The sequence below is a fragment of the Canis lupus genome, chromosome 8 (assembly GCF_048164855.1).
Source record: "Canis lupus baileyi chromosome 8, mCanLup2.hap1, whole genome shotgun sequence".
Lineage (NCBI taxonomy): Eukaryota > Metazoa > Chordata > Mammalia > Carnivora > Canidae > Canis > Canis lupus.
Window position 1 is genome coordinate 48,398,906 of NC_132845.1, and position 71,868 is coordinate 48,470,773.

Genomic DNA, 71,868 nt, shown 5'->3' on the forward strand with positions numbered 1-71,868 from the left:
ACCTCTTTGCTCTTTAAGACCATCCACAAATGCAATGTTTCCAAATGTAATGCTCCAAAGAATTGTGTTAAAATAAAATTTAGAAAAATTCTAAAATTTGAGTATTTTCCCATTTCTTGCAACACCTCTAGTTCACAAAGTGATTTTTGTTCTGATTGTGGAGTATGATCCCACTCTTTTGAAATCTGCTATACTTTAGTATGTCAGTTGGTTTCTTATGTGCTTACACATCTGTAGTGATGAGTAGTGATGTCAAAGTCATTGTGTCTAGTCCTAGTGGTTTATCTGTCAGGCTTAGAGTTTGAGCCAAAACATGATTCACTCTCCTCCTCATTCAATTCTGGGCAGGCTTTCTCCCACTTCTTTCCTCTCCTCACCCTGGGGAGACACCTCCCAAGGAATTAAACTGTCTAATCTTGCTCTATTAGAGAGGAAACCAGTTCCTTTACTGGCCTTGTCTCCTCTGTCCCTGATATGTGTCATCCCTCTTTCCCCTATAATGCATGTTTTCCCCTCTTGCCTCCAACAAGCCACTTTGCCAGAGTCCAATCAACATATCTGATTCAGTTGTGTTTCTTTTTGAAGAATTTGTTACATAAGTACATGCCTATTCCCTAGTCCTTCATCAGTCATTATTGCTACCAAGACAAAGTATGCCCCAGGGAGACATTTTGTTTTTCCTAAGATGATGTGAGATAATTGAGATGCTATTAACTAGTCTTGGATCATTTTGAAGTCTTTTGAATTCGTTATCTAACAAGATTAGGGGCTCGTTCTGATATTATGGGAAGGTAATTTATTTCCTTCATCAAAATAAGCAAGCAACTGCTCACATCCCAAAACGATGGTAAACACTATCTGTATTTGTGGAGTTATATTCGAGAATAGGACGTGAAGAGATGACAAAGCCTGCATGGTCTATTACCAATTCCATCAAGGTGGAAATCTATATTTATGCAAGTCAATTAGAACAAATATAACAAAGCATACTAATTGTTACATGCACACAAATCAAGATTAAATTCTTGCAATTATATTCACACATACTCTAGCTGCTACATATTGACAAAGCACAATCTCACTGGTATATATTATACATAGATCAATACTATGCATGCACATGCATAAAATCTAGGATGCATCTATATTTTAACTGAGTTGAATCTATACACTTATTCTTCAGTTCCTTCCCTTGGATTTATTGCTAACTCAGGATAAATTCACTCAAAAAGTTAATATTCAATTTCCATTTATTTCATTACAATCTTCTTTCTTTGAGACTGCATTTTGCTGGGGAAAGAAATGAGAAAAGGTTTCATGCAAATACATTTTCTTTATTTAATTTTAATAATATAATTTAATATGTAACTGGTGTTTGAAATAAAATGTGTGGTGAATAAAAAGTTTGAGAGAGAAATATTGTTTTCTCAGAGAGCTGACAATTTGATATGAAATATATTTCTTCAAAGCTGCAGCTTACCCTTAAAAAAATTACCTACGTGAGGGGGGCACTTGACGGGATGAGCACTGGATGTTATACTATATGTTGGCACATCAAACTCCAATAAAAAAATATACAAAAAAATTACCTATACACTGTGTTTTGACATCTATGGTTACCAAATTGCTCTGCTCTTGTAGGCATCTGCTTCATTCAGAAATATCCTTCCCCTAATATTTGCTGAGTTCTGACTATGTGTCAGGTTAATGCAGTTAATCTTCAAAACATTCCCATGATTTACCTCTCATTTCTGTACTCCCATTTTACAAGTGAAAGGTCTGAAGCTCAAGAAACTTGCCTACAGCCATGAAGTTGGTAAGATACAGAAGTAGAGCTCCAAGACATGGCTCTCTGGTTCCAAGCCCATGCTTTCACCAGTGCTGTTGGCCTGAAACTCCTTAGAATGGAGCTTCTTTTGGCTATCGTGGTTACATCCCATAGATGCACTGCCAGGGACTTCCAAAAAGCGCTGTTAGCTAATTAACTAAAATACCTGTAGAAATCAAGAATGGATTGATACTAGGAAATCTAGAATTCAAAATATTTCTTCAATACATCAAAGGAAAAAAATCATGATTTTATCAATAGATGTTGAAAAATACTTGATAAAATCCAACATCCATTCCAGATTTGAAATGAGCCCCTAAAAAGGAGAAGTGATATATATGGAAACTACCCCCAGACCAGCAGGAGCATATTTAAGTGGAAATGAACCGTTCCACTAGAGCCAGAGGCAAGACATGACCAGTATTAGACTTTCTTCTGCAGCAACCTACCAGCTAAGTCCCAGAGCTCTGGAAACCAGACTTTGTGTCTGAGGATAGAACACTGGTGGCTTCTTCTCCCAAGAAACAAACATAATCGAGAGGAAATATCTAGAGAATGTGAAGCATGGAGATCCCTCCATGAAGCCAATTAGTCTACCAGCCCCACCCATGCACAGATAGCCAAGAAACCAATGTGGGGCTCTGTCAACCACCAAATACATCCATTCCAATTACCCCTGGCTACCCCCCAGAAAGAAGAAGTGGGGTTTTTCAGCTGAGAGCAAGTCTTAGAGGTTAGAATGAAAACTATTGGCCCTCAACATTTCCAGCAGATGGGGGAATTAATGTTTCCATTTTGAATGGAGTGTTTGGGCAGCAGGGATCTGGGTGGCACATCACAGCATCCACTACACTGACTGACCTTCATATTTTTTGATAAAACTCATAGTTTAAAAAAAATCAAGGATTTATCTGAAAGTGGCATTGAAGGGGGAAAAAAGAAAGCATGCCATTTACTTTCTTTTTTCAAGATTGAGTAAAGAACCAACCTTGTGATTTATTTGTCTTAAAGAGTAATTCCCATGAATAACCTATTTTACAACCTCATTTCTCCCACTGAAATGATATGTAAACTATCAAACTATTTCCTCCTTCTGTCATCCCAAGCACTTGTCTTGACTTCTAAATATAATTCCTCACTCTAAATGTCAATGCTGTATAGTCTATCTCCCTGTGCAGGTAAAACTGGGCAATGATTAGATCTACATTAAATAATAATAAATTCCACTTTTGAAATGAACCAACTTTGAATTTCCTGAACCTATTTTTTAAAAACTGAGAAAGCACCTTCACCTCATGGCATTTCCTAAGAAAATATAAAAAGTAAACTCCAAATTAAGCATCTCTGAGGTCAGAAAAAGACCAGCCTATGAAAAAAACTTTTAATAGGCTATCATTTAATTTTGTTTACTTACTGAATTATTTAATTTATCCCCCAAATGCAGCACAATATATAATATTTGATGTCTTACCTTTTATTAAATTCAATTTTTATTTATGTTAATTTTACATAACTTTTAATACATTTTTGAAAAAGGTTCAAAATAACAAAGAGAAGATAAACAATGAACAACATCTCCCTCTCCTCCTTATTCCGATCTAATTTCCTCCAATAGAAAACCAACAATCTTAGCTTCTTATATATCCTGCCAGATTTCCTTTATGTATATTCAAGCATAAATATATATTGATAAAAATATCTTACACATCATTCCATACTTTGCTTTTTTCACTTAACAGAATCAATTGCTTTTGATTAATGAGAAACCACAGGGTTTGGGGGGATGGATTGCAACAAAATATTAGAATTTTTAAAAGATTGTTTATTTATGTATTTATTCATGAGAGACACAGAGAGAAGGGAGAGAGGCAGAAACACAGGCAGCGAGAGAAGCAGGCTCCCTGTGGGTAGCCTGATGCGGGACTCAATCTCGGGACCCCGGGACCACGACCTGAGCCAAAGGCAGATGCTCAACCACTGAGTCACCTAGGCACCCCTAGAATTTTTTTGTAATCATAATATTCTTGCATGGATGGTTGGGATGATAACTAGCTATTACTAATAATTTGCAGATTTAGTTCTGTATACATGCAGCACCCCAATGACAAGGTCCTACAGGAAAAACAACATGGTTTATTTCTTTTTAAGATTGTCATAGGTCACTACAAACAGTGTGGTCCAATAATCAGACCCAAATTTATTGTCTTCCAGCTCTGTTTCTTCCCCTGTCTGTGCTTCTACGAGATTAAGTGAAACCATATTTGAAGAAAACACCAAAAGTCCATGTGTAGTCCCCTTGTCACAAGATGCCAGGGAAATGCCCGCTCATCACCACCCCTACTTTCCCTCCCATACAACAAATGCTAACTCCGAATCAGGAAAATGGATTACAATAGTGTCAGCAGTGCCTAAACAAACAGCCCCCCCCTTTTTTTTTTTTAGGATTTGGGAGCCCAATTTGGGGCTCAATCCCAGAACCTTGGGATCATGACCTGAGCCAAAGGCAGATACTTAGCCAACTGAGCTACCCAGCACCCTATGGATGGACAGCTCTTAGAACATTGTCATTCACAAGGTCAGAGCTCTTTGCAGGGCCATCATCTGGGATTGCGTTGTCACCAGGACCCCATGCTCAGAAGGGCCCCAGGCTTGGCTGCATGCTCTGCTGTCACCATCTTGAAATTCCCAACACTTTTATAACAAGATGCCCTGAATTTTCATTTGCCCTGGGCCACACAAATTATGTAGCTAGTCCACTGTCCCTTGTCAGAATACATTCTAAGAGGGCAGATGCAGTACGGTAAAAGGAATGTCTCTAAAAATAAGGAAAAACACACTTCACAAAGCTTGCCTGACTTAAGTATTTTTCTCCCCACAGGAGAGCCTCCTCGGGGCTCCTCATAAATCCGTACAAAAGGTTAATTGCCTAATCCATAAGATCACTATCATTTTCAGATGTCCTTGCAAAGAGGGCTAGGTAATTGGTTTTCATGTTCTGATTCATTTTTACTTCTTTTCCCCCTTTCCCGTTAATGATGAATGGTTTGTCAAACAGTAAAAATATTTTTATTTTAATTACAGAGTCATCAAAAGTCCTTATTTCCAAGAAAAGAGATTAGTTTAATGATTAAATTCCCTCTGCCTCAATGAATAATAATTAGTTAACCAAATACAAGTCTTCCCTCAGCGGACTTACGATATAGTATTAGTACGCAGGTGACTTCATTTTCAGAGAATTATTGTAAGTGACTCACACCAGTGGGTCTCCCATGGACCTCAGGTCCCCAGCAAAACTCGGCAAGTATTGCAACGGCTTCCCCCATCCTATGTGTACCATCCCTTGCCTGAAGACAGAATCATAACAGACCTCTCAAGGTCATATACTAAAAATTTTCAAATGCTTCTAGATGCTGTCTGCCTTAATAAACCACAAATCTATTTGAAACTGTTGCTGAATTCATAGTAGCTTTTTTAAAGTATTGTTGCAACCAACAGACACAAAACTCCTACTGTCATCAAGAGGGATTGAGCCAAGAGTATTGTGAGTTTATGTCAAAGGGATGCATATGCATGGAAAGGATGGGGACCATATGAGCCACATGTTCAAGTCTAAATGATTCAGGATGGTATTCACGGCCTGCCAAGGGCAGGCATCTAAGGAGGCAATTGGGGGAGGGGTATCCACAGGTTTATTTATTTTTTAATAATAAATTCATTTTTTATTGGTGTTCAATTTGCCAACATACAGAATAACACCCAGTGTTCATCCTCAGGTTTAGAAGTCAGGTAGACTGCTCCTTACTGCAACTTAGTCGGGGACCTTGGACAAGCTACCTACCCTCTCTATATCTTATTCTCCTCACTTGTAAAATAAAGAAAATAATAGTATCTACCTTATTATCTTAGTGGACACCTCTTAATGCCCCTTGATCTCTGAGGAGGATCACAGTGGTAGAGGGAACACCCATCCCCATATAGTGGGAGAAGAGAGCTGAATAGAGCAAGCTAGAGCCAGGACAGTGGTTAGCAATGTGCTTTGCACATTTGCACATGCATATAAAAGTCTAGCCATAGTGTCTGCACACTGCAAGGCTACAATAGATATGCCTTGGATATTGTTACCATGGTTAGGTCACTTGACCACCGGTTTCTAGCTGAGCAGCTGTCCTAACCCGCATGATCATAAAAGCACACTGTAGATCACTGTTTCTCAATTATTTTGTTCATTACCTATTAAGACATTATTTCCTCTAATTTTCCCTAATTGCCTTCCCCATGAGATTTTAATATGGCAGATGTATTGCAGTTCTGTGCATTATGGTTAATTTCGTGTGTGAACTTGGCTGGGCCGTGAGTTGCAAACCCCACCCCTAGTGTACAGACTTGGGGGAAAGGAGTCGTAGGCTCTGGATGGGAGGCTCTTGGCCAAGCAAGACTGTGACATGTGGCCTCTGAGGGCCCCTTCTCTCAGGTCTGCCCACCCAGACCGTGGACTGGACACCTTCCCAGACAGCCGGACCCAGGACTTCGAGCCCCACCTAGAAACCTCCTGCTTGCTCTTCATTCCCAACACCCTCATCTTATTCAAGTTCTTGATCTGCACCCTCTTTATTCCTCCACATAAAACTTTTAGTATTCTCTTTTCCTTTCATAATAATCTTTAAAGCATTTTAAAACCAGACACAACCATGGGCTACTTTCTCCTTATCAGAGGAATCAGAGGACAGGGGTGATCTGAGCATCAAATGCTCCTTGGCATTAAGAGGGAATGTTTGTGGGGTTTTTTGTTGTTGTTGTTGTTGTTGTTGTTTTAAGATTTATTTATTTATGATAGAGAGAGAGAGAGAGAGGAGGGAGAAGCAGGCTCCATGCCGGAAGCCTGACACAGGACTCGATCCCGGGACTCCAGGATCACGCCCTGGGCCAAAGGCAGGTGCTAAACCGCTGAGCCACCCAGGGATCCCCGGAATGTTTGGTTTTAATTCTTACAGCGACGTGTGTTTCAGGTCCTAGAATGGGTTGGATTGTTTTATAACAGTTGTCATGAAGTTTCTGAATGAAAATTGGTTGAATCATCATGTCCTGCTATATATTCTTCATCTCAATGACTCTAACAATCACATGAAGTAGGTCCTATTATGATCCCCATTTTTTAAAGACTTATTTATTTGCAAGAGAGAGAGAGCTCACACCAGTGGTGTGGAGCTGGGGGAGGGAGAAAGAGAATCCCAAACAGACTCCATCCTAAGTGTGGGGCCCAAGTGGGGCTCCATCTCCCAACCCCAAGATCAGACCCAGCCGAAACCAAGGTTCTGATCCTCAAATGACTACGCCACCCAAGCGCCCCTCTTAGTCTCATTTTAAAGATGAGGTAACTTAGGCACAGAGAGGTTAAGTAACTTGCATGAGGTCACACAGCTAGTAGGTACCTAAGCTCAGTTTCTAGACCAGGTCTTTCTGACTTAGAGTCTGAACTCTTAAACCAACACAAGCAAACTCTAAGAGACTCAAGGGTTATTCTGGCCCTAGGATAGGAGTTAATGCTAGGAAGCATTCGCTCTTTATCCACCTTCTGAACTTAGCAGGCATTCCACTTAGGTACATGAAAGGCTGGGGTTGCTAAGAGAAATTGCAGGGCCAGTCAAGCTAAGTTTAACCAAGGTTGCTTGGTTCCATCCCAGGTCGGAGAGGGAAATGATGCCTAATCTCATTCCTAGCCCAATGCCAAAGGCCAAAGGCCAACCACCTGCCCTGTATCCTCACAGGCAAAACAAAACAAAACAAAACAAAACAAAACAAAACAAAACTGAAACTGACAGAGAGACTTGGAAGGGAGGCGGCTTTGGTGATCAGAGTAGTCTAAAAAATAAGGAAAGGTTTGCAGAATTATTGTGACAGAGGCACAGGAAAAGAGGAAGGAGACAAAGAATCCCATCACCTTAAGTTGAAAACCTTTGCCCAGGGAAAAACTAAGAGATTGAGACAGAATCTGTGAAAATTTATAAGTCCGCTTCCCCAGATACCAAATTTGGCATTAAGTGTTGCCCACCACACGCATAGTAAATCTAGAAGTCACAAGATAATAATTTTTAGTGCTGATGAAGTATTTATATAGCACCTGGGAATTGGAATTGGTTTTATTATAAAAGCAATATAAAAGTTCATGGTAAGAGAGACCAACAGAAGAGAGGGGAATAAAATAAAATGTAAAGGTCTTACTCTGATGCCAATCACTCTTTTCAACTCCCCAGAAGCAATTGCTTTTGTTAAGAAATTTAATTCCAGAGCTCTCCTATGCAGTCATGGGAAAATATTGTTTGTTTGCTAATGTCTTTAGACAAAGAGGACCATGCTCTCCATCAATGTTTTGCAACAGCTTTTTTTTTTCTTTGTAAATAATCACATGTATTGGGTAGCTTGCCACATACAGCTTTTTTTTTTTTAAAGATTTTAGATAAGTTTATTTATTTATGATAGCCACACAGAGAGAGAGAGGGGCAGAGACACAGGCAGAGAGAGAAGCAGGCTCCATGCACCGAGAGCCCGACGTGGGATTCGATCCCGAGTCTCCAGGATCGTGCCCTGGGCCAAAGGCAGGCGCTAAACCACTGCGCCACCCAGGGATCCCCCACATACAGCTTTTTAATATCTGTACTATACCCCACTTATCAGAGATGCATGAAGAGACTTTCATTAGTCTCCTACTATTGGACATTTAGGTGAAATTCTGAGAAATAATGATAGTTCACAAAATGGTTTGACAAATAAACATATTCATACACAAGCATCCACTAGAATATAAGTTCTATGGTTGCAAAGATTTTGCCTCCTTTGTTCACCGAGGAATCCCCAGCATTTAGTACACTGCCTGACACACAGCAGGTGCCCAATAAATGTTTATTGAGTGAATACCTCTTCATGTGTATATGTATCCTTACAGATATCTAAATTTTACATATAGGTTGACCAATCACCGTCCAAAATTATTGCTTCCCTATATACCCCCATTTATGTTTTCCTCTGTTTGGTTTTGGTCTTCTGGGAACATCTTACAAGCTCAGTGTAGTAGAAATAGTGAATGATTGTCTATGTTTCCTATTGCTGCTATAACTAGTTACCATGAATTTAGTGGCTTAAAATGACACACGTTCATTACCATCCCGTTCTGGAGGTCAGAAGCCCAAAGTGGGTTGGGAGGGCTGCATGTTCCTTCTGAAGCATTTAGCGTAGAATTCACTTCCTTGCTTTTTCTGGCTTTGAAAGTTTGCATTCCTTGGCTCTTGGTCCCTTCAAAATCATTCCAACCTCTGCTTCCATTGCCACATCTCTTTCTCCGACTCTGACCCTCCTATCTCCCTCTTTCCTTTATATAGACCCTTGTAATTTGCACTGGGACCACCTGATTAACCCAAAATAATCTCCCCATCTTGAAATCACATCTGCAAAGTCCTGGTTGCCACTACATTTGACATATTCACAGGTCCCAGGGTTAGGATATTGACATCTTTGGGGAGCCATTATTCTACCTACCACAGCTTGGGAATCAGGTTTCAACTTCAGTATTGTCACTTCAACACACACACACCCTAAAGATGTGTTGTGTTCCTGCTTACTACATCCCGACCTGAACCTAAGCAATATACTAACTAGCTCAGTGGTCTTGCCCAAATTATATAACCTCCCTGACGCTCCATTCTCCCACTCTCAGAACTGGAGAGATTAATACTCATTTCATAGGAAATGCTGCACGCAGATTATTGCAGGCAAACCTTTCCATTCAACCAGCATTCAGGAATTATTACATGCTGTTTTAATCTCAACAAAATGTTAGTAAAATCCTGGTTAAGCAGTAACGAGATAGAGAAACAGATCCTCTTGCAAACTGCTGACATGAATGTAAATTTGAACGGGCTTTCTAGAGGGCAATGTAGCACTATGAATGTAATGAAATGCCTTATGTTTGTTCTCTTTATCCCACTAATTATCCATTCTAAGTGTATCTTAGGGGCATAGTTGAATTTATGTACAAAAAATGTTCAGTGAAATATTATTTATAATGGAGGGAGGGACATAGAGACATAAATGTCCACTAATAAGGGATTAGATTAATAAGTGTGGTATATCCTCATTTCAGAAATCTCATCAGCCACGTAAAAGGATTTTGTAAAATACTAAATACTATGTTCGGAGGCTTGTTAAATGCTAGTGACAAACTTTGAATTCTGCCTTATCTATTGCCTCAAATCAATAAAAGAAGTGTGTGGTGAGAGTGTACGTATAAAACATTGAACGTGTATATTTTATGATGTTGCAGTGGCTATTTCTGGGTCACGGAATAGCCAGTGATTTTCATTTTCTAACAAGGAAGGCTGGAGGGTAAAGGGATTTCCACATAGAACAGTTCCTCTGGTTGGATTATCAGGCGACCCTCCTATAGAACAAAGACTACCTAAGGTGTCCCTCTAGTGGAAGAAAGGACGGCTGCGGGGACACCTAGCTGCGACTTTTTAAAAATTGCTTATTGTAATCAAGACCTTCCGAGAGAAACAAACGCCTCAAAGTAGTGAACTCTTCTGATTATTCCAAAAAAAAAAAAAAATGTTAATAAGAAGACAGAGGCCAATTGCAAAAGTAAGAACCAAACTTCACCGTAGGAAAGGAAAAAAAAAAAAACCTTCACCGTAGGAAATAGGTGCTATTAATTCTGAGCGCACCTGGAAGGCTGACAATTATTAGCATTTTCATTGCCAAGGTCAGGGGACTAAGCTCCCCGGGTTTAGTTCTCTTCTTCTTGCTTTTGGGTTGCTTGGGTGCTAGTTGTAGATCCAGGCAGCCCAACTCAGACAGAAGGGACAAGGCAAGGAAGATTCACTAAAGGCTCGGGGCTAGAGCCTGAGGCCTGGAGATGACACCTGTCAGGAGCGCTAGCACCTCCTCGGGACTCCAGGACTCTTCGGCTCCACTCGGTTCCTCTTCGGCTAACTTCGGCCAGAGCATCTCCCGGCTTCAGTTCCTCTTCGGCTGAGCTCGGCGGGCTCTCAGAACCCGGGTGGGGGGCTCGGTTCCCTTCGGCTTCCTTCGACCGACGCTCGTCTAGGGCTCGGCTCTCCTCGGCGAAGCTCGGCTCTCCTCGGCGGAGCTCGGCCCACGCTCGCTTCCGGCTCGGCTCTCCTCGGCGGAGCTCGGCCCACGCTCGCTTCCGGCTCGGCTCTCCTCGGCGGGGCTCGGCTCTCCTCGGCGGAGCTCGGCCCACGTTCGCTTCCGGCTCGGCTCTCCTCGGCGGGGCTCGGCTCACGCTCGTCTCGGGCTCGGCCCTCTTCGGCTCCATTCGGGCTACGCTCGTCTCGGGCTCGGCTCTCTTCGGCTCAATTCGGTCCACGCCCGTCCCGGACTCGGCTCTGTTCGGCCGAGCTCGGCCGCGGCCCCGGAAGGGCGCCCATGGAGCCGGGCCTCCCGGCTCGGCCGACGGCTATGGCGCCGCTGCTGGAGTATGAGCGGCAGCTGGTGCTGGAACTACTGGACGCGGACGGGCTGGTAGTGTGCGCCCGCGGGCTGGGCGCGGACCGGCTGCTCTACCACTTCCTCCGGCTGCACTGCCACCCGGCGTGCCTGGTGCTGGTGCTCAACACTCAGCCGGCCGAGGAGGTGCGGCCGCCCGCGCGGGGGTGAGGGGTCCCCGAGAGCGTTGGCGGCCTCCTGAACCGACGCGGAGGCCCTGGCGCCTCCGAGGGCGACCACAGCCCCCAGCGCCGGGGGAGGGCGTTGAACGGGGTCGGGGGCGGCCTCTGAGGCAGATGCAGGTCCCTCACAGGGGCGCGAGGACACGGGAGGGTGGGAGGAGTCCCCAGGCGGACGCAGGTCGGTGACCCGGGTGCAAGGATGCGGAGGGGAGGAGTGGTCCCAAGGCGGGTGTAGGTCGGTGACCCGGGTGCAAGGATGCGGAGGGGAGGAGTGGTCCCAAGGCGGTGTAGGTCCGTGACAAGGGTGCAAGGATGCGGAGGGGAGGAGTGGTCCCAAGGCGGTGTAGGTCCGTGACAAGGGTGCAAGGATGCGGAGGGGAGGAGTGGTCCCAAGGCGGGTGTAGGTCGGTGACCCGGGTGCAAGGATGCGGAGGGGAGGAGTGGTCCCAAGGCGGGTGTAGGTCGGTGACAAGGGTGCAAGGATGCAGAGGGTGGGAGTGGTCCCAAGGCGGGTGTAGGTCGGTGACAAGGGTGCAAGGATGCAGAGGGTGGGAGTGGTCCCAAGGCGGGTGTAGGTCGGTGACAAGGGTGCAAGGATGCAGAGGGGAGGAGTGGTCCCAAGGCGGGTGTAGGTCGGTGACAAGGGTGCAAGGATGCAGAGGGTGGGAGTGGTCCCAAGGCGGGTGTAGGTCCGTGACAAGGGTGCAAGGATGCAGAGGGTGGGAGTGGTCCCAAGGCGGGTGTAGGTCAGTGACAAGGGTGCAAGGATGCGAAGGGGAGGAGTGGTCCCAAGGCGGGTGTAGGTCGGTGACAAGGGTGCAAGGATGCAGAGGGGAGGAGTGGTCCCAAGGCGGGTGTAGGTCAGTGACAAAGGTGCAAGGATGCAGAGGGTGGGAGTGGTCCCAAGGCGGGTGTAGGTCGGTGACAAGGGTGCAAGGATGCAGAGGGTGGGAGTGGTCCCAAGGCGGGTGTAGGTCGGTGACAAGGGTGCAAGGATGCAGAGGACGGGAATGGTCCCCAGGCAGATAGAGGCCCCTGCAGAGGGTAGGAGTCGTCCCAGGGTGGGTGTAGGTTCCTGACATGGGTGCAGGGACACTGAACAGGATAAGAGGGGACCCAGAGTAGATGAAGGCTTCTGACACAGGGGACGGTGGGAGGGGCCCTGAGGCCGATGCAGGTCCCTGACGGGCGCAAGGACGCAGAGAATAGGAGTGGTCCCAGGGAGAATGCAGGTTCCTTACAGCAGGTGGGAGGGCTTTGAATGGGGGTCAGATGCAGGTCCGTGGCACAAGCTCAAGGACACAGAGGGTAGGAAGGGCCCCAAGGAGGATAGAGGACCCCGACAGGGATGAGAGGGCTTTGAATGGGGGTTGGTAAAGCTGTTGCAGGTCTCTGCCACTGGTGCAAGGACACTGAGGAGTAGGGGTCATTTAAGGAGAATGGGGGCTGAGGGAAGGATTGCCCATCCCTGAAGAAGACAGGGATGTCTAGAGAAGGATGGGGGTAGGAACGATGAGGGAGTCCCCAAACTGGATATCATGGGATCAGAGGAGTGAGATCTCTAGAAGGGAACAGGGATGAGGATGGAGGACTCCCCCAGGGTAATGACAGGATGTGAAGAGATGCTGAGGCTGGGTAGAGCCCTGTAGGGAAGGGGAGGCACTGAGGGGGTTCACCCGAGCTGGGGGGAGAGGTGTATTGGGTTTGAAGGGAAAGGAGCTGGAAGCTGAGGATATTGGGGAAGCATACCTGCGGTTAAGGAATGGAGGACCCCGGAGACAGAGGGGGATACACCTGTGCGAAGGCGGGGCTTGGTATTGTGAGGTGGCACAGGCTGGTCTGACAAGTCTGATGAGCCCCTGGGTAGAGCAGGTGGCCGGGAGGAAGATGTCCCCCGAGAAGAACGACCACAGGCTTCTTGAGGCAGAGGCGCTGTCTGGTTTGTCCAGGTATCCCAGTACCTGTCCTAGAGCCTAGCACAGCACAGGGCCCCCAGGAGAGGGAGTGTTGCACTGAAGATACAAAGGGCCAAGGCACCGTGGACATGAAATCCCCTCTGGGGTGGACTGGGACCGAACTAACAGCCTGAAACACTGCCTGGGAAAAGGATTGCTTGTGATCTCACACAGTTAGCTTACCTGCACACCTGGCTTTGGGGGGGAAGTATTCTGTTGCTAGCAGGCTTTTTTTTTTTTTTTTTTTTTAACTGAGGGCTTGTTGTTGTTAAAATGCTAATAACAACTCAGGTGCAGCATGCCTGGGTGGCTCGGGGATTGAGCATCTGCCTTTGGCTCAGAGGGTGATGCTAGGGTCCTGGGATCGAGTCCCACTTCAGGTTCCCCCCAGGGAGCCTGGAGCCTGCTTCTCCCTCTGCCTGTGTCTCTGCCTCTGTGTGTGTGTGTCTCAAAAATAAATAAATAAAACCTTAAAAAAAAAAAAAAGAAAAGAAAGAAAACCTCAGGTGCAATGATTCTTTAGCGCAAACCCAAAAACAAAACAAAAATAAAATCCTGGTTAAGTGTATATGGTTGGTTGATCAACATAAATTAATAACTGAGTTTGTATATTCCTTACGTGTATTGGCTCACATTTTATAATTCTTTTTAAGATTTTATTCATTTGAGAGAGCGTGAGAAGGAGAGGGGAGAGGGAGAAGCAGACTCCGCTCTGAGCAGGGAGCCTGACATGGGGCTCTATCCCAGGATCCCGGGATCACGATCTGAGCCAGCCACCCAGCCATCCCTATTGGCTCTCATTTTAAATACAAAGACCTGCAACCTAATAAAAACTGCCCTATATTGCAGCCCTGGTGGCCCAGCGGTTTAGCGCCGCCTTCAGCCCAGGGCGTGACCCTGGAGACCTGGGATCGAGTCCCACATTGGGCTCCCTGCATGGAGCCTGCTTCTCCCTTTGCCTGTGTCTCTGCCTCTCTCTTTTTGTCTCTCATGAATAGATAAATAAAATGGTTTTTTAAAAAAAAAAAAAAAAACTGCCCTGTATTAAACAACCTACTAATAAAATTTGATTTGATTTAGGAGTATTTTATCAACCAGCTGAAGATTGAAGGAGTTGAGCACCTCCCTCGCCGGGTAACAAATGAAATCACGAGTAACAGTCGCTATGAGGTCTACACACAAGGAGGTGTGATATTTGCAACAAGTCGCATACTTGTGGTCGACTTCTTGACTGATAGAATACCGTCAGATCTAATTACGGGTAAGAATTTGCAACCTTATCACTATTTGTATGTAAATTGGCACTTTATTGCGTGTGTCTGTGCCCTCTGCTAAACTAACCTAGAACCTCCTTGTGAGCAGCACTGGATGTTTCTGCTCAACATCGTGCTTCCAGGTGTTAGCACCATAGCAGACACATTTTGGATGCTTTAAAAGTATTTGTGCCCTGAAATAAGTAACCAAATGAGGAAGTAAAGTAAGAATGATTTGTCCTTATCTCATAAGCTAGTATCTGGTAAATACTTGGCAATTGTCTGGCATTTGCTTTTAAAACCTAATCCAATTTTAAGTGTTTACAAATATTCTTTGTATGTTTCCTAAAAGATACGGTTTTCTCTTTAAAGAGTTTCCCCCCAAAAAAAAGTTTCCCCCTACCACCATGATTTGAAATGAAACCAAGTAGTTGCTTAATTATTTTGAGACGTATGGTTTACTTTTAGCTAAATTGATAATAGAAAAGGAATTATTTTTCATTGTTATTTGTCCTTTTGAAAACTTTTTCTGATTTTCTCCAAAGCTAACCCGAGGGCCCTACCCCTCTGCCCTCAGATTACCTTTTGCTTCTCCCCAGTCACAGCACTAAAGAACACCACGTTCTCTTCGCCTGTTTATTTGTCTGTCCCACTCATGAGATAACAAGCTCCATAAGTACAAGGAACAACTTGTTCATCGCGGGCTAAGTAACTGGTACATGTGTTCGTTGGATAAAATGATGCATGAATATACCGTGGCCTTTAGTGAACTTCTGGAGGGCACAGAGACTGTGATATTCATAATCAATACTTCCCACCATGGCCCTGAACCTAGAGGACCCTCAAAAAATATTTCATGAGTAAATGTATGAATGAATGCTTTATGTGGCATAAAGCATTGTGATTGAAGAAAGTGTTGTTATGGTTTTATAGCATTCATGATTAATTGTTCTCAGCCAGGGCCCCCAGGAGGTGAGGTCAGACTCGGCCTTGAAGGGTGAAGCCACCACGTACAAGCAAGTGACTTAATTTCTATAAGCCTCAAGTTTCCTTTTTTTTTCCCGTTACTTTTTTTTTTAAGGTTTTTTAAAATTTATTTATTCATTTGAGACAGAGACAGAGAGAGAGCATGAGCTGGGAAGAGAGGCAGAAGGAGAGGGAGGAGCAGACTCCCTACTGAACAGTGAGCCTGTTGTAAGGCTCCATCCCAGGAGTCTGGGGTCATGACCTGAGCCAAGGGCAGAGGCTTGACCGACTGAGCCACCCAGCTGTCTCTCTTTTTTCCATTTCTTAAATTGAGAAAATGGTGCCTCCCAGAGTTATCGTAAGGATCAAGTGAGTGAAAATAAATTGCTCAGTATAGTGCCTGAGATATACTAAACAGTAAAGAATAGCAAAAAAAAAAAAAAAAAAAAGAAGGCTTTTCATCTCCAGAAATTCTGATACATCGTAAAGTCTTTTACTGTTTGCTGCTTTCTTCTCAGCTCAGTCTTCGGTTTCTTTACTTTTTAAGTGGATAAAATGGGGGGAAATGTACTGGAACTACCACTAGATGTCAGTATTGCTCTTTTACTCACCATTCAACCCAATTAGGCAGAGAGCAATAATGCATCAAAAGAAACGTCCAGATTATAGTTTCTAGGTAGCTCCTAATTAAAAGCACAAAATTTTGCATCTATTTCTGATCAAGTCCCAACCAAATATGAGGCTGGAGCTGCTGCTGCCCCTTGGCTGAAAGGAATGCAGATGAATGCCAGGAGTAAATCCCTTCAGATTCTGCACCCTGGAGGGATCCACCCCAGAGACTTGTGATGATGCTTTCACCATGGTTCTCACAGACCAAACAGCAGTTCTTGAAGCATCTGACCCTCCAGAAGCTTCTAAATGCCCCCAGCCCTAACCTGTCCCCTGTCACTGCCCAGTAAATTCACCACCACACCCCACACAAAGGTCCCTGCCAACCACAACTCCTCAGCAGCCAGAGAACTATCAGTGACAGAAGTGCATAAATGGCTATCCTGACTACTTTCAAAAGACGAGACAGGAGGCTTGTGTTGCTGAAATAGCTCCTGACACCTCCAAATAGAACTCAGAACACACTTTCCACAGCAAACTTAAAAAAAAAAAAGTTACATGTTAGATTTGTGTGCCCAATGCTGTGATTCAGTCTAATATTCATTCAACAAACATTAATTTACTGAGAGTTCCTTGTTTGGCAGGAATGGGGTGGGTGCTGATGATTGGAAAATGAATGAGATGGTGTGGTGGGCACCCACCTCCACCTGTGCCAAAGGTGTGAACCTGGGCAAGTTGCTTAATTTCTGTATGACTCAGTTTACTCCTCTGTAAATGGAAGCCGGCAACAGTGCCTTCCTCCTGGGATTAGCATGAGGGTGGGATGAGGTCATGTATGTAAAATTCCTCACGCCTCACTTGGCACATGGTGAATGTTCTCTGGTCATTGCTTGTTGTCGTGATGTCCTTATCTTTGAGCGGTTTAGTGGAGGAGCCAGATGGAAAGAAGTAGTGACTCAATACAGTCTGAGATACAAACTGTTATGGGAGCATAAAAATGAAATATAAGTAGGCTTTTGTGAGACTACCAGAAATGCAGCCTAACTGTGTTTTCATCTTTTTTTTTTTAAGATTTTATTTATTTGAGAGAGGGAAAGGGAGTGTGAGCAGGGGGAGGGGCAGAGAGAGAAGCAGACTCCCTGCTCAGCGGGGAGCACGAATCAGAGGTTCCATCCTCGATTGATCAATTGATCGCTGAGTATATGACCCAAGCCAAAGGCAGACGCTTAACCAGTTGAGCCACCCAGGTGCCCCTGCTTGTGTTTTCTTGTTGCTGGTTTTTAAAATGGTGGCTGGGGGTATAGGAAGGGGGGTCCTCAGATTGTATCACTTAGGAAAAACCAGGTTTTGTCCTCAGCACACCCCCGTCCCCACCACCACCATCACCACCATTGCCTGGTTTGGAAACTTTAGTCTCCCACTACTTGTCGGATGACCTTGATCAACTTGTTTCCCTCTCCTGATCTCATAATAACACCTACCTCATAGAATGCTCATGAGGATTAAATGAATAACAGTCCACTTAAGTACCTAACCCTGGCGCCTGAGATGGAATGGTCATTCTCCTCTTCTTCCTCTTCCTGGGTTCCAAAAGAATGACAGTCTCTTGGAGCACATTTTCTTAAATTGAGGTTCATCTTTTTTCTAAAAGTCCACTTTTATTACTTTAACCTTATATGATACTTCAGTTTAGGTCAGCAAGTGTAGCGTAGGAAAGTACTTGGAAAAGTCCAATGACTAGGTCCAGTCTTTGCTCAGTGGTAAATTAGTTTACCTACATAAACTAATGTATGTATTGTGGTGATTGAAAATCTTTGTCTACAAACATGTTGTGGTTATTGAAAATCTTTGTCTACAGACTCCTAAATAACACTATTAATTTTTACCGTATCTGAAAAACAATTTGCTTAGCTAGAATAAGTTGTAGCTCCATCTGCCTCCATCCAAAATGTCAACACCAAAACAATAGAATCTGAATCGAGCTTACTGAACTAGTAGAGAAAGGAGTCACTAATCACTTCTAATGCCATTTCCCAGGCTCTAGGAGTGATGTGAACTGATATAAAAACACATAAGCACATTTATGACAAACTTATATATAAGGTAATTGGCTTGATGTAGGTCTAAAAAACTGAGAATCATCGTAGAATAATTGAGTTTTTGATTCAAAAATGATATCTGTGCGCTCTTATGTAATATATGTTCCTAATCAGTAGTCACACTGCATGAAAACGGCATAAATATGTATAATATCGTGTGTATATGTTACATATACATATCAGAGATCATCTGCTCCAATACTCCAATACATTTTATACATAAGGAAACATGTAACAGTTGTCTGTTTTTGTGATCTCAGAGGCATCAATCATACCACCCCAGAACACAGATGTAGTAAATACATTCATTAAGGGTTTTTATTTTAATGGACTAATTTATCTCTCAATTGAATATACTCTGATTCCAAAACTTGAATTGTTCTAGTCGGTGATGCAGATGTTGCCCAGACTCCTGAATTGCTATTTTATGTAGTCCACATGTGGTTCACATATAAAAGGAGAGTCAGGGAGCCATTTCGCTTTCAGAAATTCTTCCACTGTGCCAGACACACCCCACCCCAGGGCCTTTGTTCTTTTTGTCTCTTCAGCCCGGAACTCTCTTGGCATACATGGCGACAAGGCTCACCTCTTCGTTTCCACCTACCCTTGGCTCAGACGGGGCCTCAATGAGGCCACCCTATCGACAGTCGCCAATCACCACCCCTCCCACACACTCCCTCTCCTCCTCTGATTCACTCTTTCTCCCTAGTAATTATCACTCTACAACCAGCTAAATAGTCTTCGTGTTTATACTGTGTATCGGAAGGACCATGGGGACAGGGATTTACATCTGTGGGTTCACTGCTGTATCCCCAGTGGAGATCAGTGCCTGCCCATGCCCAAGGAGGTACTCAGGAGACATGTGGTGAATAAGTGAATGAAGATGTGCATGACGTTCCATGACTCTTCTGCAATCTAAATTATGATTTCCTCCCAGGCATCTTGGTGTATAGAGCTCACCGGATAATCGAGTCTTGTCAAGAAGCGTTCATCTTGCGTCTGTTTCGCCAGAAAAACAAGCGTGGTTTTATTAAAGCTTTCACAGACAATGCTGTCGCCTTTGATACCGGTTTTTGTCACGTGGAAAGAGTGATGAGGAATCTTTTCGTAGGGAAGCTCTATCTGTGGCCAAGGTAAATAGCACATTGCAACACATTTCTGGGAGAGAATCTGCTATAACTTAAATGTGCACTTTAACACGATGTAAAATTACTGTAATTGCACTCCATACATGACAGCCGGGCTCCTAACAAGCACGTCAAATAGAAATAGATGGTCACCGCATCCGTGGTTCTTTTATAAGTAGAGAGCGATTTGATAGTTATTTTTCTGGTAGCGCATCAAATCCATCCAAGGGCAGCCATTCCTTCTTGTATGTTTAGTGAGATCCCCAGAGAATCTAGACATTCACATAGACAACAGCTTTAGGTGAATTACAGATTTATTGGCTCTAAGACTCCCACTTCACTTTGAAAATTGCCCATTGGGGAATAAAGCACCAAGGTTTTGAGGAATTTATATATATGTGTAGGAAAAACTGTAAGGTTTCAGTGTTCAAACATCTTGCACTTATGCTAATACATATTTTGATTATATTATATGGCATTTACAAAGAATTGCCATAGTCTTTTTCCTCTCCTGATTATACCTTATTTTTTTTTTAATTTTTTATTTATTTATGATAGTCACACAGAGAGAGAGAGAGAGGCAGAGACACAGGCAGAGGGAGAAGCAGGCTCCATGCACCGGGAGCCCGACGTGGGATTCGATCCCGGGTCTCCAGGATCACGCCCTGGGCCAAAGGCAGGCGCTAAACCGCTGCGCCACCCAGGGATCCCCTGATTATACCTTATTAAAGGGATTGGGACACTTATTCTGTGGAGGACCAGATAGTAAATATTTGGGGCTTTGCAGGCCCTGCACTCCATCACAATGATTCATCTCTGCTGTTAGAGCAGGAAAGCATCCATAGACAGTCCATAAACAGTGGGTGTGGCTGTGTTCCAATAAGACTCGTTCTAAAACTGGGTTCGGCCCAGACCATAGTTTTGCTGACCCCTGCCTAATTTGAATAATAATGTCCATTCCTTGAGGATAAAAGTCTTCTTTTATCATTGTCAAATTTGCTTTCTATTTTGTTTATGAAACATTGTCATTTTGCTTTCTATTTTATGTCTTAATTGCATTTTACCAAAAAAAAAAACAAAAAAAAAACAAAAAACTGTGAGAGTATTAAAACAAGATCAGAAATACAAAGCTCTTAAAACTCAAGAAAATCTTTGAAAACTGTTTGTCTCTGCAGGTTCCACGTAGCTGTAAACTCGTTTTTAGAACAGCACAAACCTGAAGTTGTAGAGATTCACGTTTCTATGACGCCTGCCATGCTTGCTATACAGACCGCCATCCTAGACATTTTAAATGCATGTCTGAAGGAGCTCAAATGCCATAATCCGTCCCTCGAAGTGGAAGATTTGTCTTTAGAAAATGCTATTGGAAAACCCTTTGACAAGGTACTGTTTCTTTTCCTTTTAAGCACAGTTTGTGATCTTATAATTTTGAAGAATCCAAGTTATTTTCGTAATTGCAGTGTTCTTAATAGGAATTTGCTATTATTTTATAATTAATTTGGAGCTGGTTTCAGGGTAGCTTCTTTGGTTTCCTGGAACATAATAATTTGTAGTAAAATACATGGACGGACATATAAGCACAACTCTGATTTTTGCAGTTATGCAGTTATTATCTTAATATTTTAAGTATAATTAAGAAAAGGATAAGTAACCTTTTTGCTCTGAAATGACAGCATTTGGATATCTACAGGTAGGAGAGTCTTACATAAGAATGCTTCATGAATTTAAGTTTTAAAAAAAGAATGCTTCATGATTTACGATCTTTTGTTTAGAATAAAAATAATTGGGATGAGTTTTCATTACTGAGGAATGTGAACTTTGCTCTGTCTTAAAATTACATTTTGAATTGAGAAAATGGGACTTTAGTTCAAAGAACTTTTATTCTAACTGATTTTTTTTTTTTTTTTTTTTTTTTTTGGAGAGAGAAAGCATGCATGAGGAGGGGGAGGGGCAAAAAGAGAGGGAGAGAGAGAATCTCAAGCAGACTCCATGCTAAGCCTGGAGCCCAATGCAGGACTCGATCTCATGACCCTGAGATCATGACCTGAGCTGAAATCAAGAGTCAGAGGCTTAACCGACTGAGCCACCCAGGTGCCCCTCTGATTTTTTTTATCATAGATGAATATTAATACAGATGCAGATATATCAAAGATTGAATTGTAAATCCAGAAAAAGCTGACTTTTAAAAAATTCCAGATAGCTTTTTTTTATTTTTACATATTTTAGTGGAACAAATTCCTGTCTTTGAAACTCTGAACCAATCTGTCACTGGAAATAATGCATAGTGATTATTAAAAAGGAAAAATGTAACGCCTCATTTCTCTGATTCTTCCAAAAAGTTATTTTACTGTGAAATAATGATATATAAAACTAATTTCATATGTTTTTTTCCCTTGTTCTTAAAGTATAGAGCATGATCAAGCCAAAAAGAAAAACCACCAAAAACAAACCTACACATTCTTTTAGTAGAATGCATATGTCCTTAGGAAAAAAAACAAAATATAGCCTAATATGTTTTGTGCTAAGTTTCTGGTTATCATTTCCTGACTAATAAAAGTCAAAGTATTATTTTGGATATTCTTTTAGCAACCAAATGTAAATGCAGATGTAACTTGCAACTTGTTAGAAAATTTAACTTTTATAGATGATTTTGCCAAACAGGTATGCACTTCTGTGTTCCAGTTTGTCTAGGGCAGTTACACCATTTACCTGTTGTCCTGGAGTAATTATTAATAATATAATTTCATTTTTACAAGAGTCCTAGTTTGAACAATAAATTATACAGTCATACAAATATTACTCCTGATGAATATTAAATTTGTTAGATAAGATGCTACATGGTGATACTGCTTCCATATCATGCTATAAGTATCATCCTTTCCAGTTACAAAATCAGTTTGTAAAGGACATGTGTGTGGGTGTATGTATGCATACATATATGTAAATATATAGCATATACTATATATGTGTATATAGTATATGCAAAAAGCTATTCTGTGTTTTAGGCAACTTTTTTAAAAAAGATTTTATTAATTTCACTTTACAGAGAGAGCAGGGGAAGGAGCAGTGGGGAAGAGAGAGGGAGAGAATCTCCAGCAGACTCCACAGTTAGTGCAGACCCCGATGTGGGGCTTGACCTCACGACCCTGAGATCATGACCTGGCCAAAACCAAGCGTCAGATGTTTAATTGACTGAGCCACCCAGGCGCCCCTGCTTTTTAGGGTCTTAAAAAAAAAATCAAATTTAGTCCAATGTTAATTTAACAAGTGTTTTCCCAGCCATGAATCACATTAAAAAAACAAACAAAAAAAAACAAAAAACAAAAAAACAAAGACCTAAGCAAATCTTTTACACCACCATATTAGGGTACATTGTTACTTAATTTGATACCATGTAGTTTCCCTCCTATATGTGCTCTGTTCCATGCCCAACTGTATCCCACATTTTTATCTACCTAGAATGGGGTCACAGCCAAACTTGGCAGAAATTGAGTATGTCTAAGCTACCTGCTTTGACTCTTCATAAAAATAAATAATTGGGGATCCCTGGGTGGCGCAGCGGTTTGGCGCCTGCCTTTGTTTGGCCCAGGGCGTGATCCTGGAGACCCGGGATCGAATCCCACGTCGGGCTCCTGGTGCATGGAGCCTGCTTCTCCCTCTGCCTGTGTCTCTGCCTCTCTCTCTCTCTCTCTCTCTCATGAATAAATAAATAAAATCTTTAAAAATAAATAAATAAATAAATAAATAAATAAATAAATAAATAAATAAATAATTGGTTATCTGATGTTTATCAGTCCTTTTCTCCTAATAATGTAAATATGAATAATTATGAATTGACTATCTGATCAGAGATTCTAGGGATAAAACACTGCTTTGTATTTGAAAATGCATTTGAAATATTTATTTTAAATATATATTTGAAAATCAGTTCAGGTCATGATCCTGGGGTCCTGGGATCAAGCCCCACATCTGGCTCCCTACACCGAGAGGAGCCTGCTTCTCCCTCTCCCTCTGCCTGCCACGTCCTCTGCTTATGCTCTCTCTGTCAAATAAGTAAATACAATCTTAAAAAAAAATCTTATGTACTGAAATTTTCTGTCTATTTCCTAGGGAGATGATGCTTGGAGTTTTTTTGTATGAGTGGTAAAGTATACATAATATAAAATTTACCACTCTAACCATTTTTAGGTATATGGGGATAGGATAATGTTCATTGAAAGTATAATTTATACTAATAATAGCTATATTGAATGTGTTTTTAGCAATACTAAATTTTATTCTTGTTTTAGACAATCCGCCATTATCTGGATCCTTTGTGGCACCAGCTTGGAGCTAAGACTAAGTCCTTGGTTCAGGACTTGAAGATATTACGAACTTTGCTGCAATATCTCTCTCAGTATGATTGTATCACATTCCTTAATCTTCTGGAATCCCTGAGAGCAACAGAGAAGGCTTTTGGTCAGAATTCAGGTGGGAGATAAAAATACTAATATTATTATGGGAGCTGATTTGAATAAAGTGTTGGATTTCGTTGGGGAATCAGATGTAGGAAGTGCTATATTCAACTACATGATATACTAAGATTTCAAACTACGTTTTTATGTTCATAGCACAAAGATGTAGGTTTTATTGATAGCTAATGTTTCCGCCTACTTAACTTCTGTTCTGTATAATAATAAATATTCATATCCATTCCGGGCGATTTTATTTCTAGAAAAGACTCTGTATATTACAGGCAGTCCCCAACTTAGAAATAGGTTGTGTTCTGGAAGTTTTAGTTGTTAAGAACTTCAAATTCGTTTTCTCCAAAGAAGCAGGAAGGATTTTAAGGTTTCATCAGCCAGAGTGCTGAAGACTGAGGAGATTTGTAGGGAAACACATGTCCACAGCTGGCCACCGTCTTGTTTTTCTACCAACCACATCTGCACCTGCTAGTGTAGCCTCTGTCACTGTTTGGCTAGCCCATCGATTTTCAAAGTGTAGTCCCTGAGCCCCGGAGGCCAAGATTTAATACAATTAATAATTTTTACCTCTTCATCAGGGACATTCGTAAGTGATAAACTACAAATGCATAGCAATGAAGAATGCGTTGACTACTAGTGTACTTTGGTTCTACTGCCTTGATTACATTCAGGCGCCAGCAGTGTTACCCACCAGTGCTTCTGCACCATCACTGGAAATGTCAGCACAGTGGGGGGTGGGGGGGGATCAAATAATGAGTCAGTGTCCTTATGAGAATAGTTTTGAGATCCAGACCCTCTGGAAACAACTCAGTGACCCCCGGAGGTCAGTAGGCCACACTTTGAAAACCACTGGTCTAACCAAACAGTGATGGAAGCCACAGTAAGGGAGAGGGTGTGGTTCAGAGGAGAACAAGATGGTGAACAGTTGTCCATATAGGGCATGTGACCATCAGTCTTTAACATTCATCCCAAACTGAGGGCTTTTTTTTTTTTTTTAACTTTTTGTATTAGGTTGGCTGTTTCTTGACTCTAGCACCTCCATGTTTGTAAATGCTCGAGCAAGGGTTTACCATCTTCCAGATGCCAAAATGAACAAAAAGGGCAAAATGTCTGAAAAAATGGAGATCAAAGAAGACCAAGGTATCTTGTAGGCTTGGTCTTTTTTTTTTTTAAACATGTTTTTAAATGTGAATTCTGTTTGCCAACATATTGCTCATCCCATCAAGTGCCCTCCTCAGTGCCCATCACCCAGTTACCCCATCTCCCCCTCCACCTCCCCTTCCACAACCCTTTGTTTGTTTCCCAGAGTTAGGAACCTCTCATGTTTTGTCTCCCTCTCTAATTTTTCCCCAGTCAGTTCCCCTCCTTTCCCTTTTAATCCCTTTCACTATTTCTTATATGCCACATATGAGTGAAACCGTATGATGATTGTCCTTCTCCGATTGACTTATTTCACTCAGCATAGGCTCGATCTTTAACTGTGTCTATTTATGTGTTTAGTGTGGAAATTCTTACCGAGTGAGCATATTAATCTTACATATCCTTCAGCCATGTGAAAAACATGTGCTCTGTATCTTAAACATGTTATATGCAATGTATGTTAAAAGTATCCAATACGGCAAACCTTAGAATCCATTGTCAGAGGAATACAAATAGCAAGTGCTAAGTATCAATCAAGAGTATTCTCACCACCACATATGAGCTACAGATTGATTTTTTTTTAACTTCAGAGTAATAACTACTTTTGGCACCGTCAAGTCTTAACAGAATGTTTAACATTCCTTTTAGCTTTAAAAAAAAATAAATATACTAGAATGAGGCAAGTATGGATTTTATTCCAACACTTAACTAGTAGGTATAATAAATATCATTGGGTTTTTTTTTTTTTTAAAGCATGAGATGGGGTGATGCTGGCCTTCTGTCTCATTCAAAGGTCTAGTTCAAAACTAAGTAGATTAATGATGTGTTTGAGTCTTTACAGAAGCATTTGACTGCTATCTAACTTGTATCCCATCTTCAGGATTGTGAAAGTCATGGGAATTTTAGGATTAATAAATACCATTACTCTATACTGGTCCTTTGATTTTATGTAGCAGCTGATATACAGTGTCACAATTAAGAACTAGGACAGTATCTTCTGTAATTCATGACCATGCAAGTAATTTGCTCTCAGGGCTCTATTCACGTCGGTTGGGAGTGTATTTCATTTAGACCTTAATAAACAGACCTTTTTCAAAGAAAGAAGATTCTATTTGGCATCAGGAAGGAGGCTCAAAGGAATGGGCTTTCCAAATGATGCTTGTGTTACCTGTTGTTTTGAAAGCCTGTGAAATACTTTATGGATAAATATTATCACATAGAATGAGGTCATCTTTTCATTTCTATACAGAAGCAAAAAAGGAATTGGTCCTCGAAAGCAACCCAAAATGGGAAGCACTGACCGAAGTACTGAAGGAAATTGAGGCAGAAAATAAGGAGAGCGAAGCCCTTGGTGGTCCAGGTAGGAAAAAAAGAGATGGTGACATTTGCTTTCAAAATGCAGCATGTGAGTCCTCTTTGTTAGTTCTTTAAAAATAACTAACTTGGGCAGCCTGGGTGGCTCAGCGGTTTAGCGCCTGCCTTCAGCCCAGGGTGTGATCCTGGAATCCCAGGATCGAGTCCCACATCGGGCTCCCTGCGTGGAGCCTGCTTCTCCCTCTGCCTGTCTCCCTCTCTCTCTCTCTCTCTCTCTCTCTCTCTCTCTCTCTCTGTGTGTCTCTCATGAATAAATAAATAAAATCCTTTAAAAAAATAAAAATAACTAACTTGATTTTGTTTATAAAGCATAGAAGAGTAAATCCCAAAGGAACACCGAAATCCTGGTGGCAGCCTCATTTTCTGTTCTTTTGATGTGATTTTCTCCAGGTTGAATCCTTGTATATTCATGAAAGCAGGGTTGTCTGCCTGTGTGTGTGTGTGTGTGTGTGTGTGTGTGTGTGTGTGTGTGTGCTGGTTGCCTTCTCAGGACTTCTATTTAAAGAGGCAGCTAAATCTCCGCATACACGTTCACCAGGCTTTCAGTCTGGAATCCCCAAGGAGAAAGCTAATGGGCTTGCTTTATTCTCAGCAAGTGTCTTTCCAAAAAAGTCTTAACTGTTCTATGGAGCAGCATTGACCTAGCCTCCGCCAAAAAATTGCAGATTCCAGGGCTGCTGTCTTCAAACATGAGTATACTAATAGCTTAGCACGGTAGACCAAACCTGAACTACATTTAAAAATACAACTGTTATAAAATAAAACTAGATTAAAAAAAAGAAAAAAAACTAGGGGCACCTGGGTGGCTCAGTGGTTGAGCATCTGCCTTTGGCTCAGGTAGTGATCCTGGGGTCCTAGGATCAAGTCCCACTTCAAGCTCCCCGCGGGGAGCCTGCTTCTTCCTCTCCCTATGTCTCTGCCTCTTTCTCTGTGTGTGTATCATGAATAAATAAATAAAATCCTTTTTAAAAAAAATCTATTGAGATTTTGAACTCCTATAAATCAGCAAAGGCAAGCACATAATTCTCATATTAGTAAATATACTGGTGATGTTATCCAAGAACCTCCAGTACTGTGATTGAAGACCCAAAGTCATGCATGCTTACTTAGGAAAACTGAAAAGTACGAAGGAAAAAGAGAAGGGGGAAAAATTATGTTTAGGAGCCATGCTGGCATATTTGCTTCCAGGGTTTCTTTTATGTATTTTCTGTCTCACATTATTGGGGTTATAGTGCAGATATAATTTCTGGATATATAATTAGCAAGTCAAATGATAATGTTCTTGAGACATATTACCATGTTTGACTTGTACAAAATTTTTGTGAATTTTCGTTTCTTCTAGCAGCATAAAAGTTCATCTTTTTTTTTTTTTTTTAAGATTCTGTATTTTAAAGATTTTATTTATTTATTCATGAGACACAGAGAGAGAGGCAGAGGGAGAAGCAGGCTCCCTGCGGGAAGCCTGATGCTGGACTTGATCCCAGGATGCCAGGATCACAACTTGAGCCAAAGGCAGATGCCCAACCACTGAGCCACTCAAGTGGCTCATTTTTTAGTTTTATTTAATTTATTTATTAGAGAGATTATGGTGAGGGCGGGAGCAGAGGGAGAGGGAAAGAGAGAATCTCAAGCAGACTCCATGCTGAGCTCAGAGCCCAACAGGGCTCACAGATCCCAACAGATCCCACAACCCTGAGATGATGACCTGAGCCGAAATCAAGAGTCAGACCTTAACCAACTGAGCCACTCAGGTGCCCCAGAGCTCATCTCTTTTTCATTTAGCAGACAATGACTGGTGATTCTGTATATATTCGTGTGCATATATACGTGTATATGTGTAACAATTTTATTAATTTGATTGGAGAAAAATGTTATTCATTTGAAATTTGATGCTTGGTAAGCTTTTTCTTAAATGCTTTTCCTCTTTTGTGAATTGCCTTTTTTTTTCCTTTGTCAATTTAGACTATGTCCTCAGTTTGTGTTGGCTTTTTATATGTTAAAGATATTGTCATTTATGGTAGTTGTTTGGTAAAGTTGTTTTTTTGTCTTTATGCTAAGAAAGCTATGCTTTCTTAATGCATAGCTTTTTTCTTCTATAGAGTCAATCTTAGATTATAGACATCTGCTTTCTCTGAGATTTCTTCCATTGCTTTTAAGCCTAGAAAATCATTTCCATCCAGAAAGATGGAGAATGGTCCCCTTTTTTTTATGATTTAGTATTTAACATTTGACTCTATAATCCATTTGGAATTTATTTTGGTATATAAAATCCTCTGGAAAATTATTAATTAAAAAGAGCTTCTGTAAAGCCTCCATTATACCACAGCTACGCTTTCCTAAGACTAAATGTTTCTGGCTTCAACTTTACTCAAAAGATTTAACTAATCCTGCCAGAGAGGGAAAACATTTGATAAGCATCTGAGACCCTTTTTAAACAAATTGTGAATACTGTATCCTTCACGCCAAGGGGTAAGATATATCTTCTTTGTCGGTGGAAGAGGCGAGTGGGCAGACAGGTAGGAAGTACAGGGACACGTGAGGTCATAGTAACATAACCCTGTTTCGTAATTTTAGGTCAGGTACTCATTTGTGCAAGCGATGACCGAACGTGTTCCCAGCTGAGAGAGTATATCACTATTGGAGCAGAGGCCTTCTTGATGAGGCTCTACAGGAAAACTTTTGAGAAGGACAGCAAAGCTGAAGAAGTGTGGATGAAACTTAGACATGAAGACAGTCCAAAGAGAATGGCGAGATCTAACAAAAGGCCTAAAGACCCCCAAAACAAACAAAGGGCTGCCACCAAAGAAAGGACTCTCAAAAAGAAAAAGCGAAGGTTAACCTTAACTCAGATGGTAGGAAAGTCTGAAGAACCAGACGAGGAACAGGATGTCAAGGAAGGCTATCCTAGAGACACGGGCAGTAGCCCAGAAAGCTCCCTAGAAGAAATTAAGCATGAGGAATTTGATTTAAACTTGTCATCTGATGCCGCTTATGGACTCCTGAAAGACCCGCTTACCATCCTCCATCCACTCCTGGGCTGTAGTGACCCCTACGCTCTGACAAGGGTGCTCCATGAAGTGGAACCAAGATACGTGGTTCTGTACGATGCAGAGCTGACGTTTGTTCGCCAGCTTGAAATTTACAGGGCAAGCAGGCCCGGAAAGCCTCTAAGGCAAGTTATAAAGAATATTAGCCATTTCTTCTCTCTTTTTTTGTGTACATATATGTATTTTTTAAAAAGCTGAAGTATAGTTGACATATAATATTAAATTAGGTTCAAGTGTACAAAATAGTGATTCAATAATTCTACACATTACAAAATGCTTGCCATGATCAGTGTATTATGATATTGATTATGTTCCCCACAGATTATTTATTTTATAAGTTTGTACCCCTTAGTCCCCTTCATTGATTTTACCCTTTCATCCCACCCACACGCCCCTTAGGCAGCTATCATTGTGTTCTCTATTTGAGTCTATTTCTCTCTTTGTTGTTTGTTCATTTTGTTTTGTTCTGTTTTGTTGTTTTTTGTTTTTTTTTTTAGATTCCACATATAAATGAAATCAAATGGTATTTGTCAGTCTCCATCAGGCTTATTTCACTGAACATACCTACCCTCTAGGTCCATACATGTTGTGGCAAATGGCAAATTTTATTCTTTTTTATGACTGAGTAATATTCCATTGAACGGCTTCTTTTAAAGGCTTCAATTTCACAGTTCTTTAGGCTTTCACACAGATGCTGTACCTGTTGCACATGGATTTTCTTTAATATTCTGTTGTTATGATGTGGGTTATGTTTATGAAACCTTCTTTTGCTTTCTGATCCACCAGGGAAGTTTGCACAGGAAGGATGACAACTATAGTAGAACAACAAATCTAGGAAGCTATCTGTGTTCTGGTTACTTGATGCTTTGTTGTTCTGTACTGTACCCTTTGTGCATTGGTTGTAGTTTACGGGATGCTGTATCTGAACAAATCTAGGAAATGTATCATATCCTAACTTCTACCAAAAATTACTATAATTATGGCTCAGCTAAATGGTTTTGATCTTCTAAAATGTCGTTCTTGTAAATTTCAAGAAGTGACTCTAAATTGCATCCACATAAAATGAAAGTATTTGGGAAATTATTGTACCATGTTTTCTTGAGTTTCAAGAAATAGCAGATTAAAGGAAAAAAAATCTACAGAAATATCAGATGAGAAAATGATGCCTCTCAAAGAATATAGTGTTCTGGGTCTCAAATTATCTGAGAGAAATAAACAGCAAAATTAATATCCTGAACTCAGCCTGAACCAAAAACAGAGCCAAAAGAAACCTTCCTAGCAGTTTAACTAATGCAGGCTTCCAGAGCAGCAATGAACGGAGCAGGTGGGTAAGAAATTACACAGGATGAAGAGATTAGATGAAGCTGATCAGATAATTATAGGCTGGTAAATTTTTCAGACTTTGCTGCTGATCAACTTTGTAGATACCTCATGTGCTCCCAAGTTCTTTGTTGCCTGAGAATGGAATAGTGTGGTATTTGGAAACAAAATGTCAGAGTCAGAGGGGACCTTGCATTCAACTGTTCCCTCTGTCAGTTGGAAACTAAGATCCAATAATAATGGATGACTTGCTCTTGGCCACATAGCATTTCTGGGGGAGAGCTGAAGTCTTTGGGCTCATTGTCTCTGTACACACTTCAAAAATATATATAACCTAGAAACATGTAATCCAGAAGAAAAGTCGAAAGTATAAAAAGGAAAAACCTCTGATAGTTGCAAAAGAGGGAGAGAGGAGATGCTTATTAAATCAGCCTCTGAGCTACAAATAAGATAGAAAAGCAGTCCTTCCTAAGAGAAAATAATATGTCGAATTATTTTCTTAAGCCCTATATCATCCGTGTGTCTTCTGCATCTGTGTGTTTATGTAACACATGCACTGCCTTGGTTCTGTGAAGACACAGATAAAAAAAGCGCCGAGAAGGAAGATGAAGGCCATATAGATTTCATTTGTTTATTTCTCACTAATGTGAACTTTACACAATCTGCGTTTTATTTTATTTTATTTTTTTTTCAATCTGCGTTTTATAACTACTATCCAACTTTGCAAATGATCGTTTGGCAGAGGTGTAAAGAAAAAACTGAAAAAAAAGAGAAGCCGCTGAGATTTTGCGTTTTCTGATTTGTTTATAGTCATGAAGCAAGAATTATTCTATCCCTCTAGTTATATTTCAGTGTTTACCTAAACTCTATTCCTCCTTTCGGTAAAGGAGGAAAAAAATGTGGTAATGAGACTTTTACCAGGTGGGGTTGCAGCAGCTTAATTTTAGGTACGTGATTAATGGAGCCTTTTATTCTTGGTCAAATATTTATTATTTGAGCAGTGTAGATTGCTGATTTTGAATGCTGCGCTCTTCCTTTCAGGGATTAAAAATTGTGTTTTTATAGCCTAAAAGAGTTCTGTTTTAACTGGCAGGGTCTACTTTCTTATATATGGAGGTTCAACCGAGGAACAGCGCTATCTCACTGCCCTGCGGAAGGAAAAGGAAGCTTTTGAGAAACTCATAAGGTAATACATAGAGGCCTTTCAAGATGTAGAGGCTTCTCTGAGTGGGGGCCTACCTAATTGCCCTCAGGAAAGATGGAGAGGGAAGGAGGCTCGGAGGGTCACCTCAAGATAAACCTGTGGTCTGATTCAGCTCTGGGCTATATGCACATTTCTTGTCCCCTCCTTGTCTTTTCCATCTTCTCCAGTTGCCTTTCAGTGATTTAACAGAATATTGGAAATGTGGCGAGAACTGCTTTTCTGCTTGTAAAGACTCGTAACAGAGAACACCAGAAATACAGCTTAGCCACCCCTTTTCTCAAGAAATACGTTCTTAAATCTCCCCCCTCCCCTACACACACAAGCTTTCTCCCTTCCCTTGGAATTATGATTTATTTTCTCCTGGTAAAATTGCCATTGTCTGTGGGTGGGTGACCGCCTTACCATTTGCTGGGAAATGCTTTTACATTCCCTCCCCCCTCCACCCCTACTGCTGGTTCAGATCACCAGCAGTAGAATCACTCTGGGAAAATACTGTTTTGAAGGTGTGATGTTGATCTGAACGTACGTGTACTGTTTCTAGGATGAGCGTCTGGTAATACTCCGAATCCAAATAGAAAATGCTTTCCAGTGTCACATAAGGAAAATGTTCCAAGTGACATATGCACAGACTGGATGGCCACCTTTTACACCCCCGCAGGTGTTTGAGAAATCTGATAACCTTGCACCGGGGGTGTTGTCAAGGAGATGGCAGCCTCGTGAGGGAAGATGTGTCGCATGGTCTCTAAGGGACCTCAAAAGCCAGGGCGGGGGCTAGACAGGGCATCCTTGAGCTGAGCCAGAGAAATGGCTAGACCAGAGGAGAATACGGCTTGGGCTGACCAATCTTCCAAGCCTCAGACGTGGGTAATGTATCAATGGCAACAAGAGGGCGGAAATCATTTTTAGTGGCTGTTAGCTTGCCAGGGCTCCACACAGAATTTCAAAATAGACAGCCTTCCTCCAACACTGACTGTGGGCTCTCAGTGTACACCTAAAATATCCCCGTGCCCCATTTCATCCAGGGCATACGTTCCGGGGGCTTACTGCATCAGTGCCACTGAGTCCCCGTGGAGGGGCTTGGCAGGTTACATGGGCAGGACCATTCCCCCCCTACCCCCTGTATCTTCTGGTTTTACCCCATGCCTTGGCCATGGATTCTTCTAGCCTGTGGTCAGTCCTTTCACCCTATGAAAATGTTTTCTATTAAAATGCTCTCTGGGATGGTTTTCTGGGATATGTATGTATATACAGGTGGGGTTTTTAAAAATATTTTATTTATTTATTTGAGGGAGAGAGCATGAGCCGGAGGGGAGGGCAGAGGGAAAAGGAGAAGTAGACTCTTTGCTAGGAGGGAGCCAAACTTGGGGGCTCGATCCCAGAACCCCGGGACCAGGACCCCGGGATCATGACCTGAGCCGAAGGCAGACGCTTAACCAAGTGAGCCACCCAGGCACCCCTAGATATATGTTTTTTGGAACAATATTTCAAGAAGTGCGATAACCAGGCAAGTGTTAAACAGCCTGCCTCTTCTTGTCCAAAGCTTTCGGCGCTTCTTTATGTCTTCTAGAGAAGACCCACACTCCCCCAAGACTCTAAACAGTCAACAGATATTTACTGAGCTTCTGTTAGGCACCAAGCTCTGTGCTAATAATAAAATGCTATAGTCACAGCGTTGCCGGAAGTCCCTGCCCTCCTCAAGCTTATCCTCTAGTGGAAAAGGTGAACATTAAGTCCCTCTGAATGTTCCACGAAGCAGACATGTGCAAAGTCTGGCTGCAAAGGTGAAAGAACGGGGTACACTAGCACATGTCAGAGAGACCTGGCCAGTGTGGGGACCAGGATGGCCTTATGAAAGAAGTGACAGATAAGCCACCTGAGGGATGGAGCAGGGAAACGAGTCAGGAGAAACAGAGGTAGCCAAGATGAGGTTGAAGAAGAGAGAGAAGGCAACAGATATGAAGGAATGGAATCAAAGAATTGGTGCTACAGGATGTGGGCCAGTACCTCTTAACCTTAGTCCCTTACTCTTCACAAAACATGCTCTGCAGGAGGCTTCACCGGTTAACCGTCGCCAAGTTACAAAGGAGCACGCAGAACTGAGATCACTCAGATTAGGATACTGGTGTTCACGTTGAGGGCGGCCCCCCAAGACCACCCTCAGGCTCGGTGATTCACTAGTAGGGCCCACAGGAGCCAGAAAAAAACTGGTACACTCACAGTTTGGGTTTATGACAGCAAAATAATACAGATTAAAATCAGCAGAAGGTAAGAAGCGATGGGGCAAAGTCCAGGAAAACCAGGCATGAGCTCCCAGGCGTCCTCTCCCTGTGGAGTCCTGCCGATGTGCTTCATCTTCCAGCTGCAAGGTGTGACAGCACTTGCTGAGCATTGGTGACAAGGGGGCTTCCTCGCGCCTTGGGGTCCAGTGTTTTTATTGGGGGTCAGTCACATAGCCACAGAGTACGCACATGACAGACTCCAGCCCCGCAGAGCAAAAACAGGTATTCACCATAAATCAAGTTGTGAGCATAAATCATCTGATCAGACTGGTGCCATGTGACCCTTCCCTCCCCCAGGCCTCAGACAGAATGTTCTAAGCATTCAGAGCTCATCCTCCCAGAAGCCATCCTGGGGAGACTGGGCCTTCCCTGCAGAGTTGTAGCCAAAAGAGCCTGCTAGGATGTGGGGAAGAAGGCACCTAGGTAGGTGAGTTTTTATGCCCCAGGCTGCGCCTTCTTCGGTGCATCGGGGAACCTCATCTAGAAAAGAGTATTTTGAGTGGATTGTCACAAGGTACCACCGCCCCATGCCACTCCTGTTTCATATAAGCGAGTCTCCACACCAGAAGGGCTGGGTGACAACGTGTGGATAAGCCTGGTATATACTAGAAACCACCAACAGAATCCGGAACATGGACTACTGTCCCCCACATTTCAGTCTATGAGATAATTCCCATATCAGATTTTAATGTAATTTTATCTGTGGCCCAGCTTAATCTCCTAGCTCTCAATGGTGACCATCTACTTATTAGGAGTTAGATCTTCCCATATTACACAACAACCAGGTAGTTACACCATTTAGAATCTTAAGGCATTTACTTTCCCAGAAAACTTGGGGAATTTGAGAAGTATTTGTTTTGAAAAGGAAAATATAAATGAAGCGTGTTGCAGAAAGAGCATTTGCACCGAGCCTGTGCTTAGAAATTTAATGTGAGAATAAGACAACGTGCTTTTGCCAGGACCTCCGTGGGTGATGTCGTAAGAATAAAAGCAGTGCTACTATTTAAAATAACCCAAAAGGAATGAATCTGGCAAACTGGCAGTGGAAGGAGAGCTTGCCTGGGCTAGATCAGTCGATTACAGATGACAAGAGGAAAAAAAACGACTCTCCTAAGTATTGATAATAAAATGCTCCCTGGGTAGAAAAATTGGCAGTAACATTCTGAGTATACATAGTTTTGGAGAGGTCACTGCTTTTCAAAGGCAAGGGTAAGATTCTTTGGAATCTTATTTAGAAAATGTGATCGCCAGGGCGCCTGGCCGGCTCCGTAGGTGAAGCACACGACTCTTGATCTCAGGTTTGTGAGTTCGAGCCCCACGTTGGGTGTGGAGATTCCTTAAATCATAAAAAGAAAATTAAAAAAAAAAAAGAAACTGTGATTCCAAAAATGAGTTAGCATGAGGACCAGAATACATGCCTGTTGGAGGAAGATTCCTAGTTCAGCATCTCCTCCCTATATTATCATGTTGTACAAGCTATTCAGATATCATTAGAGACATTGAAGCAAAAATAAGAAACTTCTGTACTCCAGATTAAGTGGAAATAAGAACCTGCATTTTTAAAAATATTTTATTTATTTATTCATGAGAGACAGAAAGAGAGAAAAAGAGGCAGAGACGCAGACAGAGGGAGAAGCAGGCCCCATGCAGGGAACCCGACGTGGGACTCGATCCCGGGGCCCCAGGATCATGCCCTGGGCTGAAGGCAGGCGCTAAATTGCTGAGCCACCTAGGGATTCCCCCGGAATCTGCATTTTTAATTAGTAATTTGTATCTGTCACACAGAGTGACTTGGATAATTATGCTAACTGTTGAAAGCAAAGAACTAAATATTTATAATGATGGCAAATTTCTGTTACACTAAACATTTGTGTTACCAGTTAGGGAGACCTATCATGTGCTTCACAATCCAGGCTTCATTTCAGGAGTTTATTATTTCTCAGATTCAATATGCAGTTAAATTATAACATTTCACAGTAAACTAGCTGTTTTTATATGACAATATTAATTGAAACCACTGTGGAATCATTTGAAACAAATCTTCGGTTTTTCAGCATTGTCACAGATAATTAGAGGATGAGGTTACCGCATTATACATACTGTTATAATAACAGCTAACATTTTATAATGCCTGGTATGTGCCAGGCACTGTTCTGAGTACCTTATACATTGGATAATCCTCCTAATGTGCCTCTTTTGAGGTAGGTTTTATTATTATGCCCATTTTACAGATGAAATTGAGGCACAGAGCCATTAAACTACTTGCCTAAGGCCACATGGCTGGTCAGGGGTTTCAGATCCACAAAATACGGATTCATACTCTAAGCCACTAGACTACTCAGCCTCTCACAGACTACAGATTAATCAGGAAACTGGGGTGCCCCCGTGTGTGACGTGTAGCTTAGCCAGTAAAGTAAATTGAAATAAAGGGGGAAGAGATCCCAATATTAATCCCAAATGTTAAAGAAAAAGAAATTGAAGAGCAAGAACTTGTCTGGATACCTTGCCTCTTGTCTTCAACTGGAGCCTAGGAGGTATCACGGAGCAGTAAGGAGTGGCTGTCCAGCAGGCCCCACTTGCCGCCCGTATTAAGAATCTTGAGGCAACCTGGACCTGGAACTGTGCCTGGCCCCTTGCATGAACTAGTTACCAAATGTCATACTAAAAATAGCTGTGCGTTTGTATATTGTTTTAGAGTATAGAACTCAAAGTTGTAATTTCTGTTCTTTAGTGGTATCTTCGAGTAGTGCCCTGTTCTAACACATCGTTTACCCAAGGTGGTTGGAATATCCATCCATCTGGTTTTATTTCCTTTACTTGGAAAATCTGTGCTGTTTAACTCCTTATTGAAATTATGAGTGAGTCCTGAGGATCCATCCCCCTTGTGTGTCACCGTAACCCGGGCTCTGTTACTGCCACCATCGTTTCCTGCCTGTTCTTGCTTCTCCTACTCAGTTTCATACCCCATGAGGGAAGAGAGCCAGCCTCATACATTCCCTCTTCCCCTCCGACCCCAGCACCAGTCGGACACATAGCGCTTGCTGGTTCATGGATTGATGATAACGTAATTCCCTGGTTTTGACAAATAAGACCATGGCAAGCCTGGCCTCCTCACTCTCTGGTTATCGAGGACATTGTCATGATTGTAGCCCCTGATAACAAATCTTAATTATGATTGAGCCAGGTGTGAGATACTGAGCTACTTTGAAGACAGGAATTACTATGTAACCATATGTATATCCAGAGCTCCTAGCACCTCGGGTAGGAGCACTCCAGAAAGTTTTTTTAAGACAAATCTATGAGTGAGGGAATCCATGCTGCTCTATCACCTAAACTGAGTTCTTGATTTATTTATTTATTTATTTATTTATTTATTTATTTATTTATTTATTTATCTGTTTGTTTAAATCTCTGTTGGGAAATTTGTCCTACTGTGGATTTTGCCTTTTGAATTGCAAGTGTTTAATGGGGCCTCCCACCTGGTGTTTTTTAAATCGAAGTCCTGTCATCTGTGCTTTGATTTTCTTAATCATTAGTCTTTAACCATTCCTATTAATGATTTACTCTGAACACATTGGAATATAAATGCTTTAAATTATTCTTTTTTTTTTTAATGGAAGAGACCTTCTTTTTTTTTTTTAAGATTTTATTTATTCATGAGAGACACAGAGAGAGTAAGAGGCAGAGACACAGGCAGAGGGAGAAGCAGGCTCCATGCAGGGAGCCTGATGCGGGACTCGATCCCCGGTCTCCAGGATCAGGCCCTGAGCCGAAGGCAGTGCTAAACCGCTGAGCCACCCAGGCGGCCCGATTTAAATTATTCTTAATGCTCAGTACCACGTTAGCCTATTTTTATAAAAAGTCTCAGCCTATTGGTGGCATTTTTTTACCTGCTTATTTCATGTCTCAAAGTGTTTCAAGGACATAAAGGATGGAAAATAAACAACTCTGGAAAATTAGAAGGAGCACCTAACCAAGAAGTTCCTCCTCCTTGCTTTACCCTTGCTCATCTGTGTAGGTTTATCTAACACATTTCTCATCTTGACGCTCTTGTGGCCATTTTCTGTATTATAATCAATAAAAGATTAAAATCTGGAATTTTGAAATTAGTTCAAAAAATATTTAAAATGGAGATGCCTGGGTGGCTCAGTGGTTGAGTGTCTGCCTTCAGCTCAGGTCATGGTCCTGGGGTCCCAGGATTGAGTCCCACGTCAGGCTCCCTTCTTGGACCCTGCTTCTCCCTCTGCCTGTGTCTCTGCCTCTCTCTTTTCTGTGTCTCTCATGAATAAATAAATAAAATCTAAAAAAAAAAAAATGTTTAAAATGTTGTCCTCCCCAGGGAGAAGGCAAGCATGGTTGTCCCAGAGGGAAGGGAAGGCAGGGATGAAGGGAACCTGGACCTGGCAAGAGGCTCCGCAGTGGCAGGCACCCCCACCGACACGCGGAAAGCAGGTGAGTCCCATCCTGTGGCCAAGCGCTCCCGGTCCTATGACGGAGGCCGGGGGAGGGAGGATAGGTTCCAGAGCTTCTCTGTAGAGGTGTGGTTTCTCTCCACAAACTTGTAAAAATGGGTGCCTACTCCCATCCCCAGAGCCAGCGCTGCCACCGTTCTCTCACCACGCGGCCCTCCCAGACCCCTGGCTCCTCATCTGTGAAATAAGGGGGCCCTGTTCTAGGCACCCCAGCCTCAAAGTCGGTCACATTCCAGCGCTGCTTGTAAACCTGGTTGGTTGGCTGAGATTCAGAATGTACCGTTGCCAAGAAACTTTTATAAATGGCAACGAGGTTCTTATTTTTACCCGAAGAAGCCGTTTTCCCTCAGATTAGACAGGAGCTGTTTGGAGCGCATCCCCACTTCGCTTCCTGCCCCCGTGTGCTGCTTCTTGGCACCTCCTCACATCCCAGGTGCGTGGCACCCTCGTTGCCGTGCGGCGCCTGAACCGTGGCATGCCAGCAAGAGCTGCTGAATTCCAAGTGCAGCGGAACCCAGAAACAGTCCCCCTCTCCCCGAAACCTCATCCCTCCATGGCAGCAGCTGCTATCAGCCAAGTGGCCAGAGGAACACAATACTACTGAGTTGACTTCCCCTCTAGTGAGGACCGGGTTAGAGCCACGGGCCTCCTGGATCCAGTATCCTCTGGAATGCCTCGGCGCTTGTCAAAGCTATGCAGCCACAGTCCTCACTCCGTGCAAATTCTCATTCAGTGGATCTGAAACGGGGTCCACATCTCGGAGCTTCTGATATCAGTGGTCCCTGGACCATGCTTTGAGAAACATGGCCTCAGAGCATCTAGGTCTTTTTTTAAAGAAGGTCTTTATTAACTCAGATAGGTTGATGACATTTCATGCAGAATATAGAACGTCAGGCCGAACGGAGAAAGCTAGATTTGAGCCTATAGGTGCCACACAGGTGCTCTTTACAGAAGTCTGTCCTTCTGAGTCTGTCCCACAGCTGCTCTAACACCACAACACACACTCCTTATCTCATAATTATTGTCATAAAATTCCAAAGTCCACATGGGTTTCACTAGGCTAAAACCAAGGCGTGAGCCCCAGCTGTGCTCCTCCCGGAGGCTGGAGGAGAGAATCTATATCCCTGCCTTTCCCAGTTTCTAGAGGCACCTGCACTCTTTGGCTCCCAGCCCCATCCTCCACCTTCAGAGCCAGTGGCTTGGACTCTGACCCTCCTGCTTCTCTCTTTCACTTGTAAGGACCATTGGGCCCACCTGGATAATCCAGAAAAATTTCCCAATCCTGAGGTCCTAAATTTAATCACATTTGCAGTGTTGCTTTTGCCACATAAAGTAACATATTTACAGTCCTGGGGATTAGGACATCTGCATCTTACAGCACCATTATTCTGAGTATAGAACCACCTTTAATTTGCTTTACAAGCGGTTCTGGGCACGCTCAAATATGGGAAGTCCTGTTCTACTGGCTTCTTCCTTTTTCTCCACATCCAGACTCACCGGTAAAAGCGCTAACGGCTCCAGAATTTTTCACAACAGCTTATAAGGCAGTTTACTCAGCAAGCCTTTTTAAGCATCTAGTACGTGCCAGACTGTCATAGGAATTAGGAGTACGATGGTCAGTAGAACTTGGGCAGTGCAACCATCAGGGACCACACCAGAGAGAGGGCGATGGCAAACGCTGATGTTTGTGAATCATCATGACTCTCCTAGCAGCTCTATTTAGTTTTAAGAGAAATTTCTTTTATTTACTCTGTAAACAAACCTTTCTGAAAACACAGAAAAATGAGGAATAACAACATGGGATATTATGTTACCGTGCTTCAGAGGCTGACAACAGAAACACATTTTTTTTTTAAGATTTATTTACTTATTTTAGGGAGAGTGCAAGCAGGGGGAAGGGGCAGAGGGAGAGAGAGAAGCAGGCTCCCCACTGAGTAGGGCGCCCGAATTCAGGCTGGATCTCAGGACCCTGAGATCATGACCTGAGCCAAAATCAAGTCCAAGGCTTAACCGACTGGACCACCCAGGCACCCCAGAAACTACAGATTTTAAACTTTTAATTGTTCTATTCAACTTTGTGAGCTCTTCCTCAGTGACATCACTTATAGTGGTGCTTTTTTGTTCCTAGGCGGCCAGGAGCAGAACAGGACACAGCAAACAATCGTGGTGGACGTGCGGGAGTTTCGCAGTGAACTCCCATCCCTGATCCACCGTCGGGGCATCGACATCGAGCCCGTGACCCTGGAGGTCGGAGACTACATTCTGACCCCGGAAATGTGCGTGGAGCGCAAGAGCATCAGTGACCTGATTGGCTCTTTAAACAACGGCCGCCTGTACGGCCAATGCATCTCCATGTCCCGCTACTACAAGCGCCCGGTGCTACTGATAGAGTTTGACCCCGGGAAGCCCTTCTCCCTCACTTCCCGGGGCGCCTTCCACCAAGAGATCTCCAGCAACGACATCAGTTCCAAACTCACCCTCCTCACGCTCCACTTCCCCAGACTCCGGATTCTCTGGTGCCCATCCCCTCACGCCACCGCCGAGCTGTTCGAGGAGCTGAAGCAAAACAAGCCACAGCCTGATGCGGCCACGGCCATGGCTGTCACGGCAGATTCTGAAACGCTCCCCGAGTCAGAAAAGTATAACCCTGGTCCCCAGGACTTCTTGTTAAAGATGCCAGGGGTGAATGCCAAAAACTGCCGTGCCTTGATGCATCATGTAAAGAACATCGCAGAACTGGCCAGCCTGTCGCAGGACCAGCTGGTGGGTGTTCTGGGCAACGCGGGCAATGCCAAGCAGCTCTATGACTTCATCCACACCTCCTATGCAGAGGTCCTGTCAAAGGGGAAAATGAGGAAATGAACCGTGAGACGGCCATCTCCTGGTCCCGTGACTGGGCTTCCCAGCTGCTCTTTGCCTGCACCTATAGGTCGCAATTAATGATCGTCTCAGAATTTCATTGTCTTCCAGCGCTGAACGGCTGTGCCATCTGTTTCCTGGCTCTGTGGCCCAGAGGCCAAGATTCCTCCTGGAACTCTGCGTTCAGGCCCTGTATTTACTCTGCTGTGCCGGCTCTCCTGGCTCCCTGCGCTGTCCAGGCCAGGGTCAGCACACTCGGTTCTTAAATGAGGTGGGTCTGGAGCAGGTGAGGTGTCCACAGGTGTTGATAGAAGGCCACTCTTGAAACAGGCAGAAGTTTATGTTTCTAATGCAAACCAATAAAACGCAAGGTCACATTCTTACCATCTTTCTTCAGAGGGGCCCCAAAACACAGAAGAACACCCCTCTGCTCTCCCTCACCACTTCTCCCTGCATTGCCCTCAAGCACGTTCATCCACCTTTCTACCCCTAACTCAAATTCCTCAGGACTTCCTACTGCTGTTGTAAAACAGCCACCTCTACACCTTGCCAGTTAACGTCCTAATCCCCTGAGTGTATGTAACATGCACTGTGCAAAGCCAGTCGTTTTTAGACATGTGATGAATTATCTCTTTCCAGAATTTGATGGTGTTAAAGTGAAGGAGTCCTTAGAACACTCAGTTTCCAAATATTTAACCTACTAAATCTGAGACCTCTGAGCCCACCAAATGCCTAGAGTCTCTTGAGACTTCCTCTTTCCTGAGACTCTCTTCACATGCCCTGAGGCCACCAGCACCAGATCTTCTCCCCAAGCAGCCTAAGCTCACCTCTTGGTGCCCCCCACTCCATCTCGTGCCTCTGTGCAGAGCGGCTCCTTGCATCTGTGTGAGGACTCCCATACAAGCAAGTGAATGGCCCACCAAGTCTTTAAGATTTGGTTTTCCTTCCTGGAGTCAAGATAAAGGAATTAAAAAAGTAAATGGAAGATCAATGCATAGAATAGATAAGAATTCTAGAGAAATATAGACATATTTAAAAACTCACAAAACCATCTCCCTCTCAAACCTTCCAACTGAGTTAGGTTAGCTTTTTACCGAAGTGTACATACAGGGACCTTCATAGCATCTTTGTGCAGTTTTTAAACTTTTCTATTTCAACATTGTTGACGTAGGTATTATTTTCCTATCTAGTAATGAGTAGTAAATTTTCTACCTCAAGAGCTGATGCAAATATAGACATCAGCCCCGCTAGCCATACCGTGCACAGTTACACGTTTTCCTCCGCATCAGCCATGTTTTTATTCATCACGGTGTTGGAACTCAGAGTAGACACTGGACCACATAACACAAAATGGTCTTCACCTTCACGGAAGTTCTTTCAACCAACCTCTCCAAGCTGAACCTCTCGTGTTGACTTCCTGCTCTCTCGGTATGTTAGCCTACGTTAATACTGCTAAAGTAGATGTGGATTTCAAACTCTATACAAGGGCACCGCAAGAATGAGTTGAGAGATTTCAGGGAACCATGTTGTTATATGGATCTCCGTACGGTACAGTGATCTGAGGAATTGGGAAGAGGACAGGAAACAAAAATTAGCTTACAGTAGATTAAAAGGTAGGGCTACTAAATTTTGTCCGAAGGTTAAAAAGATACGCTAGAGACTAGAAAACGAGATGTCGGGTACATATGTTAATTTTCACTTCTGTATGTACTGATTTAAGAGTCCAGTCGGAGCGAAAAGTACATTAAAAATAACGTCACACCTCCAAAGGAGATGGTTATCACCATTTTTCTTCATCCTATTGTAGCACTTCTGCTCGTGGTATATAGTTTCTGGTTTTTCTTGCATAATTCTACCTGCCTTATATTGTTCTTGCATTACAAGAAAAGGCAAATTGGAACATAGCGCATTTGTTTATATGGGTTCCACTTCAATTTAAGCTTTCAGAAATAAGCTGTATTCATAAGGCCACCATTTTAAACAGCCCTTGTCATCTCGTACAACGTAGAATACAGTGTTAATTGTATTTAGAGAGCCGGTGTCTCCCTCTCTTGGATTCTGTTTTTTGCTGTTGTACGTACTGGACATTTGAAAGACAGATGAGCTGTTTCGTTGTGTATTTGAATTATGAATAGTAGTCTCTAATGAACTTGAAAATGCTCATTATAGACACAAGGCTCTCACCACCACTTCCCCTTCCAACTAAATAAATCTATTTTAAGCTGTCGTCAATGGTGAAAAACCTTCAATAGAACCATTATGTACTGACTTTTACCAAATTCTTTCACACATTTTTATAATCTAAGAATCTTTGGCAAAGGAACTAATGCATGAATTCGCAAAATTAATGTATCACTTTATTGCCTAGCATCATAGTTACCTTTGCCTTTTTTCTTTCAGAATAGTAAACATCCCGTTTACTTATGAACTCATGCTTAGCTTTTTAAAAAACCTTTTTTAAAAGCCTGAGATCAGCTTTATTCTATTTTACCAAGTTTTTTTGCATAAAAATCAGAGTGTATGAAAGCTGAGAGAAATCATTTTCAACCTTGTTTGCTTAAATCATAGTACCTCTTGATTTTTAAAAAAAAATTATGCAAGTAATCATTTTATGTATTAATAGCAGCCATGTAAATAGTGTCCTTTTGGCAGGACATTGCCACTACTTCAGTCTAGGGCTTAGGAGGCTGTATGTTTGAGTAGATCCAAAATGCCATTTCCCTGCTCATAAGGGACTGAAGATAATTGTCCCATTCATCAACCCATTGGGACACAGAGGGTTAAGTCTAGATTTTGTTGTGTTGAGATAACAGAACATAGAATTAATAAATGGCCTTCAGCAGGAAAGTCTACACTGAAGCAAATCCGAAGAAGTGGGTGAGACAGACATCATTAGTCTTTGCTTTTGTTTTTCAGGCATAATTTGATTTTCCTTTGGCTCAGAAAACTTCTTTAGGGAAATTCTCTTCTCTTTTGTTGCTCAGTTTAGCCTAGAAATGTCCTTTTAAAAACCAACAGTTTAGGAAAGTTCTTTTCTCAGTCTTGAATATATTAAAATGTATCCAGACTTCAACGTGAGTTGTCATTTTTCTTCATTATTTTGCTTTCTATTTTGGTTTATTGCTACTTCCTGTCCAATTCCAAACTTCAGGACTTAACCGTCTATATCCACAGGTTTTTGGTAAGCCACACCACTGCTGTTTTTTGATTTAAGGGAATGTATGTAAGCCAAAATTTGGATGGGAGGGAGACATAACTAATTTATATCAATTTGTAACAGGAGTTGTGTGTGTGTTTTTAATAAAATGTATTTATTCAGTATTTTCCTCAGCATTTTGTGGGCAAAGTAAAAATAACAATGCATAGTGAAAGAACATGTATTCCCAGTGCATCATATTTCCAACATGTTGGTAAATACAATTTAAAATGAAGAGAATATTTAATGTGCTTTTTGTTGTGCAGAATAAATGATTAAAGCTGAACTGTTCTTCCAACCCCTGCTTTTGCGTTTGACTTGTGTGATAAACCCACTTTCTAAGGCCTTAGCATAATTTTCTTTGGGTTATTTTTCCCTTACTGCTTTTTATTTTGTACATCTGCCCTTAGAGAGGGGGAGAAAAAAGACTATTCTCCTTCTGAAAACACTCATTTGTTGACATGTAATGAATATGTGTAAGCACAATGCCTGGAACATCTTAACTCAACAGAGATTAATTTCCTGCCGCCCCTGACTCATACAGTTTTTTTGTTGTTGTTCCTTCAACGTCAAAGTTGAAAGTAAATTATCCTCTTGACACATCTAGAATTTACTGTAATCTCTTAAGTTTAATTATTATTAAATTAGTTGACTAATTGGCTCATTTTGATGATGTAGTTATTTTGGTTTCTGCTTTAAAATGTAGGACCAATCGCTTCTTAATAAGGCATAAGACAGGTTATTTCTCAAAATGTTTTAATGTCAGAATTAAGGCTTTGGTAGAATAATTAACCCTTTCTTAGGAGTAGTGATATAATCGTCATGACAAAGACCTAAAAGTACTATCACTTAAAAGCCTCTTTTGCTGCAGTGAATCCAAGTGACAGGTTAAGTCATTTGCCTGGTAGATGATGGAATCATGATTTGAACCCAAACAGTCTGACCCCAGAGCCCATGATGAAACACTGCTGATGAGTGGTCCACTTCCAGATACCTAATTACAGATGTGTCACAAAAAAAGCAAATTGGTTTGTTTCCGTGCCTCTCTGGGTTAATAATGTCAAAAGCAAATATGTAGAATTTGGAAATCGGTCAAAGAGCATACGGAGTACCTTTTCTGTTTACAGCTGGATGTTGTTGGGGTGCCTGGCTGGCTCAAGCAGTGGAGCATGTGACTCTTGATCTCGGGGTCATGAGTTCAAGCCCCACACTGGGTGCAGAGATTACTTATAAAATGAAATTTAAAAAAGAGCTGGATGTCATCTAGTAGCATATACTACCTGGGGGTCATCTGATTTCCAGGGCTGGGTACCTCTTACTGACTATTTTGCAACTGTATGAGAATAGAAGTTAACTTGTAGAAACCCCGACAGCGATACAAGTGATTCTTGTTCTGTAGCATTGCAAGGGTGTTGCCTAGGTAGCATTGCAAGAGTATTGCCTAGCGGGACCTGAACCGGTTCTACATTTATTAGCAAATTTATTTCTGCATTCATTGGACCAGCTACAAATCTCTGAGCCTTTAATTTTCTTTTAAATCAGTCCTAACATCTTATTGGTTTCCTCATTAATTGAATCTAATAAAGTCATTGACTTCTGTTGTTTTTGGGTTTTTTTCTATTTGTATGAGAGTCATATTTCTAACTTTCTGGAAAAATTATGCTTTGCAAGTGGTGTTGCCAATGTGAGCTCCCATATGATGCTAAAACTGAATTTCCAGCCTCATTCAACCTAAAATTAAACCTCATAAACTAGAAGATGGATACTATACATAGGCATGGATATATACTCATATATATTTAAGAACTGTACTTTGATACTAAGATGGTAATATTACGAACTATAAATTAAATATTTAAGAACTGTAGACTCATTTTAAGATGCTCAGTGGACCTCTGTTTCTCTGTTTACAAAAGCTCACCTGAATTTTCTATCTCAGTTCTGTTTCTGTCTAGCCCCTGACTGAGGCAGGAAACTGACCCCTGAAAAGGAGAAGGAAGAGGAATTTTAGATATTCCCAATGATTCACTTGCCTGTGGAAGGTATTTCTATACCAGAAGAGCACTGACTGCTCCCCGAGGGCCTGGGAGTCAGGTAAGCAAAATCAACTTGTGATTTCAACTAAGAGAGTTTCCTGGGATTCATGAAAATAGCAAATAGACCAGGTCTAATGAAGATGGTGATATGCGGGGACCCTTTTCTAACAGAATTTGGTGTCAGTGTGAGCATGCCTTTCACTGAGAGCTTTGCTTTTCTGTGCAACTTTGTTTTTGGGAAGGGTGACGCCCAGCAGAAGCTTAAGGAAGCAGATAGTTTAGTAGACTAAGGGAAGCATGACTGGGCAGGTTTGTTTTCGGCGTGAGGCATTTACTGCAGAAGACAAAGGGCTGTCTCTGGGCTTGATGCTGCAAAAGCCCATGGCATTAAGGGACATTCAGCCTATGGTAAAGAGAAGTCAAAAAGCATGAACAAGTAATTACAAGTAAAATAAGTAAAATACCACAAGCAAGGTAGAAGTGTTCTGGAGGTCAGAGGAAGACGTCATATCCAGGTATAGGAATCCAGAATAGCCTCAGAGAGAAGGTAGGGCTCGATGTTTTATATATGTTACTCCACTACGGCCTCACAGCCTGAAGTAGGGATCTTCCCTGCTTTGCTGATGAGGCAGCTAAGATTGAGAGATTAAGAAATCAAAGTCACAACAGAAGCAAATAGCAGAGATGGGACTCAAACTCCAAAGCCTACTTTCTTTCTGCAGCACCTTGCCACCTAAAAGGAAGGATTGGAGGTAGAAAGACCATTCTGGAAGCTGTGGCAACAACCCAAGTGACAGAGAATGACAACCAGAACTAAGATTAGAGCTTTGGAAATGGAAAGAAGGCCAAGTATTGAAGAGGAATGTGGCAAAGAACATCGATGCCAAGGAGGAGTCTATATTATTATTTAGGCTTTAAGCCAAGGCTCAGAAAATGATGATGCTGTGAAGAGAAGGAGTCTGGGGAAGGCCGTGATCATTTCGGAAAGAAGGTAAAGTTCAGTTTTGAACAAGGTTGATTTAGAAATAACCAATAGTCCGGCAGATAATCTCAATTCAAGGTGTAGCTGATGACATCTGTGCAGAAGTGAGAACCGACAGGGCACCCGGGTGGCTCACTTGGTAAAGCGTCCAACTCATGATTTCAGCTCAGGTCATGAGATCCAGCCCCGCATTGGGATCTGCACTTGGCGGGGAGTCTGCTTGAAATTCTCTCTTTCTCTACCCGTTCCCTCCCTCCACTCATGCTTTCTCTCTCTCTAAAATAAATGAATAAATTTTAAAAAACAAGAACCAAGGACGCCATTTAAATGGTTAACACGCAAACCAGAACATCAGAACATACCCAAATCTAGGAGGTGAGAACATAGGGGAGGCCGACTCTTCAGAGATCCTGAATCTCTCGTGGGCACCAGAATCGAACACGGCCAGGAATTTCATGGGAGTGACCCACAAGGGTTGGGAGCTGAGCGTGGGTGCACCGGTGGCCTCAGACTACGACAGGGACAACACCTTAGAAATCCCTGGGGGGTCCTGGGTGACAGTTCCAGGGAACTGGAGGGCCCACACCAGACGGGGGTGGGAGGAGGCCAGGTCCCAGTGCAGCTGGATGAAAAGAGGAGAGGCGAGCTCACTCCGAAGGTGATTTTGCATGCTGGTGATCAGAAGGAAGGAGCAGAGCAAAAGAAGGAAGATGCTAGAGGCACAGCAGATCATTCATGGAAGCAAAACCCACTGCGGGGCATCCGGAGGCGAGGAGGGAGACAAGAGTGATTTTGCTCTTCTTCCTCCCACACACGGAAAACCCACTTTTGTATGGATTTGCCTCTTCTTCACATCTTACAGTTAGAGTACCGTGTCCCTCCCCAACTTAGAGCAGGACTGGCCAGCCACCAGAAGTCACAATGAGCCCTTTGCGGAAACCTATTTTAACGACACAACGCTGATGTTTGGCAGTGAGGTTGGCTCGTGTTTAAGCTGGCAGGCAGGGAATGGCCTAGAACCCCTCCGTTTGTAACCTGACCGTATAGTTGTATAATTATTTAAAGCATCCCTCCTTGCAAGCGATTTATGAAACCAAACGTCAAGGAGGCTAATGTCGCCTGAAAACACGGTCGGGATGGTCAAGCAGCCCTCCCCAGCCAATGCTAAGACTTGGTAAGGATTTTTATTTTGGTCGCCCTGAGCTTACTGTAACTGGGGCGGCTGAGTTGCTATGGTGATTTCTTCTCCAAACAGAGCATTTTGCCGCAATACCTTGAAACAGCAGATAGATCTCCTTTACGTCCACTGGATCGTGACATTAATTCTAGTTGAAACATTTCCCCCACGCTCCCATCAGGACTCGTGTGCAGGAATTTTCAGTCAAGGCCAAGAAGGCACGGACTAAATAAATCGAAAGCTGGGCCGTTTGCACCGGGGGCCTTCACAACTGGCTGGCGGGCTCGGGGCCTGGAGCCTGACCACCGGCGGCGGGTTGGCAGCTGGGAGAAGGTTCCTCACTGAAGCAATTGCGTGTTTAATGACTCCAAGGTGGGCATAGGCTGAAAGTTGTGACCCCCGCCCCCCCCCCCGCCCTGTCACTAATAATTTGGGGGGTTGTTGGGCAGGATGCACAGAACCTCAGCTGTCTCTTGCCATCCCGCTTGCAAACCTCGGAGCTGCTAAGCTGCAGCGCTCGGAGCTGGAGCGTGGGGAAGAAAGGGGACCCCCTTCGAGGCCGGGGCTGGGGCGCTCCTCGTCTCCACCAGCAGGTGTCTCCGTTAAGTCACAAGTCCCCAAACTCGCTCGGCGGGAGTCGCCGGACGCTTTCGGGATGACTGCGCTTTGAATGGGGGTGTCTCTGCCTCTGATTCTTGCCTAACCGTGACCTGAGAGGCAAGAAAAGTAGCTGCCTGTCTCCGGCATGACTCATGATAAACAAACGGAGGACAGACTGCCTCTTATCAGAGCCCGAGTATGTGCCCCAGGACCGTGGGTGAGTCAGCCTGGAAGTCGGGAGGCTTTTGTTGGTCCAAGGGATTTTTTTTTTTTTTTTTTTTTTTGTGCTCTGTGCGGAAGAGGTGGATGGGGTGCAAGGAGAGGGTGGCGGGCAGGGACTGCTATTGATTTCTTGGATTCAATCAGTGACCTCGCACAGTGAGGCCCTGGGCTTCGGGGGGCAGGGGGGGTGTCGAATTCCACCCCCACCCACCCACCCAGACCAAAAAGGCGTTCACATTGGAGGTTAAAACTGGCCGTGACCCCATGGAACCCCATTTAGAGTTGATGGAAGGGTTTGCAATCTGCGGCTTCACAACATACACATAGTGCCAATAAGCATCAAAGTGTACACTTTAGGGACGTGCAGTTTATTGCATGTGAACTACTCAAAGATTTTTTTCTTTTTTAGGAAGAAATACAGTTAAATTGAGTGGAGGGGAAAAAAACAAACAAACAAACCTGGCCAACTCATTTTTATCGTGATGTATCACGAAACCCTCCGTCCACCCCCTCACTCCCAATCTCTCCCCTCCTGTGGCTCGGCATTTGGGTGCAAAGGCAGACCAAGTGCACACACCTGAAGGGAGCATGACGTCATGTCACCTGGCACTGATAGGCTGCTCCCCAGCCCGGCTCTCCCAGAGCCTGCGTTGCCAGGCGAGGGGGTTATTCAGTCCTCCTGCGGGAAGGAAGGCAGCGGGGACAGGTAAAGTAGAGGCTGGCAACAGGTGTGGAGTGGGGGCAGGTGTTGGGGCGCCAAGGGCAAAGCAGCACCCCTGAGGTCCCCCCGCCCCTCGCTGCCTCCCTGGCAGCCTCCAGGCCGCTGCAGGCTCTTTAGCCCCAGGTGCCTTCCTAGTTCTGCGAATGCAAGTCAGGTCAGGCCCAGGGCAGGACGGCTCACCGATGGCTGTGCCAACAGGTGCCGCACACGTGAATGACTTCACACTTGCACACCAGCGAGCGACTTAGCTTAGGGAGAGGTGAACGTGTGCGTCCTTTCGATGGTGCAAAAGGACCAAGCAGCTGGGGCAGGTGGAACGAAGCGAGGAGCAGCCCTGAGGGGCAGGGTGGCCCAGGTTTCAGTGCAAACGACCTCAGTTAGGAAAATGGGAGGGGGGTGTCCGTGGACTTGCTGTGCTGCTTCTGCAAGCAGAAAAATGTCACTTTTTCTCCTTTCAGAGAATAGACGCTCAGCGCGCCCGAAGAGTGACTCTCCTTGCGCACCTGCTTCCCACCGCTTACCTGTTTCTCTCACGTTTCCATGTGTCTGTTCCCCCTGCTGTCTCTTGGTGAATCAATTCAATGTTACGCATTAAAGTGGGGGGACCTGGGCAGCCTGAGTGGCTCAGTGGTTTAGCGCCGCCTTCGGCCCAGGTCGTGACCCCGGGATCCCGGGATCGAGTCCCACATCGGGCTCCCTGCATGGAGCCTACTTCTCCCTCTGCCTGGGTCTCTGCTGCACCCTCCCTCTGTGTGTGTGTGTGTGTGTGTGTGTGTGTGTGTGTGTCTCATGAATAAATAAATAAAATCTTTTTAAAAATAAATAAATAAAGTGGGGGGATCTGTCACCTTTCACAAGAAGGTCATTAATATAAAAGGGGCTCTGCCTTAAATCCCTGATCTCCCAGCCAAGTCACTGTCACCAAATGTGTGTTGTGTGAGAGTGTGTGTGTTTGTTGTGTAGGAGTGTCCAGGAGATGGAATATTTGAGGGTGTGGGGGTGTGTGGGTGCTGGGTGGGTATGTGAGTGCATGTTATTTTCAGACTCCCTGGATTCTGTGTGCACTTTGAAGTGGTGTCCTTGCCACCGCGGCTGATCTCACATATAATGGACAGGCGTGTCCTTAATCTCCAAAGACAGGACTGAATTTCAACACTCGTTTTGACGTCCCCCCCCCCGCCCCGGTAAATACATTCAGACCTTTTTAGATCATTTTTCTTTGCTATAGAAATATAATCTGTAGGAGGAATATTTCACTTAGCAAGTGTTTTCTCTTGTAAGCACATCTTCCATGTTACTATTTGGAAAACGAGGCCAAGTTTGCTCAGCAGACATTCATGAGGTGCCTACTGTGTGCCCGAAAAGTAGAACATAGCCCATAGACTAGAGTGACAGGCTATTTGTTCCCAGACTCTTAAAGAGTCTAAAAAGCAGAACCAGGCTTTGTATCTGTAATAACAGAATTATAGTCAAGTGTTAGTTATATTAAAAAAGAAAAAAGAAAAACCCACTCATTGCCTGGAAATGACCAAACCTTCAAAGCGCTGTGCTATGCATTATGGGGTTCTGGGTGCTGTGAGCACAGGTTACAGAAGTGGTAAGAGTAGCCGTCGTGGCAAGCTGCCAGGCGAGGCCTTATTTCACATTTAATGCCTTGTAGGAATGAGATAGCGTGAGCTGAGTCTTTTGAGCAGACGAGAGAGTTCAGTTGTCTTGAAAAGCCACGGATCCCACATCCTATTTGTTCAGAATCTTCGGGCTAGTCACTGGTGTCCCTGAGTGGTGCCAGAGGGTACCTGTGAAATGGGAGAGAATTTTTATAAAGGGAAAGACGTTCTCCAGGTAGGTCTATTTAATGTACTCCTTAGGGCTACTTAGGAGGCATATCTTTGTAATGTGGCTTTTAGTTGGTGCTTCAAACCTTTCCTCTGGGTCTCTTCCAAAGACATCTTCAATGTGTCACCCAAAGTCAAGCTTTCTATGATTCCTCTCAATAATCTCATTTCTCTTACCACCTTCTAACTTTGGTTTAACAGAAGGTTGTGTTTTTTTGTCTTTTTTTTTTTTTTTTTAGGATTTTATTTATTTATTTGACAGAAAGGAAGAACACAAGAAGGGGGAGCAGTGGGCAGAAGGAGAGGGAGAAGCAGACTCCCTGCTCAGCAAGTAGCCTGGTACAGGACTCCATCCTGGGACTCCAGGATCATGACCTGAGCCAAAGGCAGATGCTTAACTGACTGAGCCACCCAGGTGCCCCCGTTGTGTTTTTCTTTTCTTAACTGAGCTGCCACTACGTGGAATTGGAGTACTCATAATCTTGGCTTGTGAAGCATGCTCCCCAGTGATCCATGCACAACCTGCTTTGATTTAGTTTGTTGGTTTGAATAATGCAGAAAGTACTCACGAAGTTACCACCTCCTGCAAAAAAAAAAAAAAAAAAGCTATCATAAGATGATAACCTACATCTAAGCCTAGAGGTCCACCCTCCCAACCCTATTATCCTGCTTCTCCCACCCAGAATGAAACTTCATCCTGACCTATGTGTTCAGTATTCCCTTGCTTTATTTAATCTCATTGTTTTTTATATGTATTCTGTGGATTTTCGAAAGGATGTATGTGTATGTACATACATGTCATTCTTAACTTTATAAAAAAGATATCATGTCATATGTAACCAATAGTGGTAAGATCCATTCTATTGCCCCATGTTGCCCTCATTCACTTTTTCTGGCTTGTCTGTACTATTCCGTTCGATGAATATACCACAGTCTACCCACCAATCCTGTCAGTCATTTGGACTGTGCACAGATTCTTGATATGGTAAACAGTTCTTTCCTACCTGGTCTTACACATGTGCACACATTTCTCTTGGATACATGTTTAGGATGAAATGGCTGAGCTAGATAGTATGTGTATGTCCAACGATAGGGCACAATGCCGAGCTGTGTCCTGCAGGAGTTGGACCCATCTACACTTGCATCAGCATAAGAATGGATCAATCCATACCCTCCCTGATGCCTGGGATTATCAGATCTTTCTCATGTTCATTGATGGATTGTCTTTAAAATGGGACCTCACTGTGATCGTGATTTGCATTTTCACCTGTTATGCCGAGCACCTCTTTGTATGTGATTGGCCAAATATGTCTCTTATCTCCTAAGAAATATCCGTGGTTTTTGCTCATCTTTCTCCATTTGTGCTCTTATTAAAGGAGCACTTAATATATTCTTGTACCAATCTTTTATACTTCTTTTCACTTTCTCTAAGGTGTCTCTTGATAAACCCCATCCACGGCAGGGGAGCAAGATATTGGGGTGATAGGGCCAGGCCTTGGGGGGATTTATAACCATGATTGGCTCTTATATTTATTAGTTTGTATCATTTTATCCTCCAACTATAAACATATATATAATCTCACCAACTTTGGACCATGGAAAAGAAAAGGAAAGACCATAATGCCATCACTTGGGGGTTTTCCATACATCTTCACATGTAAGTCTCTCGATACACACACCTCTCCTTCTCCTCTTTATCTTGACACCAGTATCCTGACCCTAGCCATAGATACTTTCTAGACATTACCTTCCCTGATCGAGGAGTAACTTCTACCAGTATTGACCATGACATCAAAAAAAATACAAAGAACTTCTGTTAAAGAGATTATACTTAGGGGGTCCCTGGGTATCTCAGTCGGTTGAGAATGCGACTCTTGATTTCTGCTCAGGTCATGATCTTAGGGTTGTGAGATCAAGCCCAAGTCCATGACCAGCATGGAGCCTGCTTGGGATTCTCTCTCTTTTCCTCTTCTCCTCCCCACCTCTCTCTCTCTCTATCTCTCTTGAAGGAAGGAAGGAAGGAAGGAAGGAAGGAAGGAAGGAAGGAAGGAAGGAAGGAAGGAAAAAGAAGAGAAAGAAAGAAAGAAAGAAAGAAAGAAAGAAAGAAAGAAAGAAAGAAAGAAAGAAAGAAAGAAAGAAAGAAAGAAAGAAAGAAAGAAAAGAAAGAAAGAAAAGAAAGAAAGAAAAGAAAGAAAGAAAGAAAGAGAGAAAGAAAGAAAAAGAAAGAGAGAGAGAGAAAGAGAGAAAGAAAGAAAGGGAGAAAGAAAGAAAGAAAGAAAAGAAAGAAAGAAAGAAAAGAAAGAAAGAAAGAAAGAGAGAAAGAAAGAAAAAGAAAGAGAGAGAGAGAAAGAGAGAAAGAAAGAAAGGGAGAAAGAAAGAAAGAAAGAAAGAAAGAAAGAAAGAAAGAAAGAAAGAAAGAAAGAGAGAAAGAAAGAAAGAAAGAAAGAAAGAAAGAAAGAAAGAAAGAAAGAAAGAAAAAGAAAGAAAGAAAGAAAGAAAGATTATACTTAGAATCTTGTGCAGTTATTGGAAATTAAGAGTGGGCAAAACAATGTCTAATTTTACTAGCCAGAGTTATAATTTCTAGCATTTTGACATGTATTGTAAACTTTTTTCTATCTTTCCTTACATATGTATTATATTCCATTTAAAATGGAATCCTCTTATAGATGCTATTCTGTAAGCAATTTTTTTTTTTTTTTTTTTTTTTTTTTTGGCTTTGGGGAAGGTTGCCTAACATCATATCCCATTTCTCCAGGGTAAAAAAAAAAAAACATTTTTCTGCACCATAGTCTGAGGGATACAGACTATCTCCTTGTGTGGGTAAAATCTAGAATAGTCACCAACTGTGCCTCACAGCCACCAACAAATCCGAATGAACGCTGGCTAGTGCTCTCACACACTCAGCCAGCTCTGGGCTTTCTTAAACCATTTCCATACTGCTGACCTCACATTTCCAACTGCTCCCTATTAGAAGCACTGATGAAATGAGCATCTTTCACACGAAGCCTTTATGTGCACATCTGTGATCGCACTCTCAGGATACATTTCGATAAGTGGGAGTTCCTAAGCAAAGAGTAAGAACATGTTTTAACTTTTTGATATATGTGGCTGAATTGCTCTGCAAAAAGGGTTCATCCATTTATATTCACATTAGCAGACTCCAGGAGAGCCTATGCTCCCACATCCTGGCGAAGAAGAGTGTTTTGCCTTTTATCATCAGTACGCTAAGTTCAAGTGCCGGTTTTACTTGTTTGTATTTCTTCAATTACTATGAGGTTCGTTTTTGGTTTTTTGTTTTTCTTTCATAGGTATTCTGGCCATTTGTGCTTGAGTGTGTGTTCTTTCTCTCCCTCCCCCTCTCTGAGAGAGTGTGTGTGTGTGTGTGTGTGTGTGTGAATTGCCTATTGGTGTCAGTTCCCTTTTTATCCACCAAATGTTCTTTCTCTTATTTTTCTGTGCCAGTTATTATCTGTGGAGAGTTTTAGCAAGTTTCATAAACATTGCAAATATTTTCCTAAATTTGTGTTATGCCTCTTTGTCCGTGCTTTTGCCTTTCAGGTTTAAAAAATTATATATGTTGTCAAAGCTTATAATAGTTTCAAAATTCCCTTTTTCATTTGAGAATGCATAAAACCCACCCTCAATTTTCTTCTGGTATTCTTGTTTCGTTTTTTACATTTAAATCTCTGTCCCATTGAAAATGTGTGTCGGTTTGTAGTGGAGCTAACATTTTTCAAAATAGTTAGCTAGTTGGGAGTGTCTGGGTGGCTCAGTGGTTGAGCGTCTGCCTTCGGCTCAGGTCGTGATCCTGGGGTCCTGGGATCAAGTCCCGTGTCCAGCTCCCTGCAGGGAGCCTGCTTCTCCCTCTGCCTGTGTCTCTGCCTCTCTCTGTGTCTCATGAATAAGTGAACAAAATTTTAAAAAATAAAAATAAAAATGTTAGCTAGTTGCCCAGCACCTTTGTTGAAGAGTATTTTCTTTACTTGCTGATGTGATTAGCACCTTCGTCTTATACTGCTTTTATGTTTATACTTCAATATGTTTCTGTGTTTCCAATTCTATTCCTGTTATGTGGATTGTTCCTATATCATATGAATTTAGTTATCACTTTACAATAAATTTTGGTTTTTTTTTTGGACAGATGCCTTCCTATTATTATGCTCTTTGAAATTTTTATTGGCTAACTGGCTATCCTTAGGCATTTATTCTCCCAGATGAACATTTAAGACTCTTCCGGTCAAGTTTCCAACAAATGTTATATTTTGATTTTCATTAGATTTACATTATGTTATTTTGGTGATAACGGACACCCTTACAGTATTAGGGAAATGGCATGTTTTATAGTACTTGTGTTGAAGTCATTTTTCTCATTCTTTGGTAGGATTTTATAGTTTGAGTCATATAAATCCTTGGCACAATTCTTGCCGAGTTAATGCAAAGTTATTTGTTGCTATTGCGGTTTGTGACTATACTCCTATTCTTCCTCCAGCCCCTCGTTATTCTGCTATATTAATTTTTATGGATTTTATAACTGGCTGTCTCACAGAACTCTTATTCATTTTCATGGTTTTCCAGTTGATTCTTTTGGATAGTACAGGTAGGCCATCACCTCATTCGAAAATAGTAATGAGACTCTTGTCCCCTTTTCAATATTTATACATCTTGGGGTAACTGGGTGATGGGCACTGAGGAGGGCACTTGGTGGGATGAGCACTGGGTGTTATATGTTCGCAAATCGAACTTAAATAAAAACAAATGGAAAAAAAAGTCCCCATGGCAACCCTCTCAGGTCCCCTCCCTCTTTGGGAGCTTTGTACTATCACTCAATAAACTTTGCTTCACTATCACTCAAAAAAAAAATTTTTTATACATCTTTCTCGATTTCTTATCTTACAGTATAGGTTGGAGAATTCAGATGCCCATGGGCCCAGGCCAGGAACATAAATGAGTGAATTGGGACAGAGGAGGCCTTTGGCAAACAGGAGAACACAGGTCGTATCCAAAGGGGGAATTCCATACTTAACTCCAGCCAGTTTCTGCTGTTTGGGGACTAGGCCTCATGTTGACAGACAGTTGGATTAAAAACAAGAAAAGGTATACTAAAGATTGTTTTTTAATATGAAATCTATAATCTATTATAAATTTATAATCTGTGGTGTGAAATTATGAAAACATATTTAATACATTTAATCTATAATTATAGATAATTATGATTATTCTACTCCATATCTATTCTAAATATTATAATTATATAATCAATAAATATAGATTGAAAAGTTGAAAATGAATTCAAATTTTTTAAACATCAGGCAAGTGAACTATAGGCTGACAGGTTCAACCCTGGCTCACAATGAGCCCCACTTTGTCTGGAGCTCCCAGAATTTCAGAATATATGGAATTGGAAGGGTGCCTGGGTGCCTCAGTTGGGTAGGCATCGAACTCTTGGTTTTGGCTCAGATCACGTTCTCAGGGTCATAAGATCAAGCCCTGCACCAGGCTCTGTGCTCAGTGGGGAGTCTGCTTGAGATCCTTTCCCTCTTTCACTTCCCCACTTTCTCTCTCCCTCAAATAAATAAATAAAGCCTTTAAAAAAAAAAAAAAGAATGTATTGAGTTAGGCTAGGCATTCATGCCTTATGCCTCCAATTATTTGACCAATTAGCTATTTTGTAGTCTCTTGACTTATTATTTTTCATATTAAGCCTCTACCTCCCTCCAATTTAACAGGAGTATTGCAGGAAGGGAGAAATTTGAATTCTATTAGTCGCTAGGGTTTTCTTCTGTGACCAGTGTGATGAATCCATAAATTTTCTCTTATCAAACCATCCTTGCATTTGTAATTGGTGGAATTAAACTCTACTCTGTGATGTTATATTATTCTCGTAAATATACAGTCGTATTCCATTTTCTATTTTATGTAATGATTATGAAAAGGGAGGAAATAAGTTTTAAGGTTTTCTGCATTTTTTGTTTTTGTTTTTTTTTAGAGAGACAGCAGGCAAGCGATTGGGGGAGGGGCAGAGGGAGAGAGAGAATCTTAAGCAGGCTCCACACTGAGCACAGAGCCTGACATGGGGCTCAGTCTCACTACCCTGAGATCATGATCAGAGCCAAAATTGAAAGGCAGGGCAGCCTGGGTGGCCCAGCAGTTTAGCGCTGCCTTCAGTCCAGGGTGTGATCCTGGAGACCCAGGATTGAATCCCACGTCGAGCTCCCTGCATGGAGCCTGTTTCTCCCTCTGCCTGTCTCTGCCTTTCTCTGTGTGTGTGTGTGTCTCTCATGAGCAAATAAATAAAATCTTAAAAAAAAAAAAGACACTTGATCAATGAAGCCACCCAGGTACCCGTATTTTTGGGTATTTTTAGCAGAAAAACTCTCCTATTGGCTCTCTGTCTCATACCAGCACTACCCCCTACTTGTTTTCCCTGGTAAGTAGTGTAATACATTGCTTTGAAGGGTCATTAAACTTCATCACATCCACTCAGATATGCTTGTGCATTGGTAGATGATAATTTGGATTCTGATTTGCTAGGGAAGCGAGGTTAAAGCTAGATTGTTCTCAATAAAGAAATCTTGTTTTTTAGAGGCTCTTAGAGGGCAGTGGGAGGGAAGGTCTTGAATAACAGCACAGAGATACATAAGAGTGTCTGCTGTGGTTTTGTAATGTGCTTCCTTTCTTGGATGTCCCACAAAACTGAATGAAGTGTCCATTTGTCCTCAGTGTGCTATAGAGCAGGATCTTTCCCTGAGCATGACTAATTGCTAACCAGCCCCTCCCTTAGACCCAGGCAAGGCTGCTTTTAAGGCCCTCCTTGGTCCCTCTTTTGCCTCCCTTCCTCCCCAACAAGTGAGGAGACCACAGGACCCATGAGACAGGCCTGTAAGTAAGTGCAGGCCTGTTTGGGGTGGGAATGTTGGGAACCTGTGTACCTGGGCCCTGGGTCCCCCTGCCCCCTAGACCATGTTCTGTATACCCAGGGCCCAGATTTTTCTATATAAATGACTCTAGCCTGTATCCAGGGCTGACTCAGGCCTCTTGCCTAGATCCATCCTCCCAAGGGAGAACCACTCTACAGGTGCCTGCATTCTTGGGCCTGACAAGTAACCAAGAACAACAGATTGTGTGGAATATAGACAAAGCCTGGACATGTGGGCTGGAGTGTTCACTCTATTCCCATAAGACCCATTAGATGTAGGAAGGAGCTGGGAGCCATAAGGGCACTCAACTATCTTTACACCTGACAGTAGCATCTCAGACCACTGAGGAGCCTGGGAGAATTTTAAATCCAAGCTTGGCTTCCCAAGTGGTTAGGAAGGTATATTTGTCTATGGAGAAGTATAACAATTTTTAAACACAGTTGGTCAGCTTGACTTATTGTTTTAAGTATTTTAGCCATATGGCATATGGACATCCTTGTATACTGTTGCTCTTGGCCCCACAATTGCTTGGGGAAAACTCATTGCTGAGTTTGCCCTTTGAGGCCATGTTGGGGGGAGAGCTGCAATAGGAAGCAATGCTGGGATTTTGTATTTATTTGCTTACCACATGGCAAGTTCCCATATATTCTCTGCCCTTACAAATAGATTGAAATCACCAAAGAAAGAGAAAAATACTTGCATCCCAATCTATATTGGTCTTGTAAGGCTGCCATGACAAAAATACCACAAAATGAGTAGCAAATTTACACTTTCACAGCTCTCCCTAGTCTGAAGGCCAGAAGTCCAAAATCAAGCTGTCAGTAGGGCCATGCACCTTACAGAAGCTCTAGGAGGAGAATCTTCCTTGCTTCATTAGACTTCTGGTGGCTCCCAGAAATGCTTGGCATTCCTGACACATGGCTGCGTTGCTCTCATCTCTGCCTTGGTGTTCATACGGCCTCTTCCTACTGTCTCCGTGTTTCCTCTCTTCTTCTTGGAAGGATACCAGTCACTGGGTTTGGGGCCACCCTAATCCAGTATGATCTCATCTAAATAATGACATCTGCAAAGACCCTATTTCCCAATAAGGTTACATTCTGAAGTTCCAAGTGGATATGGGGGGTGGGGGACACCATTCAGCCCAGGGTGCTATCCCTAAATGTATTATTCTCTCTCTGAGCATCTCTGTCCCTCTCACCTTCTCATCTCAGTATTTGCTTATCAGGGTTGGGTTAGATTTGTAGAATTAATTAGGACACTTTTAAATGTCCTTAGACCCTGGAAACAACTAAATCATGTAGAAATTCTCTCTTATCTTAAAGGTTGACAGAATTTACCCCCTACTCCCCAAATCATCAGAGCCCAGATGGTAAATCACAGTGGCAGTGACTTCATCAGTCTTTTCCATGACTAGTTGGATTTTTTTCTGCCTGTTTCTTGAATGAATTATGTTGTCTTATTCGGGCTAAGATGTTATTAGCATAAATTTAAACATAGCATGCTCTTAGCTTTAATCTCCTTCCATGTCTTTGTTTCTAGTCCCTTTTATGCTCAAGTGCTATTTATTTTGTCTTGTTTCGTCTTCTGCAACCTTGCCAGAAGTTCATCTCTTTTATTGGTCTTTTAAAAGAACTAGTTCTTTCTTTAATTTATTTGTTTATTTGCTTGCTTGCTTGCTTGCTTGTTTGTTTCAGGAGTAGAATTCAGTGTTTCATCACTTATATAGAACACACAGTGGTCATCACAAGTGCCCTCCTTAATGCCCATCCCTCATCTAGCCCATCCTCCATCTAGCCCATCCCCCACCCACTTCCTTCCATCAACCCTCAGTTAGTTCAGAGTCTCTTATAGTTTGCTTCCCTCTCTTTTTTTCCCCTTCCCCTATATTTATCTGTTTTGTTTCTTAAATTCCACATATGAGTGAAATACCTTACCAACCTTATCATTTTTCTGTTTGCTCATTTGCTTACACCTACTTTTTTATCTTTCATTCTTTCCCTCTACCATCCATAGGTGTCTTAGTTTTTATCTTAGTGATTGAGTTAATTGCTCATTTAAAACAATTTTTTTCACATTGCATGATTCCGTTTGTATGACGTATCCCAAACTGGTAAACTCACAGAGACAAAAAAAAATTTTAACTTAATCACGAAACCATTCAATCTTTCTCTTTTCTCCGAGGAGTAGCCAGAGAGATGGAGGCACTGTGAGAATGTTGTAGTCAGGAGAAAGCCCTGGAATAGAAAAGATCAAACACACATTTCTCTGCTGGAGACCTGGCCGTGCATCCAAAAAGCCAGTTGGGCAGATAATGCTACTATATGCATCATTGCTTGTCTGCTGGTGCTTCCTGCTGAATGCTAACTAGAGGGCCAAGGTGGTTTGGATCCTCTTAAAACTCACAGTTTGAAACCTAATCCCCAGGGTGATAGTATTTGGAAATGGGATCTTTGGGAGGAGTTTAGGTCGTGGGGGTAGAGCCCTCATGAATGGGATTAGTGCCCTTAGAAAAGGAACCCCAGAGAGCTCTCTCACCCCTTCTGCCCTGGGAGGACCCAAAGAAGATGACCATATATGAACCTGGAAGTAGGCCCTCATCTGACACCAAATCTGCCAGCACCTTGACCTTGGACTTCTAGCCTCCAGAACTATGAGCAATAAATTTCCATTGTTTATAAACCATTGATCTATAATATTCTGTTATAGCAGCCTGAACAGACTAAGATTCCAGTCATGGGCTGGACTCCATCTTTCCAGCAATTGATACTGTAATGGTGACCCTTCAAACTTTATCCCAAAGGGCTCAAGGCCTCTCAGAATCAGTTTTGTCATACCTGGAGAGTTCTGGGGCCTTAATGATAATTGTTTGGACTTGTACCAGCCAACCTGAAAATGCTATGGTCATCCATGACAGACAACTGCATATACTGGGCATGTTTATTACACCTTAGTATAATGAGTCAGAGCTCATTTAAAAAAATTTTTTTAATTAAAAAAAATTTTAAAAGTCAGACCTTTCTCTGACCTCAACCCTAACTTCTCCTGGCTCATGAAGGAGCAGGAAGATCAAGATGAAAGGGAGCCTGAGATGAGGATGGATAGAAAACATGAATTGTCCTTGTCAGCATAGGTTTGAGGATGGGGATACAGTGAGGAGTGAAACACATTTTGCAACCAGATCAAATTACACCTGTTTGAAATGTTTCAGTTGCAGGGCACCCTGGAACCTCAGCAGAAGATAGCAATGGCCTGGGGCTGGGATACCTAACCCTGATCCAGGGATCAGGGTTAAATATCCCCCTGAAAATATACCCCTGGGCTTTTGCAGGAGGTGGTCAGCATAGAGAAAATACAAAGTTTGGAGTTGGAAGAATGGCAGTCTCTGCCAAACTCCAACCGCCAGACCTCCCTTCTTCACCGGACATAGATCTTCACTCCTCATCCGTTCATTGTAGAGTCTCCATCCTAGAATTTCATTCCTAAAATGATGAATAACAAACATCTATTGAGCTTTCCCTATGTGCCAGACAGGGTGCTTGGTCTGGTTTTTTCAACTGCTTTATTGGGATAGAATTTATATACCATAGTATCGACCCATTGTAACTGTACATACAGTTCAATGATTTTCAGAAAATGTATAGAGCTATGCAGTCATCATCACAATCTGTTTCTGGAATATTCCATCACTTCCCAACATTACCTCAATCCTGTCTGCAGTCAATCCCCCCTCTCCCTCTCAGCCCCAGGCAACCACTGAACTGCCTTCTGTCTCTAGAAAATTGTCTTTTCTGCACATTTCATAAAAAATGAATCATTCAATCTGTGATCTTGCATCTGGCTTTTTTCACTCAGTATGTTTTTGAGGTTTGTCTACACGGTAGCATGTATCAGCATTTTGTTCCCTTAGTATGCCATTGTATGGATAGGTCACACGTGGTGTATCTACTTACCATGCTGGACGATGGACATTTGGATTGTTCCAACTTTGTAGCTACCATGAATAACACTGCTGTGAACATTCACACATACAAGTCTGTGTGTAAATGCATCTTTTCATTTCTTTAGGGCAGATACTTTGTAAAGTGAGTTTACGTTTAGCTTTTTAAGAAGCTGTCAAACTGTTTTCCAAAGTGGCTGCACCATTTTACATCCTCACCAGCAACATAGGAGGGACCTGGTTTCTCCACATTTTTGCTAACACTTGCCATTGTCTTCCTGATTACAGCCATTCTTGTGAGTACGTAGCAGTAGTTGTGCTTTGTTGTGCCTCCCTCCCACCAACACTGTATTAGTCAGGATAGGGTTAAGTGATGCTGTGGTAAGAAACAACCCCCACACCTCACTGGCTTAAAACAACAAAGGTTTATTTCTCACTAACGCAATGTGACCAGTGATGAATAGAACCAGAGAGGAGGGGTGGTGCTCATTAAAGACACTCAGAGACGCAGGCTACTAGGAACTCCTGATGTTAAAAAAGCAAACTGCACACCAATTCGTCAAGCTTCCCTCCTGGTAGCAGGAAATCACTCTCGCTCCTATTTTGCTGGCCAACAAGGCACATGGGTGTGGTTAACTCCAAAGTGGATAAAAAGTATCATAGTCATTTTTATCACATACATAGAGAGGAAGGGGAACTGAAATATTTGTGAACAGACCAATGACTTTTCACAAATACTAAGAGGAAGAAATTACTGTCATCATTTACCAGACTCAAAGCTCAGAGCTTAAGTGCCTTCATGGAGGATAGGTAACTAATAAAAGGAATCAAGGTAATCCATCTCCTAAACCTGCATTTGCAACTACTAGATTAGTTTCTATTGAGATACTGTTAATTATGGATAGATTTTTTTGAGACATCCCCACTGGGACAGTAGGTGAAAAACTTTGGCACAGGCTTTGCTTGATGTTGTAGTACGACAGGATATTGGTCTAGTGGAGATCAATATTGTGGTCACCAACTTCTCCCAATTACAGGTTTCTGCTTTAGACTGGGGTCCATGTAATCCCATCTCAAAAGGTAGAGAAGACCCATATCCTGTCACTATTTTCATAACCGGAAATCATATCCCTCTGCCCACCCCACCCCCCAAACAAGAACCATGTTTTACTCAAAAAAACCTCAAGGCCCAAGAGCCCTGTGTGATTGGATCCAATCAAACAGATTTCTTGGAAACCACCAAAAACGCTAATAGAGGGTCTATTTCAATGAGTTGCACAGAGCAGCAGTAACTCCTGGAAGGCTTGGTGCCCCAACGGGAGGATGGCTCAGGGGTTCCAGGTGCTGAGAACCCTGTAATAGTTAGGGGTACAGGCTTCTGGCTCAAACTTGGTTTGGAAACCTGGCTCTGTTGGCTGGCCATGAAACCTGTGCTGTGTAAATAGAAATAATATACAGGAGGATCCTTTCCACAGGGTTGCTAGGATTTAATCAGAAAACATGTGAAAAGCACTTAGCCTGGTGCCTGGAACTTTGTGAGGTTCAGTGGTCGTGTTGATAACACCAACAGCGTCACAGTCACCATCAAAGCATTGAGGTAGATGGAGCCAGGAAGTTCTGCAGATTCGATGCTCCGGGATTTGCTGGCCTTTGCTTCATGTTCTTGACTGAAGTCATCCTTGGAGAACCCGACCCACCTCTGATCATGCCCTGCTTCTGTCAACACTGGCCCAAGGCCAGGTATGATACATTGAGGCAAAGGAAGGGAATTTGAGAAGAAGAAGATAAGAACAGGCCAGTTAGGAGCAGGAGAGGCAGTAATTTCCTGCAGAAACAGCATAGTACTGTGGTTAAGAACACAATTCTGCCTTTCTGCTAGCTCTGCGACCCGGAGCAGGTCACTTACCCCGCCTGCCCTTCTGTCTAGGAGAACTCCTGGAGCAAAGTCATCAAGGCAGCTTTACTGTCGCCTCTGCTCTCTTTAAAATTTTAGTGAATACATCTTTTGTCCCGGCTTAGGGTGGAAAATCAGGTACCATGACCTTCCTTTTCATGCCTTATTTTAAAAAAGAAGTCATATGATTTCTAAGTCACAGATTAGTCTCGTTTCCCAAATCAGAATATCCTATCCAATATATTAAGCAATACTTCAAGCTTTAACGATAAGCCTCTCTCTTCCTCTCCTCTTCCATCTGCAGGCCACTGTCTTGCCTTTGGGAAGAGAAAAATATAGACACTATCTTCCCCCGACGTCCACACAGGGATTGGAAAAGAGAAAATGCAAGGCAAATAAGGGTGGGTGGGCAGGTGGGTGGAGTACCTACTTGACTATTAGAACCAAAAGATGGTGTTGCCCCTCTCAGTATGCTCAAGTACCACCTTGGGTAATGGGCAGGTACCGGAGAGTCCCAGCTCTGTGACAATGTACCTCAGACCTCTAGCCCCCTCCCACCCTGAGCAGTATGGTGATCTGCCTCCAGCCTCCGTCTGATGAGGGCTCGTGGCCCTTCTAGGCCGCCCTGTGAGCCAGTGTCTAAGATGATCCAGCAGCCGGCTTGCTCATGTGAGAACGCTGGGAAACATACGCGCTCTTCGCCAGAATGAGCGTTGGATTTGCAAACTTCCTGGCCACGTCTCCCACCCTCTGGACTTCTCCAAAGTGAGTCAGACACAGCTCCCTGTGTCTCCATCTCTCCAGCTACAGGGATGGCTCATCAGACTCTCCGCAGTATGTTGAAGAAGCTGCTCTCACCAGACTTGAGATGCAGGCGTGGGTTAAACACCCCCACCTCGTGTGTGTGTGTGTGTGTGTGTGTGTGTGTGTGTGTGTGTTAGGCGGTAGATGACAACATGGTATTTGGAAAAAAAAAAAAAAACCTTGGTAAAATCCTCTCTTAATACCTATTGAGTCTTTTACATCCTCTTGGTGGCTTGGGGATTTGTGAATGAGGGATTAGAATTTGAAACGAAGGGTAAAGTCTCTGCTGGGAAAATCTACATCTTCATCTGGTCACTCACTTTGCAATTTCTGTTCAAATCTCAGTGTCTTGCCAGAACCTCCTCAGTTCCCATCCTGTTACATGTAACGTGGGGATCTTATTCGTACTTGCACTGTGGGGTTTTTTTAGGAGATGCCATGACATAACTGCTGGCATTAAGCAGAGCGCCTGACACCTAGAAAGAGCTCAGAGACACGCTGATATGATAGCCTTGGCTCTGAACCCTGCACCAGGCTGAGCATGTGCGTCGAGTGAGTGTTGTTGAATGACTTGTAAATAGCTATTTCCAGGCAGGATAAGGTAAGCGCTAAGGAGGTGTGTGTATGTTCCATATTGTGGCTCCCAAGTGAAGCAGTAGGTAATTCTTCTGGGTACAGCTGAGGAAGCTTGAGCAGAGGGCCTGGGATTTCGGTAAACAGAGAATGGAGCCATTGTGCAAGTGCATGGAAGCAGGCTGGTACGTGTTTCTGGAAGATTCCAACAGGGCGAGAAAAGGGAGTGCAGGATGAGCTCTCACTCATGGGTGGAGCTGGGCTGTTAGCTTGGCCAAATTATGCTTTATTCGGGCCAGCTGGGCTCAGTTGGGGATCTGTCAGCTGCACGCGATAAGAAGTCAACCCTGGCTGGCTTAAACCGCAGAGGGAAAATCCTGGCTCGTGAAAGCGCAAAGCTCAAGGAAGAGGAGGTGCAGCTTCAGGTACAGCTGGACTCAGGGTTCAGAGTGGCCAGGTGGCTGTGGCACTTCCCAAGGTGCTTGCCTCCAGTGCCACTCCAGGGAAATTCAGTGTGTCTTCATTCCAGCCTCCCCACAGGGAGCCCTGAGATCCATGGTCCACCCCCCGGCCTACCCTGGATCCCATGCAGCTTGGGGGAGCCCCGGGCTTAGGTGGCCTCCAGACACTAAAATGGACAGATCCGGTCTCCACCTATTCCAGGAGTTCAACTGCCTGCCTCCCAGTCCCGACTCACCAGCTCTATGACCCCGAGCAAGCTCATCCTCTCTTGGTGCCTCAGTTTCTTCGTCTGTAAAACAGAGACAGTAATGGTCCTTACCTCGTCGAATCTTTAGAAAGATTGAGTTTTTACAAAGCGCTTCGAACACTGCCTGGAGTGAGCTGGCCAAGTGCTGATCTGCTGACAGCTCTTGTGACTCCAGTGGCTAGACTTGGTTAGCTCCAATGCTGGATGTATGTTCCCATTCATTCCAGGTCTTTCCACCCCAACTGGTCTCTGGTGGTGATGTGATCCCTCCACCTCTCAAGCACGCTGCTCCGTGGGAGTCAGAGCAAAGCCATAGCAGGCTGGGCGCACAGGCCACCATGCTCCCCATGCTTGAGAAGAGTCCTTTTTTTTAAATTCATGGCCCAGGATCTGCCATGGAAACCCAAGCCATCCCCAGGCTTGGCTGCATGGAAAAACCAGAAGAAAATTCTACCATTTGGTCCCTTCCCTGAGGGAGTTTGCAATCTAATCTAAAAGACCAGAACACTGTCAAATACAGCCTGAACCAGGACCCATTCCCAGAGGGACCTGCCAAACTGGCCAGCCAGCGCATCTATATAGCCACATCCTTCCTCCGTGGCTCCCGCTCAGTTATCACGTGAACGAGAATTTAGAAGGAAGAAATGAAGGAGACAGGATCGGGCCCGATCCCCAAGTCTGGCTCACCTGCTTCCCCGCTTCCTGAACCACACTTAAAAAGAGAAGGACAACCCTTCTTCATGTCGTACCAGCAGGGTAACCCGAGAACATCCATTTAGCGCATCTGTCCCTGTGAAAGGGACCTTTTAGTGACACTGAGCTGAGTGTATCCCGCTCTATTTATAGGTGCTGTTTGTTTAATTTGAGTCCAGTCTCTAAGAATAAATAATGAACTCATCCTGGGGCCAAGCCAGAGCCTACAACTCTGAGGCAACCCGTAAATCCCTTTTCCTTTCCTTCTGGTTCTAGAAGGGATTCTGTAGTTCAAAGGTGAGCCACTTTTCTCTGTTGGACTGGGGTGGGCTTGAGACCCAGGCAGGTTTGGAGATTTGGTTTTGTGGAGGTTTTTCATGATAGTTTGGGGGGAGTTTTTTTGGTGTTTGATTTTGGGTTGGTGATTGAAGAACAAGATTTTGGATCTCTCTGTTACCTCCCAAGGAGGAACAAAGACCAAATATCTTGAGCCCTTGAGTGGTTAAACGTCAGATGCAAATCGACCCATTAGGACACAGCTATCCCTCAGAAAGGAGGATGTGGCAATGGAGAAGAAAAATCCCTTTCCTTCCAGCACCCTCCTGACCCTGGTAGCAGAGACTCGGGCCAGCCTCTTAAGGTACAGTACCATTCCTGGTGATTATTTATTTATTTATTTACAGAATGTGTAATGAGGACCAGGAGTCATAGCTCACTTAAACTCTAAGTATCAACCCCACATGAGTCCAAAGAAGCACTGTCTCTAGCAAAGTTCTTTAATTTGTGCTCCAGGCTTCTCCCATGCTGACCTGCTGGCGTAGTGACTCCTAGAACCAGACCCACCAAGTCTGAAGGGAAGGACCTAAAGCAAACCACTGGGTTTGGTTCAGTATATTTGAATACTGTAGCTCCCTGCCCACCCCCTCTCTCCCATTCTCCCTTTCCAGGAATTTATCCTGAAGAAGGCAACCATCCTCTTTGGTGAGGGAAAGAACAGTGTCCATTCAACTCTTTATTCCCCCAACACCTGCTGACTCTCTGCTCTGTGATAGATACTATTCTAAGCACATGAGGTGCCTTGATGGAGAGGTCAGGGCGGTCACACAGTGACAAGGTCTGATTTACTTTGAAAACTCCAGCCTCTTTGCTGTCTTCCAGCTGAGTCAGGCTGGCTGTGACGTGCTTTCCCAGCAGACCCTGAGCTCCATTCATTTACCTATCTTCCATTCAAAAAATATTTGTAAGGCTCACTCTACAAGTTAGGCATCGCCTTGGTCACATACACCATTGGATACAGTAGTGAGCCAATGAGATCATCCCTCCCATCCAAAGAAGTTTGGAGTCCAGTGGAAATATGTGCATTATTCAAGTAATCAGCTAAATATAGATATTATTACAAATGTTGGGGCATCCTGTGGAGCAAAGGTCAGAGTGTCAGGAGAGAGCCTAAGACAGAGATGGATTTAGTTGGGTGAGCAGAGCATCAACAAAGACAGGATATTTGAGTTGCCCCCAATGGCGTGCTGAGAACGGAGACAACTGATGTCTGTCTGTAGGCGTGCTTTTGAGTTTCTATTAGCTGCACTGAGCCCTCCATGCTCCCCTGATTGTTCTAAAGACTGTCACAGACTAGTAGGTCTTGGTAGCCTTGAAGAGAGCTTGTGTCCCCCAAGAGCATGGGGGTTCCTCTGAGTCAGCCGCACACTGAGATTCTGACGTTGATTTATGGGTTGGCAGTGGACAAGGTGAAATCTTCTTCTTATGGAACATTCTCCTCTCTCTGTCTCATTGGGGAAGGGAGTGAACAGTACCATCACATGTGGTTTTCATGATTTTAAGTCATGAATGGTGGTCATGCCACCACAGGCAGAGACCTGGATGGACAGATGGTGCCATGTGCCTCTCTCCAGCTTCATGCCCTCAACTGTTCACATGCATCAGCTTAGGAAAGCGAATTCCTCAGAGAAGCATTGGCACCTCCCAAGTGTCTTTCTGTGCTAATTTGGGTGCAACTTTGAGCAAATCCCTTCAGCAGAGAGCTCATTTCTTCTTTTGAAAAAAATAGCACTTATCACATGGGTCTCTTTCGTGCCCAGCGTTTTGGTGAAACGAGTGAAAGCTGGGACAAATGCAACAAGTGGCCCTGCTCTGTAAAAGTTTACAAGGCCATTCAAAAAAGAATTCTCATTCACTGACCCAACAACACGTTTTTATTGAGTACCTACGCTATGCCAGCCACGGAACCGGGAATTACCAGGTACGCACGCCCACAGGACACACACCATCCTTGCTCCATGGAACTCCCGGTCTAGCAAAGGGAGAGAGATGCCCAAACTTTCAAGGAACAGGGTGATTGCAGATCACCCTGGTCGGAGAAGACTTCCAAGAAGTTGTGACATTTAAGCAGGGCCCTGAATGATAAGATAAAGCCAACTGTGAAAAGATTCAAAAGAATCCAAGATCCTAGACAAGATTAGGTGGAAAGGCTGTTTAGCACAAGGGTAAGGGTGACTGGCTTGTCTAAGGAATGACCAGAAGCTGCTATGGCTAAACAAACATGTGGTCGGGGGTGAGTGATAGGGAAGCAAGGCCATACAGTGTGAATTTTATTTCGAAGGCAGAGGAAGCCTTTAGCAGGTAAACAGATGACACTTCAGCCTGTACCTACCTATCTACCTGGGAGGGATTCTGCTGCCATGGTGAAATATTGGGATTGATAGACTCAGGATTTTTAGAACTCAGAACCCCAGGTAAACCTACAGATAGAGGAGAAACTGATATTGGCCTGTTTCTGGATAAAAAAGACCAATCACGTCTAACCTCAGGGGCTTTCCCAAGTAGGGAAGGATCAAGCAAAGTGAATAAAGCATAAAGCAGTCTCCTGACTTTTGCTCAGCGTCCATTCCATCACCTTTTGGGTACAGAGCTCGAAATCTTCAAGAAACTGTTATTTCCCTGTTCTTAGGAATCTGGTTTGGCTTAATCTAATCAATGCAGTTTTTACCTTCCTGCCCTAATACCCAAGTGATTGGCTCAGAGATGGCCATATAACCCAGCCAAAGCCAATGAAACACAAGAAGACATTTCTTGGTAACTTCTGGCCAAAAGAAGTTTCCTCTCTCTTCCTTGGGAGCCACCATTCTGAGGATGTGAAGTCTAGATCCACTGCTGCAGCCATTTGTGACCATGGGGGAAGATTCTGGAACTGCTCAAGATTGTTGGGGAGCACAGCATGGTGTCCAAGGATGAAGCCAACATCACAAAAGAGGGACCCAAGAGATGGAGAGAACTGAATCTTTGGGACAGCATCAAACCCCTTGATCATACTTCACCTGAAGCCTGACCTTTCACTAGGCCTCATCGTGGCCTCAGCCAATTAAACCTTCTTGATTACATAACCCCATTTAAGTAGGGATTTCTGAGTCTTCCAACATAAAGAACCGATTTGATGCAAACCTTAGAATAGGTACCCGACAGTGCCAAGGGCCTCCTCTGCACCCCGGGGCCTCTAGAAGGAAGTGAGCCTGTTCCAGAACCCAAATAAAAGGTCTCACCTCCCACTTGTCTATTTCAGGGTTTCCATGCCTCCCGTCTCCATAGCACTGTGACTCTCTTGGAAAGGCAGAGGAACCAGAGAAGGAGAATGGAGCCTGTTTCCAGGCTGCGTTGCCACGCTGAATGGCTGGGGAGGCTGGGGGGCTGGTGAGAGAGAGGCAGCTCCACGCCTGACATTTCAGGATAGAGATAACAGGGTAAAAATAACCCCCTAAGCGCCTGTAGCCGAGCTCGCTTCTCTCCTTCACAGTTCTTATCTCTCCTCGCTTTGGGGACAGAAAGGTTCCTTTCAGGTCATGCTGGGCCTGTCTGCGCAGCCTGGGTGCCGGGCGGGGAGGA

General features: G+C 43.2%; 1 protein-coding gene across 6 annotated transcripts; it reads left to right on the plus strand.

Annotated features, from left to right (window-relative positions):
- Window positions 1–11,200: 11,200 nt before the first annotated feature.
- Window positions 11,201–51,219, plus strand: ERCC4 (ERCC excision repair 4, endonuclease catalytic subunit). 6 transcript variants are annotated; one of them, XR_012035497.1, is made up of 16 exons: window positions 11,201–11,473; window positions 14,544–14,724; window positions 19,328–19,523; window positions 20,693–20,900; window positions 23,807–23,987; window positions 24,992–25,120; window positions 26,370–26,480; window positions 29,069–29,666; window positions 31,955–32,047; window positions 38,684–38,796; window positions 40,945–41,946; window positions 46,811–46,965; window positions 47,630–47,898; window positions 49,248–49,883; window positions 50,298–50,594; window positions 51,068–51,219. XR_012035497.1 is itself a non-coding variant. In XM_072835843.1 (11 exons), the coding sequence occupies exons 1-11, from the start codon at window positions 11,267–11,269 to the stop codon at window positions 41,676–41,678; spliced, it is 2,751 nt and encodes a 916-aa protein (XP_072691944.1). In that variant the 5' UTR covers window positions 11,201–11,266; the 3' UTR covers window positions 41,679–45,169. The 6 variants fall into 6 exon arrangements, 3 of the variants coding, with proteins under 3 accessions (XP_072691944.1, XP_072691945.1, XP_072691946.1); XR_012035495.1 differs by lacking the exon at window positions 50,298–50,594; XR_012035496.1 differs by lacking the exon at window positions 50,298–50,594 and having other exon boundaries at window positions 46,827–46,965.
- Window positions 51,220–71,868: the final 20,649 nt, after the last annotated feature.

What these genes read in the sequence shown, in the direction of transcription:
- ERCC4 (XM_072835843.1), top strand. Translation starts at nt 11,267, where the DNA reads ATGGAGCCGGGCCTCCCGGCTCGGCCGACGGCTATGGCGCCGCTGCTG. An exon ending in ACCGTCAGATCTAATTACGG is followed by an intron (nt 14,725 to 19,327) that starts GTAAGAATTTGC and finishes ATTTCCTCCCAG; the next exon opens with GCATCTTGGTGTATAGAGCT. An exon ending in GGCTTTTGGTCAGAATTCAG is followed by an intron (nt 23,988 to 24,991) that starts GTGGGAGATAAA and finishes TTTTTGTATTAG; the next exon opens with GTTGGCTGTTTCTTGACTCT.